At 37.7% G+C, this 53,052-nt stretch overlaps 3 protein-coding genes and 1 long non-coding RNA gene across 5 annotated transcripts; 1 reads left to right on the forward strand and 3 right to left on the reverse strand.

Moving 5' to 3' along the window:
• Positions 1-3,564: 3,564 nt before the first annotated feature.
• Positions 3,565-7,309, forward strand: LOC137721215 (uncharacterized). The gene is made up of 2 exons (XR_011066615.1): positions 3,565-3,985; positions 6,814-7,309. It is a non-coding gene; the product is annotated as an uncharacterized lncRNA (long non-coding RNA).
• An 18,099-nt stretch (positions 7,310-25,408) lies between these two features.
• Positions 25,409-26,925, reverse strand: LOC137721051 (uncharacterized). 2 transcript variants are annotated; one of them, XM_068460171.1, is made up of 5 exons: positions 26,539-26,925; positions 26,301-26,351; positions 26,046-26,179; positions 25,832-25,923; positions 25,409-25,729 (listed from the first exon to the last, which is right to left on the reverse strand). In XM_068460171.1, exons 1-5 carry the CDS (start codon positions 26,845-26,847, stop codon positions 25,557-25,559), a joined length of 759 nt encoding a protein of 252 aa, XP_068316272.1. In that variant the 5' UTR covers positions 26,848-26,925; the 3' UTR covers positions 25,409-25,556. The 2 variants fall into 2 exon arrangements, with proteins under 2 accessions (XP_068316272.1, XP_068316273.1); XM_068460172.1 differs by having other exon boundaries at positions 25,564-25,718.
• Positions 26,926-30,270: 3,345 nt separating this feature from the next.
• Positions 30,271-30,786, reverse strand: LOC137719900 (receptor-like protein EIX2). The gene has a single exon (XM_068458891.1). The coding sequence runs from the start codon at positions 30,784-30,786 to the stop codon at positions 30,271-30,273; it is 516 nt and encodes a 171-aa protein (XP_068314992.1).
• Positions 30,787-35,170: 4,384 nt separating this feature from the next.
• LOC137719902 (receptor-like protein EIX1) lies at positions 35,171-36,071 on the reverse strand. Its single transcript, XM_068458892.1, has 2 exons — positions 35,788-36,071; positions 35,171-35,315 (listed from the first exon to the last, which is right to left on the reverse strand). Exons 1-2 carry the CDS (start codon positions 36,069-36,071, stop codon positions 35,171-35,173), a joined length of 429 nt encoding a protein of 142 aa, XP_068314993.1.
• Positions 36,072-53,052: the final 16,981 nt, after the last annotated feature.

A 53,052-nucleotide genomic window follows, 5' to 3' on the forward strand; every position in this document is an offset into this window, starting at 1 on the left:
ACAACCATAAACAAAATATTATTAAAAATAAGGATAGAAAATACCTTGAAAATAAACTTCAAAAACCCTGTAAAGTAGTGCGTGCGTTTCCTCCACTCTTCTCCTCCTTAACCCTAATGGCTAAATATCTTATTTATACTACTACAAAATAAAACCCTAAAAGGTCTTAGAATAAAACTAGGAAACATAATAAAATAATAAAACAGAAAATATAAGGTTTCTTATTTGAACTAAAATTCGGACTTCTTAGAAAATCACACTTTTGACTGACCAAATCAACTCCGATTTGGTCCCAAAATATCACTTTTGAAAATTGAAGACGTCCCCTACAAATCCTCAAAATGAATCTTCCTCAAAATATACCATCTTGACCTCCAAAATACCCAAAACATCCAAAAACGTTAATCTGGGAAAGCTACGCGCTGGGCCTTAATTTCATCACCATGGTCAAACGGCTTGGTAGAAAAATCTAGAATTTTGACACAATCATCTTGAAAGGCACACAAACATATGCATAGGTTTGATTACTTTTTGCTCCAGATGAAGTCGAATGTCCTATATTAAGAAAATAAATCAAAGTATCAAAATTTTACCAAAATAACAAATAAATTAATACTAAAAATAGGACAAAATATATAATAAAATATCGACTCATCAAAAACCCCTTTGTGCCTAGTAAAGAAAACTCGACTTTGCATGAGTATCAATGTATAATAGCACTTGTAGCACACTGATTTTTGCTTGATCAAAATCCCTTTGTTCGTAGACAAATTAAATTGTTTCTAACAACATAAGCATGTACTTCCTCCCTGACTTTCAGATTTGATAATTACGATACTGTGGGAAGAATACTTGACAGTGTCACAGTATTTGGTCTACAAGCGCATGCCTGCATTACGCGAATTAAATTTAATGCCTCTTTGTGCCGGTCATTAAACCAGAAATCACAGCATTCTAATTACTTAACTTTGGCGTCTTACTATCTCGAAAAACAACTACGGATTTGTCAACACACCCATGAAACATGTACCCCGAAACTAATGACCCATAAGTGACCTCATCCTTTTCACTCATCTCATCAAATAATTCTTGAATGAGATGTAGAACACTGGTTTTTGAGTTTTTATTTCTAAATGGGTGTAAAGATAAATTTATAAATTGAATTGGGTTTGTGAGGGTAATTTAGGTAATAAATTTGGGTTTAAAGAGATATTGATAATTTAATTAAAACTAATATGAGTGTACAAAGTAAGTTGGATGTAGAAAGAGGTTAGATGGATTCAAATAAAATTTCCCTTTTTGTAATTCTAGTTTTCTAAATATTTCCGAGCCTCCAAGATAATGTGGGTTTGTGACATGATAGATCTATTTTATTTTTATTTTTTATAACAATATATTTTTCACTAATAAGTGGGGAAGGATGATAGATCTATCAAAACTGTAAAAAGTTTACCAAACGGGTTTACTGTCATTGTCATTCCAAAGCAATAATGCATTATCATCATTGTCACTCAATATATGTATAATTTTCTTTTTGGTCATAAAAGCTTTTTCTCCCATTAGGTGAGAGTTATTCTCTCGTGCTGAGAGTCTTTTTCACTTTGTGTGAGTGATCTTTAATCCTTTGCTTCATTTAAGCGTTGACTCTAGCAATGGCGAGGGTCGGTGGCAACCCGTTTCTTTCTTCTTCCTTTATTCCTTACCTCATTTCTTCTACCCTCATTTCCTTCTTTGCCAATCTGTGTTTTACCTTATTTTTCGACCTGGTTTTCTTCTTCCTCTTCATTTAATTGACCTTAATCCTCCATCGACAATCTCCCAATTCTGACCTTCCTTTTTCTCTTCTCCATGCTGTTGTTCCACATCCATGGCTCTATCTAGTTTGTTTTCTACTTGTCCCTAGTGGTTCCAGCTTCTCTCAATCCCACATATTCCTGGATTTACAATTGTTTCTTTTCACCACGTTTTGCCGCTTTTTTGGAAGGTATGTAGAGTTTTAGTTCGGGTGTTCACACCACCACCTTCCATCTATGTGGTTTTTTCGACACTCTTACTTGTGGGATGTATTTTCCAATAGTTTCCTTTCCCTTGTGGTTGCAAATTTGAGTTTCCTGGTCTGATGGAGGGAGGAATCTTTTTTTTTTTTTTGGGGTAAATAACACAGAACTACCTCAACTATTGGTCATTAACAGTTTCATACCTCGTCTTTAAAAAGTTTCAATGTCATACCGTATCTTCGAATTTGTTGCAATATCATACCTTCCGTTAGTTGTCTATCAATTCCTCTGTTAAATGCTGATGTAGCACACTCTTTATTAAAAAAACTAATAAAATATTATTAAAAACTAAAAAAAAAATCATTTAATATTTTTTAAATATTACAATAATAATTAATTAAAGAAAAGTTATTTATAAAAAAAAATAAATAAATAAAACCCAAGTTCGCCTTCCCCCCACCCCCTGCAACCTAGAAAGAAAGAAGAGAGAGAGAGAGAGAGAGAGAGAGAGGAAAAAAAAAAAAAACCATCTTCATCTTCCTGACCCCCCATCCCTGCAACCCATCCTTTTCTTCCCCCTCCCGTCTTCCCCTTCCCTCTTCCTCTGCACCTACCCTCTGCACCCTCCTCTACACACCTCAATCTTTAAATCCATACTCATTCCCCCCATTTTCTCCATGCCCAATTTCTCCACTCGCGGAATGGGCGGAAAACGAAATCTGGGTTGCAGGGAAAGGGGGTCGGGGAAGATGAAGATGGTTTTTTTTTTTTTTTTTTTTCCTTCTAGGTTGTAGGTAGTGAGTGCGAGGGTGGGTGCGGAGGAGGAAGGAAGGGGAAGACGTGAGGAGGAAGAAAAGGGTGGGTTGCAGGGAAGGGGGGTCGGAGAAGATGAAGATGGGTTTTTTTTTTAATAAATAACTTTTCTTTAATTAATAATCATTTTAATATTTAAAAAATATTAAATGAATTTTTTTTTTAGTTTTTAATAATATTTTTTTAGTTTTTTAATAGAAAGTGTGTCACGTCATAAGCCACGTTAGCATTTAACAAATGAATTGCAAGACAACTGACGGAAGATATGACATTGTAACAAATTTGAAAATATGGTATGACATTGAAACTTTTTAAAGACGACGTATGAAACTGTTAATGACCCAATAGTTGAGGTAGTTTTGTGTAATTTACCTTTTTTTTTAATACATCTATATTTTTACACTAGGAGGAGGTGAATTTTGGTTAAACCACATAATAGGTAGTCTAATTTGTTATCGGATTCACTTTTCATGAAATTCGAACCTAATACCTCTCACTTTTAAATGAAAAAGAATATTACCAGACCGTACAATACACAACTAAACTAGAACATAGTGAAAGTAAATTGCTATGGTTAAAACGACTGTTTCCTTTTGCGCGTCAGTTGGAGGTTGCCTGGATATATTGTAATCATATATATTTCAACATCAATAAACCAAACCTCCTCAGCTGCACCTTCATAAATACGGTACTTCTACTACCCTTTCACCATCCAGTTCTTTATTCAAACTCTCTCTCCTCTCTCCTCTCTCTCTCTCCCCAGCAAAGAAACCAATTTCTCACCTTTTTCTTTTTTTTTTCTGCAGGAAAAACCCATCTCTGATTTGCTTTGCAAGACTACTGCAACATCTCTCTGTCTGTCTTTGCAGCACATCTTGTTCTTGTGCAGTTTGTAATTGTTGTACTTGCAGCGGGTCAAATATTTGAATATGTACAATTTTGGGGATGAATTTACTATAGAAAGCTACAGAATCCCATGGCTGGTATGGATCCAGGTGATGGTGATGGTCTTCCTCCTCATCCTTCTCTACTGCTTCAGCTTATTAGTCATAGATCTCTCCAATGATGACATCACGACCACCACCACCAAACCTTCATCTTCCACCAGTCGCTTAGTTTCCGATGGCACCGCCACCTCCACTACGCTTGTCACCAACGGCCTGCAAAATTCCCAGGTACGGAATCTGGATCTTCTTCCCTCAGTTGACTTCTCCGTGTTCCTTAATTACTGTTTTATACTAGTTTTGCCTATCTTTTTGGATATTTCAAGAGTTGAATCCCTTCTAATGTAACAAAAAAGAAAGAAAAGGATGATAGAAAAAGAAAGATCCCTAATCATGGAGAGATTTCTAATCAGTTTTACTGCTTCCTTATTTTGAACTGATTAGCCTAAACTCAAACTGCCTAATCCGTTGTACCATGAATCACAATTTCACCGGCACATCGTATTCAGATCCAATAATACAACGCCATGATGAAAAACTTACAATATTACTGTTTTTACTTTTTCTAATTTCGGTGGGGTGGGTGTTAAAAGACGTGGAAGTTTCATTTTGTGCGCTCGCCATTTTTATTTTTCTTTCTGCAAAAAAGAATTAATTACTGGTTTTGTCACGACAATCTATTATTTCGAAGTTAAAAAGATTCGACATTTGAACTTTTTCTGACAACCATCATATAATTTATTAAAAAAAAAAAAAAAAAAAAAAAGATTGGGCGAGTCACGTGTACTTCATTCGAAAAATGCATAATTATATGTTGAACATGGAAAAATCACCATTCATAACGTTTCGTCGTCTAGTTTGGTTTGGTTCCTTCTTCTTCTTCTATGGTCACTCTAGACTCTTTTTTTTTGATATTCCACAAACATTTTGAGGCAAATTTCTTGTTAATGATGGAGCTATTTATATTATAAGTTATTATGTAATAGTTTAAAAATAAAAATCAATTAAAACTAGAATTGTTTTAGCAATCAACTACAGATCGTACTATAAAGCATTGTGAACTATTTATTTTTTATAATTGATTGACAACGATTTGAAGTAATTTTTTTTTTTATATAAAAAGGAGATTTATATAAGAATTTTGAATATTTAACGTTTTCAATCACAAACAAGAACCATCCAATAGAGGCCACAAAATGTTTGCGCTTCAAATCTTTGAGTGGCCCAGTTAAACTGCGGTGTCTTACCTTTTTCATAACGTACATTTTTTTTTCTTCAACATGTGCTTATATTATTATCACGAGATGTCATCGATTGGTGTATTTATGTCATATAAGTTGCATTTTTGGTAAAGAAATTCAATCACAATGGGAGGAATGTTCAGAGCATGCCACCATAAGCTTGGTAGTTTGTTTCTCATATTTGTTTAGATCTTTTCCAAAATATAAAGTTGATTGAAATTCTTTTATTACGTAAAACAAAATGTCGCGTAAAAGTCTGGATAATATCTAAAAATCACAAACCATAAACCATCATGGAGTGGTCTAATAATTGGGGGCTGGTGAATTGTTATGTTTGATTTCTATTGCTCATGATTTGCATGATGATGGTCAAGAAAAGTAAAATGTCTTTGTAAGTCACTTCTAGCTTCAGAAGAGTGGACTGTTGTAGCGGAACTACCGGCTAATTCTTTTCCCTTCTATTTCCATCCCCTATTTTCATGTTCTTTATTTTGTCTTTAGCTTTCTATAAATAAATTAATATAAGATGTTAACATGATTTAATTGTGATTGTTCAAATAAAGGAGAAAGAAAGCGAAGAAAAAAAAAGAGGGGAGATAATTTTATTTCAAAAATAACAAACTATATCGACATGTTACATGGGGACTACTTAAGCAAGGCACGTGAGTGCAGTGCAGGACAGGCAACAGCCGTCTGCATTAACCACAACCCACGAGGATAATTTATAAATTGATTTTTGTTTTATGTTTTCTATGTTTTGGGTTTGGAGAAGGGATTTATATTTTCTCTGAGTTTAGGAGGCTGTGCATCTTGAGCAAATTATACGGTCTGTAGAATTTTGATCAAACGGTTACAATTATTATAATTTTTAGAGGGATTCTTTATTTGTAACCGTTGAATCAAAATTTAATGATCCGTGTGATTTGCTCAAGAGGTTTAGCCTTCTAAACTTAGGAGAGGATCCAAATCCTTGGAGATGAATTATAAACTACTTTTGTTTGTAGTTTTCCATTTCTCAGATATCAACGTCCTCATCCTTCATGACCTGGGTCTGTGATAACTTCTTCAATTATGTATATTTTTTAGTTTGAAATATTATTAAAAAAATTCTCATTGTTTATATCTATACATACAAGAGTTAACAAAATTTGTTAAAATTATGGGTCGTTTGATAATTATTTTCTTTTAGTTTTTTATTTTTATTTTGTTCACTTATTTTATTTAAATTGAAATGTTATTTAATAATGACTTTCAAACAAAAAACCAAAAGCTATTTTTTTTTAATTCTCAAAAATTGATTTCAATTTTTAGGTTTTGGTAGTCAGTTTTCATTTTTCATTTTTTTGAAAATTGTAAATAGTTATAAAGAAGTTTTAAAAAATAATGAAAACTAAAACTAAAGGGGCAATTAGATTGCCATATTTTTTTTTAATTTTTAGGGTTTTTTTTTTTTTAATAAAAAAATTGAAAACCCGTTTGGTAATTACTTTCAGTTTTCAACTTTTAAATAATGAAAATTGAAAACATAAAGTTTTTTGTTTGGTTTTTAAAATTTGACTTTATGTTTTCAATTTTAAGTTTTTTTAAAAATTAAAAAACTGAAAAGTAAATGGTTATCAGACGTCCAAAATTGAACTGGTGAACAAAAAATGCCATAAATAATGAGGCTAGAATAAGATTTCATCTCACAAAGTTTTGTTCATGAATCATTTTGCAGGCTAGTTATAATAAAACATGTTTTATTTGAATAGCTTGTGTTGGGATTAGAAATTAGGTAATTACATGTACGAATAATGAGAGTTTGTAAGATTTTGGCAGGTAGGAGAAATTATAAAAGGGGAGATAGTAACAAGCACAAGTAGAACAATGAGAAGAGAGGAGATAGTAGAAATGGAGGAGGCATCAGCAGCAGCAACCCACATATACTTCCACCCTTGCGACTATTTTAGGCTGGCAAGAATTGCATTTCTCAAATGTCTAGGGTTTGACTCCACCTCTGAGAGTTCTTCAACTCCACAAAGAGGAAAGACAAAAGAAACTTGACATGAATTTTAATGTATCTTCATCTTGTCTGCTCAACTTGAAGCAAACTTCACCAACAGGCAACAGCCGTAGATAGAACTCACGACGGAGTTGTTTACAGTGTTCTGTATATCCGAGCATGTAGGAGCTCTTCCAGATCAACGGCAAGTATCATTCGTCGGCGTCAATTTGTTCGCTAAATTGGAAATTGGATTAAGGTTATTTTTTGACGGATACATCTGTAACTCAAAGGATTTAAGTGATGGGGCGGAACAGTTGTGTTTAAAGTTTACCTTTGAGCCTCCACTAACATGATGTATAGCTAATTGCCATCCAGATTGTGCTACCAAATAATTAATCTTTTCTAATCAGAAGTGAACAAATTCAAGCAGAGCTGGCCCCAAGTTAAAAGGCGAACAAAGCATGTGTCTTGAGTAAGACATGTAATTTGTCTTACTTCGAGTCAACCCTATTTTCTATGTAACCTAATTTTATATGCATCTTTAAAAAGTTCATGTTTGCTACTTAGTATTATGGTATAGTGGTATTCATCTTCATTTGTAAGCGACAAGTCTTAGGTTCGATTTTTGCCAAAGGCGAATTTAAACCAAATTATTGCTATCTCATTATGAGGCTAAGCCTAACTCCTCCCACTTAATGTAATAATATCGTTTGTTAAAAAAAAAAAAAAAAAAAAAAAGAAAAAAAAAAGAAGAGGTTCTTGTTCGTTGTATGTGTATGCACAACAAATAAGTCGGGTGGCCATAAAAGCTAAGAAATTGGGCTAAACTGAATGAAAAAACTCCAGAAAAAAAATCAAGGTGACAAAAATTCAGTCAAACTCAGACCCAAACAAAATTGAACCAACAGAACCGATTTTAGCTTTTGCTTTTACTTGCAAAGAGCATGTCCAAACTAAATGGAATCGACTATATTGTTAATGCGGGGTCCTTTTTGACCGCAAAGAGGCCGAAATGAACATTGGTCCAAAGGAAGAAAGGCCAAGGCCCAACAAGATTGGGAAGGATGATCCTGAACGCTACAGATGATCGGTCGGGGTCTAGATTGTCTGCCAACAACAAAACCGAGCGCTTCCTCATAAAGTACTTTCCAATCATCGGGAGCAAGTTGGTGTATTGATAATTTTACAACGTGAAGTTCTAAGGACATGCATACTCAGGCATCAACTCTAGGGCACATGGCGGCTATTAAATAGAACAAAAGCCTATGAGGGATGTAAAGGCTGACAGATTAAGGACTCGAGTGTAGATTCCCACCAACCCCAGAGGCTGAGCAAGGCGCTTGGTACGCGTGGTTCAAGAAAACATGCAAGTGGACTTGAACGGATGTCACTTAGTTTTCACGGGTCAACTAAAGAATGGAGGGGCAGCTAGCAGGTCAAGTCTATGTATTTGGCACATTAGTGCAAAGACAGAGGAAGACTCAAACCCAGAGACTTGGGGTACATTGAGGGCCTATATAAAGAGGATGAGTACTCTTTAGAACGGGTTAGACGAATTAAAAGAGAAAGTCAGACAAATTAAAAGAGAAAAGAGACTGTATTGAACTGAGAGCTATTTGTAACCTTTTATTCAATATGTTGATGCACAAAATCAGTGAAAACTTCAAAACAACGTAAAGTGTCAAGTTTGTAACCTTCGCTCGGTTGCTCCGATCACCTAGTAAGGATCTATGAGCTTTATTTTGATGTTGACATGTGTCAAGCTGTGATTGACCGCCTGGTTGGAGGGAAACTCTTGTGCTTCGGTAGGGGTGCCTTATCATGAACCCTTCAGTGGATCCTTAAAGGTATGAAGTTGACCGGTGCTTGGTAGTTTTGGGATTGGTCAAGTATGGTACAAACACAATATATACGAGAGATTCAGTGGACGTAGCCCAATTTTGAGGGGGTGAACCACTTAAACGTTGATGTTCACTTCTTATCAATCCAACACTGAGACCCCTAAGGATTGACACACAACCATACTAATCTTTGTTAGCTTCTCCAGATTTGAGCGTTAACATATATTGCTTTACCTTTTTTTTATTTTTTTATTTATTTTTATTAATCTAATTCTTTAGGCCTTAGTTTTATGTAAATACTCATTTATATACAATGAATGAGAAAATAGATATGGAGTGCATGCATGATGAAGCTTTTAGAGTGCTAATAGCATCTCTCATTTTGTAAAATATAATATTATAACATATAAATGCATGGACTAGTTGCTGCTTCTTCTTTGTTTTTCAAGAAGTACTAGGGAGACTAAATTTTGTAAAATAAATAATATGGAAGTTGATAAATACTAGGGAAACCAAATTTTGTAAACAAAATAATGTGGATGTTGATGATTGGATTAGTACTTAAGTGTTGATTAATGTGCTTATTTCCTATTGGTGACGCATTATTTGGTTTGCAAATTTGGTTTAAAATTTGGTCTCCCTAGCATTATCCTTAGATTATTACTTAAGCATTGATGAACATGCTCATTTTTATTGGTGACACATCATTTAATTTGCAAATTATGTCTATAAATTTAGTCTCCCTAGCATTATATAACTACCACTTAAGCATTAAGGTATAGCCATGTGGCAAGATTTCTCTACACTCGTTTGTATAACTTTAATTAGGAAAATGCTAAGGAGACCACATCTGATATGGCAAGTGAAGTGCACATGCCACATCGGATGATATATAATATTGTATAAATATGTGATCTCCCTAGCATTACTCCTATAATTAATGTGTGACTCATGGGAATGGATACGTGACACCCTTTTTTTTACACAACTTATGACACATTTTTTGGGGGCTCACTTCATAATGTGTGACAACCCGTCCCTAATTTTGCGATAATATAAATTTTAAAAGTGTGAATTGATGAAAATGCTCCTAGGGGAAAGGATTTTGACTTCTGTTGACTATTGTTTAGAGAGACGTATGACTCATTCTTTTAGCATATTTGCATAGTACTCGTCGATACGAGCGTGTAAACGTAAACGAAATGTAATTTGAAGTTATAACGAATGAGTTACTAACGTAATTTGGGGCATTCTAGTAAATTTAACCTTTACTCTAGAAGGCTCCAAATTTTCAGGAGCAATGTGATGTGTCACATGTGTGGTTGGGATGAAAGGAAAGAAGAGAAATGAGAGAGATGGACAACTGAGATGAAGGGGACATGAGAGAAAATGAGGGATTGGGGGGCTGCCCAATCAGAAACGAGAAGGGAGGGGAAAGGAGAGAAAAGAAAAAAAAGAAAAAAGAAAAAAAAAAGGGAATTGGATCCCTTTGAAAACCTGCAACCCGACCCGAGTTTCGACGACTATCCCAATGGTTTTCCATCCATTCTTCTGGCTTTCCTCAACCTCTCATCACCACCATCACAGCATCCCATCATCCCATTCTAGCCAAAATCAACAAGAATAGGTTAAGATTTCACGAAGTTTGAACCTGTGGGTGCCACGGAAACCCTTGCCCGAGATCCACCAATTTTGAAACGATTCCATTCAATTACCACCACCAAAACACTCCTCTAGAGGTCAGGAACAAAGCCCAAACAGGTTTGACTGTGGCGGAGCACCAGAGGTGATGGATTGAAGCCACCAATTTCTTTGGTTTCCGGCGAGTTTGAGTGAAATTAGGGATTTTCCTGACCAAATTGGACTTCGACACAGGTATAAAACTTACTCTACTCATTGAGATCTTCATTTCTATGAAATTTGGTAATTTTTTGAAATAGTTGATTTTTCCAGCGAGTCGGGGCGGCTGGCTGTTGCGTACGGCGGCGCGAGGGCTGAGACCCTACATGACCATCCTAGACTATTTTGATGACCCGATTCCATAATTCACATCCGTTTAGTGAAATCCTGATGTTTTAATATAGTTTCGTAGTGGACCGCCTAGTTGGCCGCCATTTGGTTATTATATGAATGAACGATCCGACCGTTAGATCTGTACCAAACTTTAATACATGATAATACATAATATTTTTTGACATTAGGAACTTACGGATCAGGAATCCGACTTATGGATCTTCCCGAATTGAATTTCTAAAGTTTGTAAAATCTAACGTTGACTGCCACTTGAATTTGTAATTGGCGAAGATCTAACCGTTGCATCGTAAAAAAGTTTTAGTATGTTGTTCTAGAAGCATAGTGTGGACTTTGGGAAGATATGGATTGGAAATCCATGTGCGGATGTTCCAAATTGACTTGTGTAGGGTTGTGGACCTCACCTTTGATAAAGACTTGACTTTTGGATAATATGCTACAAATTGATCTTAAATATTAAAATCAGTATTACTAGAGACTATGTAGGGTTTAGTGGGCCTATATTGATTAGTGAGTTGTCCCAGATAATATATACATTGGTTGACTTTTAGGATTAACCGTTGACTTTTTGTAAAATTAGTGTATTTCGACGCGCTGATTTCGAATTCGCCGCCCGTTTTTTGAAATTTGACCATTTTAGGATAGTTCCTTTATTAGCCGTACTTTGTACGAAAACGCGTAATTTCATTAGCACGTTATATTTACATATCTTTGAGTGGGTCTTTTCTTTATATATATATATATATATATATATATGGGTTAGTTTTCATATATACAAGCATTAATAAATTCTTTATGCAATTGCCATGATTAAATTAATGTTTATAAGAAATACCTTATTATTGGTTAATGATGAAATAATCCTACGGGATGCATATGTAAGCTTACTATGAGGAGATGCCTTGATTATATTTATTGTCATGAAAAGTACGATATTGATTAGAATTGTTGAATGGTTGTGGCGCGACTATATTGATGTTATCTACTCATCGTTTGCTACACTGGTGTTGGTACTCGCCCGGGCTAGGGCCAGTCTTTCACATGTATGTGCATATCGCACTGTACGCTCACTTTGGATCCATTGTATGTGCCAGTCCTGTCTTACAAGTTTCCATAGGCAACTCCGACTCGTATGTACTGTGCATAGCGCCAGTTTTCATGTGATTGTAGTACTAGAGCATATATTATTATTACACTCAGTCCTGTTCATGTCAGAATACCTCTGCATGAACTCGTGTGTTAGCATGTGTCGATGAGCACCCGATATAATATGTTGCTTATGTGAGATTTTGTGATTATGGATGTCATGCCTTTATTGACGAGATATTGTGCCGTAATGAATTCTTGAGATTTTGCAGGCTACGGTAAATATTTTCTTACCATACGTAGTATGTGTATTTTGGAAACTATACATGTTTTATAGCGAGGGGTTATTATGTTTTCGAAAAGGATTTTACAAAGATTTGTTTCTAGGCCCACTTACCCTTGTTTTTCACCCCTTCAAGTTTTATTGCTGAGCTTACATGTCGACGAGGATTCTTGGCAAATCTTGGTGTAGACGATTACCTTCAATGGTATAATTCTCACCCTATCTTACTATTATGTACTTATGCTTTAACATCATGTGGGAAATGGGTTCATTCCCTCTCACTGCGTACTCTATTACTTAGGCACCTTTAGGTTTAAGTTTATACACATTTTCCACATCATTACACTTTATGGCTTCGTCACCTTCTAGGTATCGGCTAGCATGGCTCGGTTCAGAGTTCAAGTGGACATTCCGGGTTGGAGTGTGTCAGTTTGGTATTAGAGTATAAGTTTGGGCAGTATTGCGTTCATCACACGCATGATGTAAGCATTCTCGGTTCTTGAGCCTAATGTTCGAATCTTGCCACCTTGTCGAGCACGAAAAATATGTTAGCTTTTTCTAAGTTTTGAGTGACTTGGTCGACTTATCGACCTTTTAAAGGAACAATTTGGCAACCACCTCTAAATTTTAAATGAAGAATCTCCCTGCCAAGGAAAAATCCTGAATTGAGGCAAGTTGATGGCCCTGAAGTAAGGCTAATGTATCGATAATTGTGTGCCACCAGAGTTTTACCAATCAATCCCATTACCATCTAGTTATTTCTACCAACCATTCCAAGTTAGGAACCAAGGATAGTTTTGATTCCACGACAGCATCTGATAGCACACCATCGATTAGAATTCCTACAAAAGTTTACTTCGTCAAGATTCCAGAATTGTCTTGAGCGACAACCTGGTACTAAAGTGAGCACTCGATGGGGGGAACATCCAGGAGAAAATCACTTTTGGTCCTCGATATCACTAATCTTCTCAAGTACATTAGCTATAATTTTGAATCTTCAGGAGGAAGATCGAGTTACGTTTAATCCCATCCTAAAGTAGATTATTAGCAAATTCCTTTTCCGGCCTTAGGACGTACCAACCAATACTAGTTTCCCGAATTTCTTTTGGTGATGTACTCGTCATTTCGACGAGAATAGGCATAGGTGTACGAGTTGTTATACTTACGGGCAGTAGAAATCCCTGAAGTAGTAAGTATTCTTTTTCCCTAGAATCAATGAAACAACCTCACCGGACCAGTTCATTACCAATCGTCCAAAACCATCCACTCGAGCTGGCTCTAACCTGTAATCAGCCTATAGTGGCGCTACTAATTAACGACATCAGCCGATATTCTGGAATTTTCAACCAGTATTTAGGCGGTATGATTTCTGATACCGGGTACATGTACTAGTATTTGGGAGTGATACCTTTATGCCAGAACGCTGGTTTACAATTTCAAGGTAACGAACAATATCAAAATATCATAATTGTGTTAATTAGCGGCGCGACTGATAGACTGATTAGAAGTGACAACCTAAACTGAAGAAAGTAAAATCGTGGAAACTTAGGAACAAGCCTTGTAGGAGGACCATAAACTTGTAGTTGTCTTTAACCATATTTTCCCACTTAGGTAACCAAAACCACTTCGGTCAGTCATCTTTTCGATTACTTCCACAAGCAAATTTTAGTTGAAGCACAAATTAGTTTCTGCTGTAAAAACGAATTGAATATTGAGACAGCTGTGAAGATCTATTAGCACATGGCGTAGTGAAAGGAAGTATGGTACATTTCATGACACAACCCGATCCAAAATGTCTACTAGGACTCCGAATCGAGCTGTATTAGCCGACACCTGGAAGATGACGAAGCCATAAAGTATAGTGATGTGGAAAATGTGAATAAATTTAAACCTAATAATGTCTAAAGACAAGAGTGCGTTGTGAGCGGGAATGAACTCATTTCACACGCAACGTTAGAGCATAAGTAAAGTACAGTAGTGTGGGTAAGGATCATACCCTCAGAGGTAGCCATCTATACTGAGATTCGCCAAGAATCCTTGTCGATAAAAACTTTTAGCAGCTAAAACCTAGAGGGGCACAAAAACAAAAAACGTGAGTGGGTAAGAACAAAGCTTTTGAAAATGCATTTCTCTTTCTAAACATATTAACCCCTCACCGTAAAACCTTATAATTTTCCCAGAAAATAGTAATACATACGTATTTAAAAATCTTGTTCAAAAACAGTGTAAATCAAAGTATATATGCCATGTCAAGTATCTCAGCGGTAAATATGTAAGTCAGGTGATATAAATCAATGTAAAAATGATATGCCAGCCGGAGTCACCTAATGTGACCTGTACGGCTGAACCTATTGCCCATCAATCCAACCGGAGTCACCTAATGTGACCTGTATGACTTTAAACCTGCACACGAGTCGAAACCACCTAATATGGTCTGTACGACAGGTTAGCACCTACCTTGGATCCAAGGTGAGCGTGCGGTGCGGGAGGTGAACGATCACGTGAAGGCTAGGCCCTGGCCTCAGGTGGAGCACTAACACCAGGGTGCAGGACAATGAGCTTTATGTGCATCAACTCATAACCAACTATCATGCAACCATACCATCAATATGTACTTACCTGAACTTACCTAGGCCTCCGGAGCATCATGCAATATTATGCAAATGCTAAAACGTAAAGCAAATATGACATGGCATTTTAAATGAAATTCCATTTAAAACAGTTTCTGGGAAAAGTATATATATATATATATATATAGAAAACCAAAAGCCCACTCACCTGAGGTCCACGCTACACTCCCTAGCATGAATATCGAGATGTCTCGAACGATCGGCGCCTAGAACAATTATCAAACTACATCTCAGAATTCTTATCGATAGAATACATAATTTACATAAAACACATCCCTTCGTAAATCGATTCGGAAGGTCCGCATCACAGATTTCCAATCCATTACCTCCAAAGGTCCACATTATGCTTCTAGAACAACATCCTAAAGTTTCATTACTATCCAACAGTTGGATCGTCGATTCATATAATGACCTATTAACGTATCGTAGAGAATTTAGGTTCTAACGATCAACCTACGTCATAAAATTATCAGAACTGAACTAAAGGCATCTAATCTATCCTAAAAATGGCATCGACGGCCCCTTGGCCACGCATTGCCGCACGCGCCACCGCCGGTGGCGATCAATCGCCCCGACTCGGCTGAAAATTCAACTATTTCTAAAAAATTTCAAACTTCACAAAAATGAAGATCTTAGTGAGTGGAGCAACTTTCATACCTGTGACTAAGTCCAATTTGGCTGGGAAAGCCTCAATTTCTCTAAAACCTATCAGAACCCTAGAATTTGAGTGTTCTTGATTCGTCCTCAAATCAACTCTGACACTCCAACCATTGATTGGGCTTTGATCCTGACCTCTTGAGGAGTGTTTTGGTGGTGGTAATTAAAGGAAAATGTTTCAAGATTGGTGGATCTCGGGCAATGGCTTCCGCGGCACCCATGAGTATTTCTTCGTGAATCTTAACCAATCCGTGTTGATTCTAGCTAGAAATGGATGTTGGGGGTGTGGTGATGAGGTTTGGTGGTGGTGAATGGGTGAAAATTGCTTGAAAATTGGATGATTATCGCAGGAAAATTCCACCAGTTTGAAACTGGGTTGTCATGGGTGTACGGGTCGAATTGGTTGGGTACTCTGCACCTCCCTTCTTTCCCCTCCTTTCTTTCTTCTTTGATTGGTCACCCTCTCATCTCTCATTTTATGATTAGTCTGGTTCCTCCCTCCTTTCTCTCCTTTATACTCCATCTCCACCACCTATCCTTTTTGTCTTTAAATCTGGGCCACACACATGGTTTTCGAGATTAAGCTGAAAAATCTGGAGCTTTCTAGAAATAATTAATTTACTAAAATGCCCCCAACTTTAAACGTTAATATCTCCTTCATTATAACTCCAAATTGTGTTCTGTTTGCGCCCACGCATCCGTAACGATGAGTACTACGAGGATATTCCAAGAAAATGAACCTTACATGATGTGACAAGACGGTCAACAAAAGTCCATGTCTTTGCCTCGAAGGGCATTTCCGTAAATTCACATTTAAAAATTATAAAAATCATAATTTTTAGGGATGGGTCGTTACATTTCAAGGACATACATCTCTGGCATCATTTCTTCAAATTTTACCTAAGATATCACCAAATGTGAAGTGAAGTACACCATCTATCAACTTTCTTGTACCACACCAATTTTCCTTGTATCTTTCAAACAACTCCAACATCATTAAGAGAGCTTAGTTACAAAAGCTTATTGATTAGGAATTATCCAACCCAACACTTCACTAGGGAACCTCAAACCTAACCGCGAAGGCAAAAGGCCAAATCTTAGGGTCGTACCTAGATTCTAGCAACTGCATCGGGTGACGTTTAAAAACCGTTAACCCATACTTCGAATTGATGGTCTACCCAACCACTTTTGGAACTTGAGTTTTCTTCTGTAGTTGTTGAATTCGTTGTAGTCTTACAAACGACTTTTCCAACTACTTCAGCAGCGAGATCAAACTTCCTAAGTACTGACAATCAACTTTATACCAAATTTCTCGAATGTTAATTGTTCAAATTGGTACTTTTCTTGGGAGACGTGATCTTAGTAGATGATATTCTTTTCTTTTTCCCAAAAGGTTGTAACGGAAGAAAGTTGAACTTCTCACGAAGTGTTATGAAATTCGAGATATCTTTGGTCTTGTCGATTTTATCGACAATTTGTTAGCGATCTGTCGGCTATGGTGTTTTTCCTCACTCATCGACTGAGGAAAGTTAGCTTGCTTTGTGATGTTGGATATGAATAAAGTTTCTGACAACTGAACTGTTGTCTCATCTCACCTTTGTTTTACACCTTTTGTTGACATTGATCATTTTCGAAATCCATGATGACGTGTTCTTTGAATGTTTCAGCTGTGTAGGGGTAGCATGACAGAGTATCACTTATATTTTCCAACGGTTAGAACCGTTCGAAATGAACCATCATATACATGACCTAGAGTCAACAATCATCTTCTTCATTCAAAAATTGAATAACACTTTTCTGTGGAGAAACGTGTTTAGAACCTTCACCAATCTCACAAACTTCTCAAATGCACTTTCTCTTGAAACTTCTGACAACAACGATGGAAGAACTAAATCAACGACTACAATTGTACTATCGTGTATTACCCCGGTTGTGCAAACGTAATTGCGAATTACTGCAGCAAAAGACATATCTACCCTTGAATATCCTTAGCTTGTCCTATCCCATTCTAGTTGGGATTCAAGAGTATCAATTTTGACGTTATTTCCAAATTTTCAAGAAATAGTTTAAGTGGTTATAATCACTTCTTGTATCCAAATTGAGATGGGGAGATGTCACCGTAAACTCCCAGTACAAGACATCTTATACATGTGGAGATTATAATGTTGTTTCAATATTTATAGATCGATCAGCATTTACTTTGACTGTAATTCCATATTTACCCCTATGTGTTGGAAGGCATTCCAGCCAACCTTGGGTATGTGTCTACCCTACTACACTTTGTTTTATTCTTGAAATAGAGAAACCATCTAAAAGAATTGCTCGGATATTAAAACGTAGTTGTGATAAGTAATTCTTCAATCACCCAACAAATACCCTACTAAACAAACTTTTACCGTTGGTGATTGAATATTTCGGAAACTACGCTTGTAGTGAGGTGTTATGCATTCAATCCAATTATCTTGTACTTTAAGATATAATAAACTTGTTTTGACCCTCAGATTCTTGATTGTTCTTTTAGCCTTCTCAACACAGTTTTTCACTAAATTTGAGAATAATTCAATATAAAGCTGCTCGCTAAGGCATTGTGAACTACATTGTTTGACTACTTGGTGTGCATGTCACTATGGTATCTTCCTGTGGCACACGTTTTATTTCCAAGTCTTGGGAAGCCTTTTTGAAGGTTATGAGGACTAAGTTTTTGTCCAGTATCACATTTTTATCCTCAGACTAACGACCAATCTGAACGAACTATCCAGACCTTAGTGGACATATAGCATTTTCTCTGTTCTACAATTAGCACGGTTGTAACATATAGTTATCTTTATTTTAGTTGCTTGTAACTATGGTTACAATTTTTTATTTTGGGTATGACGCTGTTGAGACGTACTATGGAGATTTTATGTATAGCATATGTTTAACATAGGAGTATTATGAACAAGCATTTGAATGATCAAGATTATGATATAGAAAATTTTATAATATTAACGATGTTGCCCGAGAAGGTAATGCTTGAGCACGGTTGAGGCTTTGATCAGGCATTGTATGTGTATTTCCCAATGGGGGGCATGATGGTAATATTGCACCCTCAGGAATTTGTTGCTTGTTTTTAAGGACAACAATGAGTTGTCGGTATTGCGGGTTGCAGACCGTAGTATCAATAACTTATATGTTAGATTCGTTAAGCAAGGGGACAATTAGGTCGTTTACGTTAGTTTACTTAGTTTTTATTTGGGCTTAACCCAAATTTACTACATACATATCTTCGGAGTATGTGTGAAATTTTTCTATGTTCAGTTTGGATTTCAGTACAACTAATTTTAAATTTTTCACGATATTATATATGTACATTTGATGACTTGTTATTATATATATATATATATATATATATATATATATATTTGACCTTATGCTTTTCTAAAGATATTATACTATGGTTTTGTGCTGAATGAGAAGGAAAGTAGGAGTTTGGGGGTATGAAAGAGGAATCACTGCACTCCGATCGCGATGGAATGACGTTCTCTTTTATACAACTGCTGCTTGATTTCTTCTTTATGTATTTTCCTTCTAATTGGATATTTTTTGTATAGCAAATTATTTCAAATGTCAGGGATGAAATTTTTTTAAGGTGGGTAGATTGCGACAACCCGTCCTTAATTTTACAATAATATAAATTTTAAAAGTGTGAATTGATGAAAATGCCCTAGAGGCAAGGATTTTGACTGCCGTTGACCATTGTTTAGAGAGATGTATGACTCATTCTTTTAGCATATTTGCGTAGTACTTGTCGATATGAGCACGTGAGTGTAGATGGAACGTAATTTGGAGCTATAACGAAGGAATTACTAACATTTAAAGTCGGGGGCATTCTAGTAAATTTAACCTTCACTCTAGGCTCCAGATTTTCGGGAGCAATGTGATGTGCCATGTGTGTGGCTGGGATGAAAGGAAAGAAGAGAAAGGAGAGAGATGGACGGCTGAGATGAAAGGGAGATGAGAGAAAAGGAGAGATTGGGGGGCCTGCCCAATCAAAAACAAGATAAGGGAAGGGAAAGGAGAGAAAAGAAAAAAAAGAGGGAATCAGATCCCTTTGAAGACCCGCGACCTGACCCGAGTTCCGGCAACTTTCCCGACGGTTTTCCACCCATTTTTTTGGCTTTCCTCAACCTCCCATCACCACTAAACCTCATCGCAACATCCCATCATCCCATTCTAGCCAAAATCGACAAGAATTGGTTACGATTTCACGAAGTTTGAACTTGTGGGTGCTGCAGAAACCCTTGCCCAAGATCCACCAATTCTGAAATGATTTCATCCAATTACCACCACCAAAACACTCCTCTAGAGGTCAAGAACAAAGCCTAAACATGTTAGAGTAGGACGGAGTACCGGAGGTGATGGATCGAAGCCACCCATTTCTAGGGTTTCCAGCGAATTTGAGTGAAATTGGGGATTTTTCTGGCCAAATTGAACTTGGCCACAAGTATAAAACTTGCTCTACTAATTGAGATCTTCATTTATGTGAAATTTGGTAATTTTTTGAAATAGTTGATTTTTTTCGGTGAGTCGGGGCGGTTGGCCGCTGTGTCCAGTGACGCGTGGACCGAGACCCCACCTGACCATCCTAGGTTAATTTGATGCCTTGATTCCATAATTGACATCCATTTAGTGAAATCTTGATGTTTGAATATAGTTTCATGTGGACAGCTTAGTTGGCCGCTACTTGGTTATTATATGAATGGACGATCCGACCGTTGGATTGGCACCAAACTTTAATATGTAATAGTACGTAATATTTATGACATTAGAAACTTATGGATCAGGAATTCGATGTACAGATCTTCCCAAATTGAATTTCTAAAGTTTGTAAAATCTAACATTGACCGCCACTTGAATTTGCGATTGGCGGAGATCCAATCGTTGGATCGTAAAGAAGTTTTAGTATGTTGTTCTAGAAGCATAGTGTGGACTTTGGGAAGTTACGGATCAGAAATCCATGGGCGGATGTTCCAGATTGACTTGTGTAGGGTTGTGGACCTCACCTTTGATAAAGACTTGACTTTTGGACAATATGCTACGAATTGATCTTAAATATTAAAATCAGTATTAGTAAAGACTATGTAGGGCTTAGTGGGCCTATATTGATTAGTGAGTTGTCCCAAATAATATATACATCGGTTGACTTTTAGGGTTAACCGTTGACTTTTTGTAAAATTTGACAGGGACCCTCCTTAACGTATTTGAACGCTGATTCCGAATCCGCCTTCCGTTTTCCAAAATTAGACCATTTTAGGATAGTTCCTTTATTATCCGTACTTTGTACGAAAACACGTAATTTCATTACCACTTTACATTTACCTAAATGGTTTCATTTTTAGGCGAAATGCATTGCAATGACTCTTGATGCTACAAGGCGGGTTCGACTCGACGACATGATCTGTGAGTGGGTCTTTTCTTTATATATATATAGGTTAGTTTCCATATATACAACCATTACTATATTCTTCATGCGATTGCCATGATTAAATTAATGTTTATAAGAAACACCTTATTGTTGGGAAATGATGAAATAATCCTATGGGCAAAAGTAAGCTTACAATGAGGAGATGCCTTAATTATATTTATGGTCATGAACAGTACGATATTGATTAGAATTGTTGAATGGCTGTGGCATGACTATATGAATGTTATTTGCTCATCATTTGCTGCATTGGTGTTGGTACTCACCCGGGCCAGGCCAGTCTTTCACGTGTATGTGCACATCGCACCGTACACCTAATTTGGATCCATTGTAGGTTTCAGTCTTGTAGTACAGGTTGCCATAGGCAACTCCTACTTATAAGTGTTGCGCATAGCGCCAGTTTTCACGTGATTGTAGTACTAGAGCGTATATTATTTTTCAGTCTTCACTCAAAGATCATATCTACTAAAAATCACCAAAATCTAAAATCATACGACCGTTGGGTTAAAGCTTTAGAATTTCTTTGTAAAACCGTATTCTTCTATTTTTGTTAACTACAAATGAATACCTTATTAGTTTTGGATTTCATCTTTTTTTTTTGCAAGGATAAACTATGAATGATATGCTAAAAAATAGACGGTTCAGATTGTTAAAATAAATTATGAAGTGAGCCTTACAAAAACGTGCTTTAAAAATTGTGTTAAAAAAGTGGTACTACGTATACATATATTTCTATCAAAGCCTAAACTCAAGGCAAAACCATTTAATTTTTTTGATTCTGATCATGAAATTTCAATGTTGTTACGATACTATTTTTGTCAATTTCTTTGATATGTGTCAACATGTGAACGAACAGGTAGTGGTACAAGAATGTGAGGCTGCGAGGAAATCGAAAGTTTAATTGTTAAAAAAAGAAAAAGAAAAAGAGTTTTAAAATTCCAAGAGGAAAAAACATGGTAATGGTCACGGAAACCAATAACTGTTTAGGGGATTATGCCCGCGGTCGAAGTCTTTGATGAGATTTGTACTAAGTGTTTGGCTTAATTGTCAAAATGATTCATGTGTTATAGTTATATGGTCAATTTAGTCATCGTGTTATTTATTTGGCTAATTTAGTCATCATGTTTGTCTATGTTAGCCCATTAATAAGATTTCATTCAATCTATGTTAAAAAATTCATAAGAAAAATTATAAGAGATATAATTACTCTTTTTCTTTACAGAAAAAATGCAAATCAATGAGAAAAAAGACATAAGAGATAAAACTTTCAATCTGAAAAAAAGATTAAGGTTATGACATAGAAAAGAGAGGGGGGTACTGTTAGGAAGGAGGTCAGGAAGTTGAGAGAAGAATAATTTTTCTTTTAATAAATCAAATACATAATTTTATAAATAAGTTTATAGTAGTTTATAAATCTTTTTACAGAAATTAGGTGAAAACGTTCTTAATTGACTAACGAAAATAAACACAAGGATCAAATTGCCCAAATTGAAAATACAGGGACTAAATTAACACATTGACTAAAACACAGAGACCATTATAACATTTAAGCCTAATTGTTTTGTTTTAGTTGGTGCTTTATCTCTTGCAAGTTTGCAAGTCAGAATCTCAATGTCGGTCTCTACTCTTTTCTTTCCCCATTTCCAAATGACCAGCCCTGCAGACCGCTGGTGTGAACGATACGACTCGACTTTATTCAACCAAATCGTTTGGTGTCGAGAAGTAACAGGGAAAATATGCGTTTCTACATGGGTCAACCATCCCCCATCTTCGTTGGTGCATATTTTGAACAAGGATGACCTCCCGTATCCTCCGTAATTGTTTTTTGGTAGTGTAGGAGACAACGCTTTGCACTTGGTGCCGTGTCTTTAGCCTTTGTTCCCCTCTTCACTGCTTTCTGTTTGTTTTCTCTGGTTGTTGCCTCCTGGTAGGGCTCCCTGTGTTTTTGGCTTCGGTCCTGGTTATGAATATTTCCAGTTTCCAAAAAAAAAAAAAAAAAAAAATAGCCCTTGCTCACTAGCATTTTAACCGTTAGATGTTGGATCAAAAACACCTAGAGCACCATAGAATTTTGGAAAATATCTTGAAATAAGACAACTTCTTAATCTTACGACATAAATAGGATTTTTTGAATATGCACACAGCATGCACATGGCATGCACAACAATCGAACAAAAAAAAAAATTCCTACATCTTAAAATGCCCAAGTTACCCTCGTATGTAAATGAGTTAATTCCTTCTCTCCTCTCTTCTCTCTCTTCGACGTCTACACTCTCTCTTCTTCCCAACCCGCACTCAATTTCTTCACAAATTACTAACCCTAACCCTAACCCTAACGCCCTTTCAAAATACATCTGGATTATAAAGGATCTAACAAACCAACTTTCGAAGAAATTTTTTGGGAAAACTTACATCTGGATTATGAAAGATTAACAAATAAATGCATGCTTCATTACACCAACAACTTGTAATTGAATTCCAAATGCAAAGAACAGGGAAAAAACGGTTTTGAAGGACGAGGACAGTGATCAGAAACACATACTGAAAGGGTATTTCAGTATGATAACAGTGATAGACCACCAGGAAGAGGACAGTTAGCTTTAGCATGGTGCATATGTTTGACTAATAGACCACCAGGAAGATAACAGTGATCAGAAACACATACTGAAAGGGTATTTCATTGGTCAGGATGCCTAATTACTCTCTGCAGAATCACTGTCCTTGCCTTCCTTATATGATATTATCAATGGTTTCCACAAACACATAAAGCTTTTTCTTGATCTCATCTATCACTAGCTTCACAGCTACGCTTTCTTCGCCAATAGCAAATGTTCAGCGTTTGAACATTTCTCAAAGTATTCCTCCACATATATCCTTCTTGCATTCTAGAATCACATTGACCACTTCCTGGTCTCCTTGAGCGAGTCAAGGGATAGGGACCAAACTTCCAGCCGAGTGAATGACACGACTTGTGCACTGCTGGAGATTGACATCAAACGAATACAAGCCCGGATCGAGCTTACAGGCTACCACAACGAGATATAAATTTAGCTAATTTAACATAATTTAAATACACAATCAAAATTGAATCAATCTGTTATCGAAAATCAAAGACATCAAAGCTACATCAAAGCTACTGAGGGCCCAATAGAACACAGACATCCAAACATTGCACAATTCCAAACTGTTAATTCAAGAAAATCAAACAAAAACACTCACAAACATCGCTGGTATAGAACTCATCGCAATGAGGCTCAAGTCCCATTGAGCCCGACCCAAAAGCTTACCCATCATGCTCACGCGCCCCAACAGCAGCCCATCCGCAGTCCACGAGCACCCATTACCGCCTCCATTCACATGCTACAAGTTCTCCGGCGAGGCCTTGGTGGGCTTCTCAGGATCCTTCTGGTGCTCCTTGAATTGTTTGCTTAGAAGCAAGTTCGATTCCTCCTAGACATTGCCCTCACATATTTGAGCTCAACCCAAAAACCAGAGCTCTCTCGACATCCCGTTCTTCCAACCCATAAAAATGATGTCATCATCTGTGCATTTTTACTATTTATATGTGGGTATTTTAGTAATTTTGGTTTTGTGCATGGCCGATTTGTCCTATTTCTGTCTCAAGATTAAGAAATTGTCCTGTTTTTGGGTATTTCCCTAGAATTTTTGTCCGTGCTACTAGATCTAGATAAAATCTCACTCATGTGACTACCTATCACCAAGTATCAACATTGTTTCTCCCATACGAGTTAAATGCCAAGCAAGGCACTCTGATATTGACATTAAACACAACTTACTTTTGGTTCATGTCTTATGATTCCTAGAGTATCCAATCTCTTCAGTAATATGGTACCATTACATATATTAAATCTAGCAACCTCACATTCAACTATATTTTCAATCTAGTTTTCGTTCTAGCCCTGGATATACAACACATTGACCCTTAACGCTACGTTTCAAATTACTAACAACTTTATCCTCAATTGTTAAAATTAAACGGCAGGAACACCACCAATGAACTACTCAAATGTATTGCATACTCAAAAAATTTACCCTAAGTTCCATGCAAGTTTAAATTCCCTCATCCAAACGAACTGAGCTCTAATGTCTCAATTCCAAAATAAAATCAGATCATAACATTGCACACTTTACAATTTGGGCACAATTCTATATTCAGAATAAATCAATACGTTATGTACCTAATGCCCAAAATTAATCAGCAATCACAGCACAAAATAAAATCAGATTATAACATTGCACACTTTGAATTCACCAACTTTAATTAAGCTGTTAAGTATTAGGGGGGAGTTTATAACAAGGAGATGATGTTATTTGGTCAAGTAGAAAGCATTGCGGAGGTGTTCTCATACAAATCTACGAGGTACTAACAGTAACAGCACAAAGCAAGAAGCAAATCAAAGGATGTCTATCTTGAAGCAACACTCTGAAACGGAAAATCCTCATTAAGTTAAAAAAAAAAAAGCCTAAATTATTAAACTGAAAAATGAAAATGTGAAAAGTTATGTACATTCACAAAAATTTGATGCGGCTCACCGTGATGCTCTTGCATGTGTTGTGATCTACCCTACTACTTAGTTCGATTTGTTAAATAGTTAAGTGCCAACCTAGAAAACCGGGTAAGAGTGAAAAACATTTGCCATAGAGCACGACCATTCAGGATCCCCTCCCGTATGCCTCTTGCAGTTTTAGCCAAAATGGGCCCTGGCACCTCAGTTTTCTGACTTACTACCTGCACCGATGCTAAGCAAGTAAAGATGAATTTTACATCCACTGCTCCAAGACCAAATTGAAAACTCACTTTTTAAACAACAACAAAAGAAAACTATAGAAAACATGGATAACCTGATGGAGCCATGTTTTTCAAGCGGCGCAACCTCTCCTCCGCCACGCGAACAGCTCGAGTGGAACTTCTAACGCCTTGTGTAATTTCCTGTCTGGCCAACAAACAAAACCGAATGAGTCCACGGGGAATGTCTTTTTAAAGAACATTAAACAAGTGATAGATTTCATTCATCATAAGACAACGACATAAGAGCGTTGGAATAGCAATGCCAACCCAAGATCGCTGAGCTCCATAGTGAGGTCACTAATCTCCATTCCGGATAAACGAACAGCAGTTAATGTGTCGGGAAGCTCTTCCCTCATAACATCCATCAGTTTTTCAAGTGATTGAGCTGCCTTCTTGAAAGCCTTCAGAAACAACCACATTGCAAAATTCACTTTACTAACAACGATTGCACGACAAAAACAATACCCGATTTTCCAATTGCCAATACTAATTAAAACCATCGAGCATTCAAAGATTACGAACCAGTAGGGCGGGGATAGCAGAGCAGAAGAGCCACGTTGCGGAAACTGCTACCTATTCAGAACACAAAAATCAAAATGTTACTCAGTGAGAAAAACCCACCAATTGCTGTAAATTCAAGGACAAATAATTGCAGAGAAATTTTTAGGTTTGCTTGTGCAGATTAAGTTTAACTCAGAGCGGAATTACGCTTCCAAAAGCATAAATATATGAACTTAGAGAGAGAGAGAGAGAGAGTTACTGCGCAAGCAACGACATTGAGGAAGACGATGCGGCGGTGGGTGAGGTTCCACTGAGGGAGGTGAAGAAGTGAAGTCTGAGAAAGTGATGGAGATCCGAGAGTTTCAGTGTAAAGCGATGAAACTGACGGCCCAGATGCTCCGTTAACATACTGCGACTGGACGGGCAGTGAGCTGGGCCGTCGAGGCGGCAGCCTGAGATGGTGGGGCAGACGGCGAGGGTTTATGTTGCCCTCCAGGCTGTGGTTGGCGTCTTGGTTAATCCTAGGGTTACTCGTCAGCTGCAATTTCTCACCCACGAACATTGCCATTGCTTCTCTCTCTCTACTCTGTCTCTCTCCTATGAGAAAGAGATGACAGAGCGGCCTCAGGGTCACTCTGCCCTCGCAATTTCCGGTTAGGCACAAGGGGCTTTTTGTCATTTCAACACTAAGAGTTTCTTCTTGGGCACTCCGTTTATGCCCAATTTTTTGGGTAAACAAAACAGCCATTCGACCTTCTGAATTAACACCCTAATTGAAATTAACCCCGCAGTTATTTGTTTAGTAAATTAAGGATCTGAATATTTTGAAATTAGCGAATTAACCCCCTATTATCTGAATTCGTTCATATTCTGTTAAATTGAAGGGCGGGCACATTAGTCTTTTCATATCTATTCCAGTATACTAGCAATTTTGTATTTTAGGAAAAAAAAAAATTGAAACCTAGAAAACTAAACAATGAAAGCCCATCAGAGTCACCATCTCCACAACCACCACCAACCCTTCTTTTCTTTCTTCATCTCTCTCTCACGCGCCCAATGTCGAGGACTTCATCCCAATCAACCAATGGGATTGGGGTGTAGTCGTGTGGAGGAGTGGGGTTGCCGGACGGTGCGGTTCGTGCGGAAGGACTGGTGGAGGGTGACGGAGGTTTCTTTTTATTTTCTTCCACGTTTTGCTTTTATTTTCATAAATTAATTGTACTTTTATATTTTTTTTTCATTTTATAAAATTATTTTATTTTTATTACCACATGGCGTACTTTTATTGAATCTTTTGATGTCAAATTAAAATTGATGGTTAATGTGATAAGTTGAAGTTTTATGCCAAATTTTATATTTTTTCAATTGAATTGTCGAAAGTGGCTTGTGCAGTTGCGTTTGATTTGCCCGGAAACGGGTTTTCGGACAAATCAGTGGTGGAGGTTGGAGAGGGGGAAAGTGGGATTTTAGGGAGGTTTTGGAATGTGTATGGTGAAATTCAGGAAAAGGGTTTGCTTTGGGCATTTGATCAGATAATTGAAACAGGGCAGATTCCATATGAAGAAATCGAAGCTCGGGTTTCTAAGCACAAGGTTGTGAGGCCAATTGAAATGGGTCCTGATGAGATTGGTAAGGTGTTGGGGCAGGTAATTGAGACGACGGGTTTGCCCCCTCTGCATTTGGTGTTGCATCATTAATCTTTGGGGATGGTTGCAAATTGGGTTTTGGAAAATGCGGGATTGGTGAGTAATTTGGGAAAAACAGCACAAACCAAGCAACGACAGCGTCCCTGCCGTTGGATTTGAACAAATCACGTTCTGGGTCGTCGATTGGGAGGTCCAGAGTAAGGGTTGGTAGGCCGAGTTGTTGCACTGAAGTTGTTCGAAGAAAGGCGTCCCAAAGACTTCGAGGACGAAGATGGTGAATGATTGGAAGGAAGAGAAGGTGAGAGGGTGGACGAGAGGGTGGACGAGAGGGAAGACTCGGTGGCGACGAAGATGATAGGAAAAGTTTAGAAAGGAGGGGCATAAAATAATAGTTTAATAAATAAAAAGAAAAGAAAATAGTGTAATAATATAATATTTAATTTGACAGGATGGAGAGCAAAATTTTGAAAGATGTCAAAATACCACATAAGCTGTCAAATTCAAATTTTATGTTTAAAATTTGACATCTCCTTTGGAGATACTCTAATCTCAAAACCTTCAAATCCAATCAGTAAATAACATTTCGATTGGAAAGATTTTTTTATGGCAAATATGCATAATGGCATTCCACATAGGATTTTGACATCTCATTTGGGGACGCTATGAGAAAAGGTGATGTCAATTAACTTTTTAATTATTTTATTGTGTGAGTTCCATTAACGCACCAATTATACATCTTAAGAATTATTTTAATTCATTTATTTTTTAAAATAGGTATTACATGTATCATTACTATAGTCTAAAGTTGGGGAAGAATTGACGCCTTTCATAAGCTACAGTAAAAATAGGCTGATTTTGATTTATTTACCATTTTGCTATTCTTCACAAATTTTGGATTTTTTTTTTTTTTTTTTTTTTTTTTTTTGTTTTTGAAGAGGAAACGATTGCTAATTTTATTCATAAGTTGAAGAAAGCATACAATCTTGGAGGAGGGAATCCCAGAGAAGATCCGGAGGTTCCTCAAACCAAAAACTAGAAAAATTAGAAAATAAGGTCAACTTGACCATTCTATGTGCCGCATAATTAGCGGTTCGACGAACTTGGTGAACTCTAACGGATTCAAAACCCCGTAAACTTGACTTAATATCCTCAATTAACAATCCATCAACAGAGGTGTCATAGTTAAGGTTGCCAATAGCTTGAACAACCTGAAGTACATCACACTCTAGGATAACTTGCTGCCAGTTTCTTCGAGATGCCAGTCGAAGACCCTCACAAGCAGCTAGAATATCAACTATTTTGGGATTAATCGCATGCGAGATTTTTCAGACGAAACCTCCAGCATTCCTATGGACATGGTCCCGAAAAACAACTTAAGAGGCCCTTGCTAGCGGTCTCACGTTAATCTCAGTCGCAGTTGTACACGATTAGGGATCATTAGCAGCTTGATCTTCAGTTGTAATGTACAATTAGACCGTAATACTAAATGGTAAAACTCTATTTTAAGTCTCACACTTAAAAATTAGTTAGAGCTAGTACTGTGAATTTTTTTTCCTTCAATTTGAGTTTCTGTGGGTTTTACTATGAAAGATTTGGTTGTAAGGGTGATTTGACTAATTATGTCTTACATACATCAATCAATAAATTTGACAGGTTTTTGCATAAAAACACAACCCTGGAACAAAACGGCAGAGAAAATTTTCAGGAGATGCTATCCTAGATAGGCTTTTCTGTAGAACATTGTATTGTTTTTTTTTTTTTTTTTTTTTTTTTTTCAAAATATATTGTGCAAGTGTCGACATTGATACAAGAATTAATGTGAAATAAAACATTTCATAGAAGTACCAAGTCTTACAAATAACAATTAAAAAGTTCTTACAAATAACAGTACAAGGTCCTTACCCAGCCCCCGAAGACAAAGCTAGATAACAACACAGCACATACAAGGCCACAAAATCAAGTACAAATTATTTGTTTCGAGCAATGCTCTCTTATTACGGAGGCATTTTACACTAACAGTTGTCCATCATAACTTTAAACGTGCAGTCACCAATCTCCGTCTCCAACTGGATGGCGGATGTAGGAGTGTCACAAAGATATGCATGATCTTAAAAAGTGCAGGTAAAACAACATCAGTCGTTAGGAGGGATTAAAGACAATATTTCACTGGAAAAAAGTTTAATCATGACAGAAATGAGAAAATGATGATGTAGGTCTGTATTTGTAATACATGTGTGACTGTACTTACCCTGCCTATATCAAAGCATTCTCTGTTTTTTGATCAACTCCACCCTTATGTAAACCCAATCGTTTACAACATTTAAGAACTTGAAGTATGCATATCTCTATGACCTGTTAAATATCAATGTGCCACAAACACCCCAAAATCCAACAACAAACCCGATCGCCATACTGATGTAAAATCCTTGCGTTATAAGTCCATCCTCATCTTCTTTATTCACAAAGACGGTTACAATTGGAATTTTGCCAGACAAATTGTTATTTGACAAGTCCAACACACCGAGACCATGTATCTGAGATACACTTGTTGGAATTTTACCATATATTTGGTTTCTTGATTGATCAAGAGAATCTAACGATTGCAACCTTTCGATCTCTGGAGTTAGTTGACCTGTTAAACGGTTTCTCGACAGATTTAAAGAAACCAATCCAACAAGCTCAGTTATTTCACAAGGGATCTCCCGGGTTAGTCTATTGCTTGAAAGATCAAGACTAATTAGAAGTCCCAAAGTACTTTTGTATACGGACAGTTTCCCTTTCCATATTAATGATGCTTCATCCTCATAAAGTTTTTCTTTCAATATTGAGGATCCATCATTTGGTATATATTCTACAGTCATGCCTGTAGATGAGCTAGAGATGGTTGAGCTTGAATTTCCCTTTTTAGCCAAAGTAGTAAAATTGTTGAAGCATTTGAGTATAGTTCCAAAGATGTCATTCATAGAGAAATTCAAAAGTTGAATGCGTGTTAGATTACATAGTTGTGACGACATGTTTTCGTTGAAGTGATTAGATCGAAGGATAAAGATGGCCAAATTTGAAAGGCTAACCCCTAATCAATCAGGTACCAATCCTGACAATTTATTTTCTTCCACATCAAGAACTCTTAGCTCTGTGCAATTTTTTAATGAGGATGGCAATTCTCCCATGAATCCATTGTTGTTGAGTTTCATTGTGTTATGACCCTGATTAGCTTAATCATAGTTAGTCATTGTATTCGTTAGTTAAATGAGACTATTACAGACAATTAGGAAAGTTTGTTAGATTCTGCTAGCTGGTAGTGGGGGTTCTGAGTACTATAAATAGTCCAATGTGTAATGGCTTTGCCCAGTGGTAAATTTGATAAAAAAGATATTAAATACAAAAATATTTGGAGCTCTGCTCCTCCATCTCTCCTTCTCTCTTCTTCCATAGCTTTCTTGTGCTACTTGCAGGTTGATTAAGGGAATTGAGAATTGGGTTGTATCAATGGTATCATCCTTCTCGAATCCTGGTTTCCCTCCTATACACGCCCACTCGACCTGTCTTCCTGCCATGGATGCGCGCCTCTCAGCAGCAATTGACTCCTTCGAAGCTTCGGTGCATGTTGTGGTCTGCGAAGTTGTGGCTTCTACACTCGCCGCCATTCATAAGGCTATGAATCCTGTACTCGAAGAAATCTGCAGTGGCCTTACTTAGTTACGCCGTGACTTGGCTCTCGGCGTCGTGGGAGATTTTGATCCAGCTTCGATGTGTTCCGAGGAAGTTGAATCGATCGAGGTCATTCACCACAAATCTCCAAATGGCGACCGCAACCCACTGCGAATTCCATCGACAATCCACGACCATTCCATTCCGCCATTGCTTTCATCTTCACCGATGTTGCGAGCACTGGCAAATTCAATCGTCAAGCCACACTCGAACAACTCCGCTGCATCTACAGTTTTTCTTCCGGAATCGAAGACAATGACCTCTGGCCCGCAACTACTCCATAAGCCTTTGTTCTCCGATACTACGAAAATTGGGCCTAAGGTAGTTCTTAAATTGAGTATCATTTCAACAAATTCGGAGGCTAAATTCTCTTTTCTTTTGAATGATAACTATAATGCATACCTAAAAGATAAATTTGGATAGGTTAATTGGTATCTTGTGGGAAAATTTGTGAAGGAAGATTTTTATGCATTGGAAGTGTTTGAGAAAATGTCTGAGAAAGGGAGTGAAGACCAAATGGAAATATCTCACTGGAAAGATATCTACAATTTCGAGAACAGTAGTTGTATCTGGAATTCCTGTGGCTGCACATTTGTTGTTGAGCTTTTAGTAAGTCAAAATCAAGGTATCTCTGCTACTTTTCACCAATATGCTACAAGTGGACCACAAGTTGAGGATGACCTTTCCCAATTTCAAAATGTGGAGTTCGATCATGTTGCGAAGGCAATTGAGAATGTGGGGGTTAGATGGATAGCACTACCAACTGCTTCAATCTTATTTCATGATTTTGATGAAAAGTCTAAGAGACAAGGTGAATGCACTATGGGCACCTATTTTGAATTCATATTCTCTCTCAAGGATCACCAGGAAATCAATATTGGTTCCTTAACTGTCGATCTACATGCTAATTTCCCTGTGTCGTTCACTAGTAACCTCAACTTTCGGCCAGTATGGGATCTCGGAGATGCATTGGCTCAAGCTGTAAAGCTGATGCTCTATCTTCAGTGCAAGGAGGGCAAGCACATGGATAATCTTTTCAATGTTCAAAGACTTTTGCACTTGTTAGTAGTGTATAGCAACATAAGAGGGGCATTGCTTTATGAGATTGAGCGGTACAAAAAGAAAGCCTTAGTTAAGCAACTTGGTTGTCTTGCCATCCAGCTCCACTGTTCTAATTTCAATTTGGAAACAAATAATGAAGAAAATTGGTCCAAGGAGCATAATGGAGCTAATATTACTGTAGTTATGTTCCTTATTGTTGGTACAAATGTTCCCATTGAACAAGAGAGCTTTATTCCCCAATACATGGCTGAATTGGCAAGGCATATGATTACGGTTTCTTCTGTACCCACATTGCCCGCCATTACTAGGAAATCTTATAATAACACAAAGCTAGCAATAAAGGAAAGAATGCAAGAGTTGCGTGCTGATAATATGGGTTTTGAGGTTAAAAAAGGTTGCTCTTGATACTCCTAAAGGACTTGGTTGCATAGCAAAAGATGATGAAGAATTAGTGCAATTTCAGTGGCTTGATCATAGACTTAAGCTGGTCAAGAGGAACTATGAGCTCCTAACTCGGTATACTCTGGATTGGCGTGACATTGAATTCAAAATCTTTGGAGGTGTTGATCTTATTGCAATCTCAGTTGTAAATAGTGCTGAAACAGTGAAGCAATTGAAAAATCACCTCTTCACCAAATCATCCAAATCCATAAGAGTTTTTGCTAAGGTTGTGGATGTTTCTGAAGTTGTTTGACAATATGCATTCAACATTGTCAAAAGTATTTCCATTGTTGAATCCTTATTTGATGCCTTCGGGCAACAATGGTTTAGTGTGAAGCTTATATATGCATTATGCTACTTGTTAATTATTATTCTTGGAATTATTGGGATGCATTATGTGGTCAATTTGGTGGGAGGCTCAAAAGAACCTATAAAATTGATGGTTGCCATTGAGTCCATTGCTTTAGTGTTGGCATATTTCACTAACAGGAGAATTATTACTTTAATGCTTTACGATGGTGGAAGAATTGGTTATGGAAGAGAACATTGCAAAATGCTGCTGGAAAAAAGGGGAGTTGTGGATGTAAATGATTTTTGCAGTGGTGCTATATATTTGGTGGACTCCAGGATGATAGATGGCAAACACCTATGTATTACTACGAACTCTCAAGTGGTAAGCTTGAGCATTGTGTCTTCTAGGAGGCCTGTGATCCTTGCAGACGAGACCTATGCCACCAAGACTGATGCACTGGAAGCTGTTATGCATGCACCTGTCCATTTTCAGGGATCTCCGACTTTTGTGTGAATTGGTATCAATTGCTCATATTGGCTGTAATGTATATTGCTGATGAGAATTTGGAGTCTATAACCGACACAGAAACTGAATTACAGTCAATGGAGTTTTTGGATAGGTTTGTGAAATGGTGCAATGCCTACATTAGCCTTTCTTGCACCTTCTTCAAGAATAACTGTAATCTTAATGCCTACATTAGCCTTTCTTGCACCTTCTGCAAGAATATCTGCCGCACTTGGGTATCACAAGGTGGTGAACGAGAATCAGAAGATAGACAACATGGTTCAAATTTTGACAGAAGACTTACACACTGCCCAATTAAAGAGAAGTTGCCGCACTGGGGATAATGGTTGGAGTATTTCAGATGCTACGATGCATTTAATGAAGTCTACCACTGACGCCTTCAAGCTCATGAAATTTGGTGAGAGGAATTGTATGGTCAATTCATCCGCATTCAGTAACTGCAACAGCCATTCCTATAGTGTCCTAATAGTCCATGTGAAGGGGAAAGATACTTTTGGAGGCACTCTACGCAATTGCCATCATTTAGTGGACCTTACGGGAAGTTTAAAAGTAAAAAATTCTAGTGTTATAGGAGATAGGAGGAAAGCACATTATATCAACAAGTCTCTCCCTTGTTTTGGAGATGTTAACACAGCTTTGGCTCAAAAGAATTCTCACACCCCTCACGAAAACAGGAAATTCACACTTATGTTGGAAGACTCAGTTGCTGCTCGTTTCAAACAAGTTTTTCAATCCTTAAACCTTGAGGACAAGGTTGTTCTTAAAGGGTAGGCAATGGTATGACCCTGATTAGTTTAATCATAGTTAGTCATTGTATTAGTTAGTTAAATGAGACTATTACAGGTAATTAGGAAGGCTTGTTAGATTCTGCTAGCTGGCAGTGGGGTTCTGAGTACTATAAATAGTTCAATGTGTAATGGCTTTGCCCAATGGTAAATTTGATAAAAAAGAAATTAAATACAAAAATATTTGGAGCTCTGCTCCACCATCTCTCCTTCCCTCTTCTTCCATGGCTTTCTTGTGCTACTTGCAGGTTGATTAAGGGAATTGACAATTGGGTTGTATCACATTGGAAGGATATCTGAAATATCACTCTCCGAAAAATTCTTCTGCGTTTGAAGCCATTTTGGGAAATTCGAGCCCATTTTGCAAGATCCCAATCTTATGACTTCCAATTTGGCAAGGTGGAACCCAGTCTGAACTCAAGTTCAAAACTAGTGGGTTTTCGAAACCACCCCTTTCAAAGAATTCCCCGTAACATTGATCCTCTCCAGTTTTGACATTTGCCCAATGTTTTCGGGTATTCTTCCGCTTAAGCGATTGTAAGAAAGGTCAAGATAAGTAAGAGAAGTCATGCGGCTGAAAGCATGGGGAACGAAACCACTTAAATGGTTAAACTGGTATTGTAGTTGAACGGCCACTCGAATATTGAAGAAGAATTTCTGAAATGGTCGATGAAGAGTCGAACACTAGCAAGAGATTTAGAAGAATTTGGGTGAGAAGTAAGAGACGAAGGAATTGGAGAAGGAAGATCACATCTTGCTAATGTCAAGTGATCCACTAGTTTTGGGAGGTTATTCACAGTTCTTGGCCAGTCAAAAATATTACTGAGATTGACAGAATCGATGGTCAAGTGCATTGAAGAAGAAAGATGAGTGAGCCAATTGAGGTTTTTCACTTTGAAGTCGTTAAAATGAGATCGAGATATTGTTTTTAAGAAATGTTTTGAGAAATGATAAAAATTTTCAAATAAGATACCAAACAGGCCCTAAGGTTTCTAAGTTGGTTTGGAATTTGACCACCAAAAAAAGAATAAGAGAGATCAAGGTACCTTAAGTTGCTGAGAGAACCAATGAACTCTGGAATTTGGCTCCGATTGAAGTCATTCCAACTGAGATCCAAGTATTCCAAATGCTGCAACTCAGTCAATTGAGAGCTAATTTTACCTCTCAATGGTTGAAATTGATTTACTTTCAATTGGAATTCCTGGCCAAAAACAAGTTTCACAACATGGCCTGTTCGGTTGTCACAGGCGACTCCTTTCCATCTGCAGCAATCTTGTTTCGCAGCATCTGTTCCCCACGAAGAAAACGTTACTTGGCTGTTCTCATCCATGATGAAGCCGGAGTGCTTCCCTTTCCTTCTCTGTGCACCGCATCGTCACCTCAGCATCTCCATAGCCAAGTCCAGAATTATCGAATCCAAGGGACAAGGAAGGAACGATGACATAGGGGACTCGTACAAGGACTGTGAAGGCATATTAAAGTTTGAGGCATCTTCCCTCCATCGCTATATACTAATGTAATGCATGCAGTACTGCAGTATATATGTCGCGGTTGTCTAAGTTCTCAATTACAGGCAGCGTACGCTAACTATTTATTTGCACAACACAAGCATAACTTCACAAATTCACTTGCATCACTGTCGTAGTTATTGCAGCTTGTTTAAATGGGCAGAAATAATTGGGGGAATGATGCTAATGTTGAAATCGTGAATCTCATGTCCGGATTTTACATGTTTTCAGACGTTGGATTACTCTCCATATTAGAATTAGTTTTAGGGTGCACTTTCAACTTCCTTCATCATATCTGAGAATGTTATTTGTTTCAGGAAAAAGGTTTTTTTTTCTTTCTATTTTTTAATTAACCAAGTTCCGAAAAAGAAAAGACAGCATGAAATGTTCATCCTTCCACAGTATAGTATTTCAACTGTGACATGAAGTTTGGACTTGGGCCGTCTCCAATAAAAAGATAATTGTTTAAGTAATCTTAATTGGAATTAAAAAGAGGAGTTGAATTCTGATTACAGAGTATTTTTATATTTATTAATTAATAAGGAATAAAAAAGGTGGTGAGATCATATGAATTTTGGAATTGAATTCCTTATTTAGGAGGAATTCAACTCCTTAAATATAGGTGGTAATCTAATTCTCGAGGATGTGGGGAATCAAGAATGGAGACCTTTTGCCAATTATATCCGCACTTGAAATTTTAAACCCCTACATCTCCCTGACCACCGCGGCCACCTTTATCACTCCTACACATGCCCAACACCGCAACCACCTATTCATGATGGAAAAATATGTAATTGTTTGTTCTCGTTCAAGGTGATGGCCTGGATTTTTTTCTTTCTTTCTATTCTTTATCTTAGTTGTTTATTTATTTGTTTACCAACTTATTTATTTATAAATATTTATATATAAAATTACGTCTACGTGTATATTGTTTTGGAAATTAAAATTTATCAACTAGCCCATAAATGAAGTTATTTAGGACATGGGCGATTGAGTAATCGAACTAGTTTTAGTACCTACTCAGGGGTGTTTGGTAAACAGCTTGTATGGAGTCAACATCATTAATATTCCGATTCCAGATAGTTTAGTAAACAACTTCTATAAGAATCTGATTCTAATTCCTCATCAATTCAATTATATCTATTCTGATTACGAATTAGTAAACGTGTAATTAATGTATTCATTTGGCTTTTTAGATTGGACTCAAATTTTAGCCATAAGCAAAGTCAAGTATGACTTTTAAATCTAAATTTTCAGTTTATTGGAGAGGGAATTGAGTCAAATATGACTTTTGACTCTAAAGTTTTTACTCTAAAATGTTATGACTTTACGTCTTGACTTATAACTTTCATGGGTCCGTATCACATATGATGTTAAGAGGAATGATAATCTCCTTAAGACTACGGAATTCCTTTTCAGGATACTTTGACATGCTCGACCCTAATATCCATCGAACATCGGGGTAGACATGTGCTGGTTGACATCCGAAGATGACGAAGCCATATTAGGATGCATGAGAACAACGAATATAAATAAAAGTTATGAATTAAAATTCAATGAATATGCAACTTAGGAACTTGTTTAGAGCATACAACTAACTAGAACACTAAAAAGAAATAATATAAAATTGAATGAGCAAAGGGATGGGTCCTACACCTAGAGGACTTGAAGATGCCGATGCGGAAGTGCCTTGACACCGAGATTGTACACCTCGATTCTAAATCTTGAGGGGGCGCAAAACAAATATGAGTGGACCAGTATATATATAATACTGAAACAGATATCAACATACTAACCCCCAAAATTTTATGAAAACTCAATAGCATAATATGTAATAGGTTTTTCCGAAAACTTTAGCATGCCATAAAACCTTTCATGAAACATATATCGTATAATGTGCTAAATAGTGGTATCATAATCGCCCGAAGGAATGACATATGCCCGTAGGCAAAACATACTCCATGCGCCCAGAGGTAGAACATACGCCCATAGGTAGGATAATCGCCCGCATGCAGGATATACGCCTATAGGCAGAACAATGAAGGAAATATTTGTGAAAACGAGTTCATTTGAGCAACATGTATGGCATGCAATTAACAATTAAAGGCGGAATCATGCTTGTATGCACTCAAAACAAAACTTTACGCATGAAATTCAAAGCCTAGTAGTTGTGGTGAACCAAGACTCAACTTAAGGACAAAGTTAGTTGAGTAATCTTATACCTTTGTTGAATCCTCTTTGCATAAGTAAAGGCTAATCACCCAAGAGATAGGGCCTTCATTCCTTACTTCTTAGCTCCATGGATTTCTTGGATGAGGATGGTAGAATGGATTCTCCAAGTTCCCAAAATAGAGAACCTCTAAGTCTCCACACCAAGGAGAGCATTGATGAAGAGATGAGTGACCTAGAGAAAGTAAGATTGCTAGCTAATTTCCTCTAGGGTGGCCAGCCTCTTAGAGAGAGAAGGAGAGCTTGTGTTCTCTCCAATTTCCTCAAAGAAAACCCTAAGATGAAATGGCTATAAAGTTGCATTTATACCACCTCACAATGGAGTGGCAAACTTGCAATTAAGGCAAGTTCACTACCCCTCTCTATATTGCCGACCATTAAGGGTTCATTGGCCTTTCAAGCCCTTTGTGTTTTCAAATTGTCATACAACTTGACTTAATGGGCTTGACATTTAAATCCCATTGGGCCTTGTGGCCTAAAACTAACCCGAGGTCTATAACGAACATATTCGTTTGATTAATTAACATATTAATTAATTCTAGCCATAAATTATTAAACCATTTTATTATCCTTACTCATCTCCGTTGTTTCTTCAATCTCTACCTTACTCGGTGTACGATCCATTAGGTTCCTTTTAGCGAGGCAGTGGACGATTAGAACTCTTCAAATCTATTGTGAATTGAAACTTACTTTCAATTCTCCCTTTAGTGATTACTCACCTTTAGGGCTTCCACAAACCATGAGTGACACCTAGCAGTATGTCATGGCTACCCAAGCTAATCAGAAGAGGTGGAGAACCTATTCAATTTAGGATTACAATGCAATACGGTCTTTCTCTAATACAATACTCTTGACCACATTGTTTTATCCAATGTGATTCTCTTACTTAGATGATTACCTTGAATGTAATTTGAAATGACTTCCTAAATCTCATTCACACTCTAGCCAGAGATTCTTATTCATATCATAGAATATTCTCCCTCAAACGGTTTGAAGGCTAGAGATCCCTTGTTGCGCATTCATTTGCCTCCATGGCTAAGTGGCTTATCTATGTCGTGGACACCCTCTGACGGAGTGACTTTGACATAGTCAAAGATCAAGGACCTAACCACAAGACAACTATGCCTCAGGTCAAATGACTACTTTGCATTATCCCAACCATGAGTTCTCATGTGACATGAGTATGAGAACTCCTCATTGATCGTGTTTAGTGAACTCATTCTCTATTGTGCACCTACATGCTTGTCTTAGTGTCGGTCACACCAATGACTTAAGACCAGTCACTCTCCCTAAGAGAAGACGTAGCACATACTGATCTTAACGAACTGTCAATGTCCAATTGGCAATCCTATGATCAAGAACGTTTAGGATATGTATAAGAAAGAGAATGCTCTCTTGAATCTAACTTCTTTAGATCACATTCTCCCAATTACATATTCCTTGGACTTATCGTTTAAGCATATAACATTTATATGAGACGACTTAAAACAATAATCTTTGGCCTTTATATTAAACTAGATTAGTTTAACATGTGAAATGTCCGTAAAGTATCATCATATGATTGGTTTTAAGGCACATTTCCAACAAACAATCGTTGTAGGTAGGACAATTGTCCATAAGCAGAACGATCACCTGTAGGCACGACATTCGTCTGTAGGCAGAACAATCGCTGGTAGACAAGACAGTGACCACTAGATACGCACAAAAACATTGAATATAATCTTTCCAAACATAAGTACATATATCTCAAAAACATCTTTATAGCATATAGTCATCCATCATATATACTACAAAGAGTGTAACAACATGTTCATAAATTGTATATAGTCATCCATCATATATACTACAAAGAACATAAATTCGATAAAGTATGGTATTCCAAAATATTCTCAGTAAAGCATGATAATCATAAAGTGTAAATCTAATTTACTCATAAACCGTTTCATAAAACGTAACCATTAAATCATGCTTTTCATGTATGCATTTCTACTATTAAAACATGTATTTTAGAAGGGGTCCACTTATAGGTACTTCACCATCGAAGAGCCACGCAAACTAGCGAAGACGGAAATGCTACAATAAATGCACCTAAGCAAATAAAGTGTCCAATTAATAAAACTCTATTAAAACGATTGAATTTGGGAAAACGGATTCAGGACATTGAATTTAGCCTAGGAAGGGTCTCGAACAAAACTTGACAAAGTCAACCCAAAAGTCAACATTGACTGGTCAACAGTCAACGATCAAAGTCAACGGTTAGACCGGGTCAGGTCAACCGGGTTTAGGTTAACCAGGTTTAGGGCTTAGAGTTTGGACTTGGGTTAGGGTTAGGTTTAGGTAGGTTGGGCTTTGGGTTTAAAGATTGGGCCCAGTTTAAGGCCAAGTTACAAGGCCAATGGGTTTGGTTCACAAGGGTCACAGGTTGGGCTGGAAGCCCATGGGTTTTGGGCTAGGTTCAAATGACTTGGGTCTTGGGGGTTAACGGGCCTAAGGCCCAAGTTCTATATGGCCCAAAGCCTAAATTCCAAAAGGTTTTGGGTTAAAGGCTAATTGGGTTGGGCTTTTGTTTCAACGGGCCGAATGCCCTAGTTTGCTAGGCCCAAAAAGCTTAGGTTTTGTGGGTTTGGGTGAGCTAGCCCGTTTCTCACTGAGGAAGAAGGTCGGAGCCTCCCGAGCTCCGATCGTCATTGAAACAGCACTTTACCCTATGATCTACATATCAAAATGAAGGTAAAGACGAGAGGGAATGTTTGGTACCTGTTTCGCACCGTGGAATGGTCGGAGGTGGACGGATTTTGGGCTCGAAACCGCCGAGTATATGCCGGAATTTGGGGAATTAGTTTCCCCGAGCTATTTTTGTGTCAAAACATGCCAAACCACTTCAACAACAACCTAATCTTTTACTTCTAATCACCATTTAGGATGATTTAGAGTGGTTAGATAACTTACCCATGTCGGAGGAAGTAAGAACTCGCCAGAGTTCTCCATTTCCAGTTTTCCTCCAATTTGAACGTGGGTTCGAGGATTGTTTGATGAGTTTAGGCTCGGGGAGGAAAATAGGACGATGTGAGGATGATGGTGGTGCAGCTGTCGTGTTGTTTTGAGTGTGCATGGGTGTGTGTGTGTGTGGTACTAAGGGAGAAGGAGAGAGTTGTAAAGATGGAGGGAGTTCCGAAAGTGAGAGACACGAGAAAGGTGAAGAAAAGAGAGTAATTGGGCCGAGGACCAAAAAGTAGGGTGGGCCCCTTGGGCACACCAACCAATCCCAAAAGCAAACCCAAAAAAAAAAAATATCTAGCCGAAAACCAAATGAAATTATCAAAGTACCCTCGTTCCAAAAATCATAAATAAAATCGAGACTGGTTGTTACATACTTTGTGGCAAATTTATAACACTCGTGCTTATGATCAAAACCATTTGACACACCCCAACTCCGATAATACAAGTTACAAGGTCGTGATGAGTTGGCCAACACTAAATTGACCATATGACCCCATTTGGAGATGACGTCACAAGCCAACTCAATGACAAAGCCATAATAAGATAATTATGATGTGTAAGAATTTGAGCCAAAAGATGTTCATTTAAATAATAAAAGCCAAAGTTGCTACATAAGTACTTATCACTCTCCCCACTTGGGGACACAAATTATCTTGGGTTTAACACAATTATTAATCACATCACATCATAGCAGCTAAAAGTTTAACACAATAGTAAATACAACAGAGTGCAATGCTATGCATAATCAAAAGTAAGATCATGCAAATATTATTACAACTAAGATAAAACTGAAGTAAAGGAGCCATGAGGGGTCGATAAAACAAAACGAAAGTGGACCAAATTTTATCACAGTTATAGAATCATCGTTAAATATAATAACCCCTATTTTGAAAACATATATAGCAAAAACTATACAATATAATACTCCCATAATAGTAAAAGTCTCATTCATCAATATGAACGAAAAACTATCAAGTCAAGTTTAGAAATCATATCTTCCGTCAATCAAACATGCTAGCATCCACTAACATAGGTATAACAAGCAGGAAATATACTATCATCAACTAGTTAATCTCAATACCGGTAACACTCATAAACCCTAGCGTCCACTAGGACAAATATAGCCTACAAACAAATCTATGGCTGAAGATAGTATACAACTCATCACATGAAGACCATGTGGTGAAAATACATCATGAATGATCTAAGATATTATCGTGAGTCTCATCTAATACTATCACAACAATATGCATCCACATATTAAGCATTTAAGCATGTACATATATATATATACACACACACACACACGTAAAAACATTTGGTTTTTCGAAGGGGGACACTCACAAGTAAGCAGAGCGCCCTTGCAATTAGGCTCCTTACCTGTATCCTTCTGATCCTCAATCAACCTGTGAATATCAATATAAGCTAAGATAAGCTTAAATCATCATTTTTGTGGAACATATTCCAATTCAACCATTTAGACTTTGAATTTGCACAAATGGAGGGCACCACATTATTTAGAACACCGAAAAACCTAGGGTTAGGTCTAGGGTCTATCATGTGTCGCCATGCTCCGGCCATGTACCGCCGCGGTGGTGTTATATGCCATCACGAGCCACCATTGGCCACCGTCATTGGCGAACGTACCCCAACTCGCCATCATGGTTAGGCGAGTAGGCAGCGCACTTGTTGTTGTTGATGCCACGAGTCGATGCAGTGAGGATTTAATTTGGGTTAACAGAATATACCTTCTCCATTACTAGATTCTGTTAAAGCTAACAAAATTTCAACCTTTTGCCGTTAGAATTAATGGTGACTATCGTAGGTCACCGTCATCGGTGCCAAAGACTCGTCGAAATCTAGGATCTTTTTAGGACAAAAGGGGGTTGAATCCGTCTCGGATTCAAAGGCTTGAGCTTGCTGCAACTCATTGGATTCGAAAAATAGGAAAAACAGTATGCATGCAGGGTTAGAGCTCGACACGAAGTTCATCACTTCACTAAAAATCATCATAAAGGTACGGAGAAAGAGATTTGATGTGCAGGAACACCCACCTACTTCGAACTCGATGGCATTTCGCCAGAGTTAGTCTTCAAAGTCATGTTCAAAGCATAGAGAACAATATAGGGTAAAAATCCTCGATTTTTTACCATCACAGATTCAAGAATAGCAAGAATAACCCAGAAATAACAATAAGAAAGCACGAGTTCAATTGGGTTCGAGGTTGAGAGCTTCGAAACTCACGGCTTCAATGGCGATTCACCCTACATTGCCCCAATAATGCATGCAAGCACATTGCAGGGTTCCTCCTGCTCTGGGATTCCAAAAATATAATTTTTGGGTTCGATTTGTTGTTGTTTCGAAGAAAAGAGAAGGTGGGAGCTCTCGAAGCTTAGAGAGAGAATGAGAATATTGAGAGTTAGAGAGAGAGAGAGAGATTTGTTTTAGCTATGGGAGAAAAGAGAGGGACTAAGACTTATGCAATCCCACTTAAACACATTAAGTGAAATTACAAATTACCCTTCACTAATCATGAAAATTACAATTAGACCCCCATGGTCTCAATTCGTGATTCGATTTCGACGTAAAACTTATGCACCAAAATTATGAAACTTAAGAAAGTATAAGGATATAATTCTCAAGTTGAGGCTCGATAAATTAATTCAGGGGCAAAATAGTCATTTCACATATCTCGAAAATAAAATACAATATTTTAAGGTGCAAGTTGTAACAGTCTACCCCTGTTAAGAAAATTTTGTCCCTGAAATTTCTACCACTCTAGTAGAATGGATAGAGATATTGAGTTCTCATACTTTCTTCAGTTTTCCAAGCAGCCTCTTCCATTTTGTGATTTCGCCAAAAGACCTTCACCAACGATATTGTTTTGTTCTTAAGTGTTTTCTCTCTCCGAGATCATGTATCGTAACTGGTTCCTTTTCATAGCTCAGATCATTTTGTAGCTCTGTCTGTGATGATTCCAACACATGCTCCTTATTCGGAACATACCCTCAAAGCATCGAAACATGAAACACATTAAGAACAAGCGATAATTCCGAAGGCAAATCCAAATGATAAGTTACATTTCCCACTCTTTCAGTGATATAGTAAGGACCAATGTATCGAGGACTCAGCTTTCCTCGCTTCTCGAACCTCAACACACATTTTCATGGTGACAACTTCATGAATACACGATCCCTAACATTATATTCAAGACGCCTCGCATAACCATCAGCAATACTCTTCTGTCTGTCTTGAGCCATCCTTAGATTTTTCTTGATTACTTGTATCTTCCAGGTAACATCATCTATCAACTCTGAACCCAAAATAGTTCTCTCACCAATTTCATTCCAACAAAGCGGGGTCCGACAAGCCTTACGATACAAAGCCTCGAAAGGTGACATACCTAGACTTCTATGAAAGCTATTATTATAGGTAAATTCTATTAACAGTAGATGACGATCCCATCTTTCATTGAACTGCTTGACATTTGCTCTCCATTTGTCCTCAAGTGTCTGGATAGTCTTCTAGGACTGCCCATCCGCCTGAGGGTGGAAAATGATGCTATACAATACTTAAGTACCCATGGCTTGCTGAAAATCCCTGCAAAATATAGAAATGAACTGGGCATCCTAATTTGAGATAATAGTTACAGGTACTCCATGCAATCAAACAATCTAGTCGGTGAATAATTGAGCCAATTTGGAAATTGAGAACGTCTCATACACCCAGATAAAGTTTGTGGACTTCGTGAGATGGTCCACAATTACCCAAATACCGTCATGGTTAGCTCTAGTTCTTGGCTGAGATAAACCAGCGAGCTTTTGTCATTCTACTTTGACTTGCTGGCAAACCAAACATTTCTTTACATACTCAGCGATATCCCTTTTCATTCCCAACCAATAGTAAAAAGGCTTGATAGTATGATACATCTTGGTAGAACCAAGATGCATAGCATAAGCTGAAATATGAGATTCATGTAGAATTTCCTTCATCAACTCTTCACTCCAAAAAACAAAGAGTTGGGTTCCCGAAACAAGCATGCCATCCTTTCGTACCTTTAGATCTTGTTGTGTACCGTTCACCATATCTTCTTTCAATTTTTGGCATAATAGGTCATTTTGCTAAGCCGAACAAACTAGATCAACAAGTACAGGTCAAACTTGAAAATGAGCCACAATGCTTCATCAACACCCAATTTCAATTTCCTCAACTCCAAGAAATTAGGAGTATAGGTTTCCACTAAAGAGGATACCTGACCACAAGACTTCTGACTAAGCACATCAGCAACTATATTTGTACGACTAGGATAGTAAGCAATCATACAATTATAATCACTAATGAGCTCCATCCATGTCTGCTGCCAGGGATTCAATTCCTTCTGGCCAAAAAAGATACTTCAAACTTTTATGATCAGAAAATATTCGGCAAGTTTCACCATAAAGGTAGTGTCTCCACAATTTCAATACGAACACCACAACTACCAATTCCAAGTCATGGGTAGGATAATTCTGCTCATGATGTTTCAGTTGTCAGGAAGCATAAGTTATCGATTTCCCATGTTGCATCAAAACACAACCCAAACTTTGGTGTGATGCATCAGTGTAGACTTCATATTCGCTGCTCTCACTAGGAAGTGCAAGAACTGAAGCTTGAGTGAGGCGATGTTTTAGTTCTTGAAAAATGCACTCACAGTCCTTATTCCACTCAAAAGTCACACCCTTTCCAGTCAACTTAGTAAGTGGAGTTGCAATAGATAAGAAATCCTTCATAAATCTTTGGTAATACCAGGCCAAACCCAAGAGACTTCAAATCTTGGTGACATTCTTTGGTTGTTCCCAATCGAGAATAGCGAAACTTTCTAGGGATCTATAAATATTCCGCGGCCGAAATAATATGACCTAAGAAACTAATGTTATTAAACCAGAATTGACACTTGCTGAACTTTGCATACAACTTCCTTCTTTGTAAGCTTTCCAAAACCAACTTTAAGTGTCGGACGTGTTCTTGAAACCAAGATATCGTTGATGAAGACAATCATAAACTTGTCTAAATAAAGTTGAAAAACCATATTCATCAGGTCCATGAAAGCTACAGGAGCATTTGTCAAATTGAAAGGCATGACAAGGAATTCATAATGGTCGTACTGGGTTCGAAATGCAGTTTTAGGAACATCCTCAGCTCGGATCTTCAGCTGATGATTTCGTGATCTTAAATCAATCTTGGAAAAAACTTTCGCCCATTTGAGTTGATTAAATAAATCATTTATCCTCGATAAAGGGTAGTGATTCTTGATCGTCACTTTGTTCAATTAATGATAGTGAATGCACGACCGTATACTACCATCCTTCTTCTTAACAAATAGAATCGGAGCACCCCAAGGAGAGATACTCGGCTGAATGAAACCCTTATCAACAAGTTCTTCTAATTGGATCTTCAATTCTCTTAATTCGGCAGGTGCCATACGATATAGAGTAAGAGAGATAGGATTAGTACCTAGCAAAAGATTGATGGTGAATTTAATCTCCCGGTCAAAGGGCAATCCAGGTAAATCCTCCTAAAATACATCAAGATACTCATTCACGACAGGCATATCTTTAGTGTTAGGGACGTCTTTCTCTTTCACCATGACGTGAACAATGTATCATGCACATCCCTTACATATGAGCTTCTTAACTCGAAGACAAGAAATTAGACTATTTGACAAAACCCTTCGTTCACCCCAAAATTCCACAAGTGGTCCTCTAGAATGACGAATAACTACCAACTTTTGAAAACAATCGATGTGGGTATGATGCCTAGATAACCAATTCATGCCTAAGATAAGGTCGAAGTCAACCATATGCATTGGTACAAGTTCCGCTTCAATGAGTACTGCACCCACGAAGATTGGACAATTTTTGAATTCCCAATTAATTCGAATAGTTTCTCTCGTAGGGATAGATAATCCAAACTCATAATCTAGAGGGGTAGGTTGAACATTCGCCATACAGGTAAATTTAGGAGACAAACAAGAATGAGTAGCACCCAAATGAATTAAAACCTGAGCAAGATAACCAAAAGTATTCAACGTACCAGTAATAACATTAGGGCCCTCATCCACATGTTGTCGATTCATCGCAAACATCTGATTCTGTGCTGCACCACCCGAACCACCAGTAGTACGTCTACCACGTGCTCTCTGAGTCTGATTCCCACAATCTTGTCAGTTACTCTGAACTCTGCTACCAGAGGCTCCTCCCGCTGGTCTGCCCCTGAGAAGTATTCTGCTAAATGAATTGTGGAGTGGATTGTGGAACTAGAGGCATAACAAACTGAGGAAATTGGTGAATATGAGGATATCCATATGGACTAGATGAAAGAACAACTGCTCATAAGCACGGTAAAGTGCAAATTATTGATAAGAATTATTCGAAACTCCAGGCTCAAGCTATTGAGTCATCCCATAAGACATCCCCCATTGTTGTTTCAGATTAGGGCAATTCCTCCGATCATGTCCTAGTTAACCACAGTTAAAGCACACTCTTGTTGCCGCTCTGCACTTACCCTCATGGTATGTAAAGCAAGTAGTGTAAAGAGGTATATGATCCTTATGGAAAGAGTCACCTCGAGATCCGTTGCTAGAGAATCGACCACTACCACTTGAATCCTTACTGGCACGAGGTGTAGCATTATTAGATCCACCGCTGATAGACCCAGAAGGTTGTCCCTTCCTCTTAAAAGCCATCTTACTCTTTATTTCGCCCATAGACGACGCTTCTTTGATATTCTTGGCCTTAAACTTACTTGGGAATCCTCCATATTGTTTTCCATCACCACTAGCACCCGCTTGCTTACCCTTAGCTATCTGCTTATCGTTCTTCATGTTAATCACTTGTTCAACCCGTTGAGCTGTATAAAAAGTTGTCTCATATGTAACACCGTCATTAACCATATCACAGGTGCACAACTCAGTGTTCAGGCCAGAAATAAATTGCTTCCTCTTCTCATCGGCGTTATCTCGAATACCAGGACAATACTCAACCAAATGTTGGAATTCTTGCTCATAGTCGACAATTGACATATCTCCTTGCTCAAGTGCAAGAAACTCCCGTCTTCGGATTGCTTGAAACTCAGGATTAAGAAAACTATTCTTGAACTAATCCTTGAAGAGATCCCAGGTCCAGGCCTTATGAACTTGAAGATTAAGACGCTACGTCTTCCACCAATTCTTGGCACTATTGACCATGAAGAAAGTCGCCGTGCTCACTATCTAGTCTACCGGACAACTCATAACTTCAAGAACATCATCCATATACTCCAACCAAGACTCAACTTCTTCTTCGACACCAAAACCATCAAGAAAGTAGGCACCATGGCTCATGACAATTTATGCCTTAGTGCGACCACGATTCGCATTAGGAATAAGTTGGGCCAATGCCTCAGTCAATTGTTGTAACCCCAGAATAAGAGTATGTTCACACATAGGTGGCATAGTTCTGTCAAGTAGACATTAAATAATTAGCACAAATACTGGCATTATACGATGCAAATGTATGTTTACCTTAACCATGCTCTAATACCAAAATGACACACCTCAACCCTGATAACATAAGTTATGAGGTCGTGATGTGTTGGCCAACAATAAATTGACCATATGACCCCATTCGAAGAATCATCACAAGCCAACTTAATGATGAAGCCATAGTAAGATAATTATAATGTGTACGAATTTGAACCAAAAGATGTTCATTTAAATAATTAAAGCCAAAGCTGCTACATATCCTCCCCACTTGGAGACACAAATTATCTCAGGTTTAACCCCGTTATTAACCACACCACATCACTGCAATTAGAAGTTTCACACAACAATAAATACAACAGAGTGCAGTGATATGCATAATCAAAAGTACGATCATGCAAATATTATTACAACGAAGATAAAACTGCAGTAAAGGAGCCATCACCCAAAGTTCAGAGGATGAAAGCCTCACTGCCAAGCTCACTTGTCCCCACCGATGTTCTCCTTAATCTCGTTATGTCTTAAAGGGGTTGATAAAACAAAACGCGAGTGGACTAGTTTTATCACAGTTATAAAATCATCATTAAATATAATAACCCCTATTTTGAAAACATGTATAGCGAAAACTATACAATATAATATTACCATAATAGTAAAGTCTCATTCATCATATTAACGAAAAACCATCAAGTCAAGTCTAGAAAACATACCTTTCGTTAATCAAACAGCATCCACTAACATAAGTATAGCAAGCAGGAAATATACTAGCATCAACTAGTTAATCTTAATACCGGTAACACTTATCAACCCTAGCGTCCACTGGGACAATATAACCTGCAAAGAAATCTACGGCCGAAGATAGCTATACGACTCATCACATGATGACCATGTGATGAAAATAGATCACGAATGATCTAAAATATTATTAATATCATTGCAAGTCTCATCCGAGACTATCACAACAATATGCATCCACATATTAAGAATTTAAGCATATACGTAAATAAATAAATATATATATATGTAAAAAAATTTGATTTTTCAAAGGGGTCCACTTCCATGTAAGCAGAGTGTCCCTCATAATTAAGCTCCTTGCCTATATCCTTCTGATCCTCAATCAACCATGTGAATATCAATATAAGATAAGATAAGCTTAAATTATCATTTTAGGGGAACATAGTCCAATTCAACCATTCAGGCTTCGAATTTGCACAAACGGAGGGCACCACTTGATTTAGAACACCAAAAAACCCAGGGTTAGGTCTCAGGCTTGTCACGCGTTGCCATGCTTCGGCCACGTGCCGCCGGGAAACACGCAATGCTGTACTCGAAGCCACTGTTCAGTGTGTAGGTGTCACACTCGTCATCACCAGTGCCACACGCCGGTGCAATGAGGATTTAAATAAGGTTAATGGAATATGCCTTTTCCGTTACTAGATTCCGTTAAAGTTAACGAAATTTCAACCTTTGTGGTTAAAACTAACGACGACCATCGCCTGTGCCGAAGAATCGCTAGAATCTAGTATCTTTTTAAGACAAAATGGGGTTGAATCTATCTCGGATTCAACGGCTTAAGCTTGGTGCAACTCGACGGATTTGCGAAATAGGAAGAACAATATGCATGCAAGGTTAGAGCTCAAAATGAAGTTCATCACTTCACTAAAAATCATCATAGAGGTGCGGAGAACGAGATTTGATGTGCAGGAACACCCACCAACTTTGAACTCGATGGCAATTCACCGGAGTTCGTCGTCGGAGTCGTGCTCAATGCACATAGAACAACAGAGGTAAAAACCCTTGAGCTTTCACATGAAATTACCATCATAGATTCAAGAACAGCAAGAATAACCCAGAAATAACAATAAGAAAACACGTGTTCACCTGGGTTCAAGGTTGAGAGCTTCGATGCCCACCGCTTCAATGGCTATTCACCCTATAGTGCCTTGATGATGCATACAATTACATTACAGGGTTCCACCAGTCTCTGGGATTTCAAATATATAATTTTTGGGTTCGATTTGTTGTTATTTCGAATAAAAGAAAGGGTAGGAGCTCTCGGAGCTTAGAGAGAAAAAGAGAGAGAGAGAGAGAGAGAGGTATGTTTCAGTTGAGGGAGAAAAGAGAGGGACCGAGAGTAATGCAATCCCACCTAAACCCATTAAGTGAAATTACAAAAATGCCCCTCACTAATTGTAAAAATTACAATTAGACTCCCAAGGTCTCGATACGTGATTCGATTTCAACGTAAAATTTATGTACCAAAATCATGAAACTTAAGTAAGTATGTGGATATAAATCTCGAGTCGAGGCTCGATAAATTAATTAAGAAACCCACTCAGGGGCAAAATAGTCATTTCACATGTCTTGAAAATAAAATATAATATTTAAGGTACGGGTTGTAACACCGTTCATGTTATAAATCACTCTGCGAAGATTCTCTCTGTAAAAAAAATAATTAAAATAAAGTTGTTTAGTCAATCAACTATAGCAAATACATAAACAGTTGGTAATACTTCTACCATCACAGAAGTAATCGTATTAAACACATGTAAATATTGTAGCAAATATTGACATTATAATACTTTCACACATCTATTGATTCCGTTCAACTAAGAAGGCCTGCTTCTCTCCTATGCTTGTCGTCCTAGTAAAGTATTTAAGATGTCCACACATATAAGTGATCATGACAGGTAGAAAATTTTCATTTGTGCCCTTGAACATGGGTGGTAAATTAAATGTCATTACATAAGTAGATGAAAGGTTTTTTTTTTTTTAATTGTTAATTTTTCATACAAGTATCTTCATATTTGTATAGTGACACATTGTGTACTATTCTGTATTTTGAGTACACTGAAAAATCTCGTCTATGACAGAGCCACTGTTGATTATTTTAGTCATTTTGTAAAAAAAAATGTTAAATAAGAACCAAAATGAAAAAATATCCTCAATTAATAAACAACGGGCCAAAATGATTTGACAAATATTGAGAATATTTTTATCTTTTTTGTTCTTATTTAACAACAATTTTTTACTGAATGACCAAAATAATTAACGGTGGAACAACTCAAAAACCACTTCCATCAATTTAAATCTCAGGGACTAATCTGAGAAGTTCTGCCAATCTCAAGACCATTTTGGCTAAAAAGCCTTTTTTTTTCTTTTTTTTATCATGCAATCAATTTCTTTACAAAAAAGTTTGTTCACCTATTTTACTGTACTGTGTTTAGAAAGATTGCATTGTATTTATTGGAACTTTTGTAATACTTTAAGGACTCATTTGGCAGTTCCTATAAAAGATCGGATAAGATAAATAATATGGACCTGAGTGTAAGATCCCACATCGTCCAGGGGTGAGGATCTTGTAAGCCTTATATGTATATTCTCATCTCTACTTAGCACGAGGCCTTTTGGGAGCTCACTGGCTTTGGGTTTCGTAGGAACTTCGAAGTTAAGCGAGTTCGCGCGAGAGCAATCCCAGGATGGGTGAACCACTGGGAAGTTTTCGTGTGAGTACCCAGAAACAAAACTGTGAGGGCATGGTCGGGGCCCAAAGCAGGCAATATCTTGCTACGGTGGAGTCGAGCCCGGGATGTGGTGGGGGCCCGGGCCGGGATGTGACAATTTGGTATCAGAGCCAATCCCTGGCCGGATGTGTGTCGACAAGGACGTCGGGCCCTTAAGGGGGTGGATTGTAACATCCCACATCGCCCAGGGGAGTGGATCTTGTAAGCCTTATATGTATATTCCCATCTCTACCTAGCACGAGGCCTTTTGGGAACTCATTGGCTTCGAGTTCCATTGGAACTCCAAAGTTAAGCGAGTTCGGGCGAGAGCATTCCTAGGATGGGTGACCCACTGGGAAGTTCTCGTGTGAGTTCTCAGAAACAAAACCATGAAGATGTGGCCGGGGCCTAAAGTGGACAATATCGGGCTATGGTGGAGTCAAGCCAGGGATGTGGTGGGGGCCCGGGTAGGGATGTGACAATTTGGTATCAAAGCCAATCCCTAGCCAGATCTGTGCTGACGAGGACGTCGGGCCCCTAAGAGGGGTGTATTGTAAGACCCCACATCACCCA

This window comes from Pyrus communis, chromosome 16 (genome assembly GCF_963583255.1).
Source record: "Pyrus communis chromosome 16, drPyrComm1.1, whole genome shotgun sequence".
Classification (NCBI taxonomy): Eukaryota; Viridiplantae; Streptophyta; class Magnoliopsida; order Rosales; family Rosaceae; genus Pyrus; species Pyrus communis.

Excerpts from the sequence above, each read along its gene's own strand:
- LOC137721051 (XM_068460171.1), bottom strand. The coding sequence starts at position 26,847 with ATGGCAATGTTCGTGGGTGAGAAATTGCAGCTGACGAGTAACCCTAGG. Across the intron at positions 26,352-26,538 it reads TCAATGTCGTTGCTTGCGCA|GTAGCAGTTTCCGCAACGTG; the intron begins GTAACTCTCTCT and ends TGTTCTGAATAG. Across the intron at positions 26,180-26,300 it reads CTGCTATCCCCGCCCTACTG|GCTTTCAAGAAGGCAGCTCA; the intron begins GTTCGTAATCTT and ends TTGTTTCTGAAG.
- LOC137719900 (XM_068458891.1), bottom strand. The coding sequence starts at position 30,786 with ATGACTGTAGAATATATACCAAATGATGGATCCTCAATATTGAAAGAA.
- LOC137719902 (XM_068458892.1), bottom strand. The coding sequence starts at position 36,071 with ATGGATGAGAACAGCCAAGTAACGTTTTCTTCGTGGGGAACAGATGCT. Across the intron at positions 35,316-35,787 it reads GGTTCTCTCAGCAACTTAAG|CCGCATGACTTCTCTTACTT; the intron begins GTACCTTGATCT and ends CCATGCTTTCAG.